General features: G+C 46.4%; 2 long non-coding RNA genes across 2 annotated transcripts; one reads left to right on the forward strand and one right to left on the reverse strand.

Annotated features, from left to right (window-relative positions):
• Nucleotides 1-46,531: 46,531 nt before the first annotated feature.
• Nucleotides 46,532-49,732, reverse strand: LOC120094272 (uncharacterized). The gene is made up of 2 exons (XR_005488498.2): nucleotides 49,528-49,732; nucleotides 46,532-46,929 (listed from the first exon to the last, which is right to left on the reverse strand). It is a non-coding gene; the product is annotated as an uncharacterized LOC120094272 (long non-coding RNA).
• An 8-nt stretch (nucleotides 49,733-49,740) lies between these two features.
• On the forward strand, nucleotides 49,741-54,868 carry LOC108351784 (uncharacterized). Its single transcript, XR_001839545.3, has 3 exons — nucleotides 49,741-49,963; nucleotides 50,680-50,880; nucleotides 54,642-54,868. It is a non-coding gene; the product is annotated as an uncharacterized LOC108351784 (long non-coding RNA).
• Nucleotides 54,869-72,089: the final 17,221 nt, after the last annotated feature.

Consider the following 72,089-nt stretch of genomic DNA (forward strand, 5'->3'; position numbering starts at 1 on the left):
GAACAAAAGCACATGATCATTTCATTAGATGCTGAGAAAGCATTTGACAAAATTCAACACCCCTTCATGATAAAAGTCCTGGAAAGAATTGGAAATTCAAGACCCATACCTAAACATAGTAAAAGCCATATACAGCAAACCAGTTGCTAACATTAAACTAAATGGAGAGAAACTTGAAGCAATCCCACTAAAATCAGGGACTAGACAAGGCTGCCCACTCTCTCCCTACTTATTCAATATAGCTCTTGAAGTTCTAGCCAGAGCAATCAGACAACAAATGGAGGTCAAGGGGATAGAGATTGGTAAAGAAGAAGTCAAAATATCATTATTTGCAGATGATATGATAGTATATTTAAGTGAACCCAAAAGTTCCACCAGAGAACTACTAAAGCTGATAAACAACTTCAGCAAAGTGGCTGTGTATAAAATTAACTCAAATAAATCAGTAGCCTTCCTCTACACAAAAGAGAAACAAGCCAAGAAAGAAATTAGGGAAACGACACCCTTCATTATAGATCCAAATAATATAAAGTATCTCGGTGTGACTTTAACCAAGCAAGTAAAAGATCTGTACAATAAGAACTTCAAGACTCTGAAGAAAGAAATTGAAGAAGACCTCAGAAGATGGAAAGATCTCCCATGCTCATGGACTGGCAGGATTAATATAGTAAAAGTGGCCATTTTACCAAAAGCGATCTACAGATTCAATGCAATCCCCATCAAAATACCAATCCAATTCTTCAAAGAGTTAGACAGAACAATTTGAAAATTCATCGGGAATAACAAAAAACCCAGAATAGCTAAAACTATCCTCAACAATAAAAAGACTTCCGGGGGAATCACTATCCCTGAACTCAAGCAGTATTACAGAGCAATAGTGATAAAAACTGCATGGTATTGGTACAGAGACAGACAGATAGACCAATGGAACAGAACTGAAGACCCAGAAATGAACCCACACACCTATGGGCACTTGATTTTTGACAAAGGAGCCAAAACTATCAAATGGAAAAAAGATAGCATTTTCAGCAAATGGTGCTGGTTCAACTGGAGGTCACCATGTAGAAGAATGCAGATTGATCCATGCTTATCACCCTGTACAAAGCTTAAGTCCAAGTGGATCAAGGACCTCCACATCAAACCAGATACACTCAAACTAATAGAAGAAAAACTAGGGAAGCATCTGGAACACATGGGCACTGGAAAAAATTTCCTGAACAAAACACCAATGGCTTATGCTCTAAGATCAAGAATCAACAAATGGGATCTCATAAAACTGCAAAGCTTCTGTAAGGCAAAGGACACTGTGGTTAGGAGAAAACGGCAACCAACAGATTGGGAAAAGATCTTTACCAATCCTACAACAGATCCTTATATCCAAAATATACAAAGAACTCAAGAAGTTAGACCGCAGGGAGACAAATAACCCTATTAAAAAATGGGGTTCAGAGCTAAACAAAGAATTCACAGCTGAGGAATGCCGAATGGCTGAGAAACACCTAAAGAAATGTTCAACATCTTTAGTCATAAGGGAAATGCAAATCAAAACAACCCTGAGATTTCACCTCACACCAGTGAGAATGGCTAAGATCAAAAACTCAGGTGACAGCAGATGCTGGCGAGGATGTGGAGAAAGAGGAACACTCCTCCATTGTTGGTGGGATTGCAGACTGGTACGACCATTCTGGAAATCAGTCTGGAGGTTCCTCAGAAAATTGGACATTGAACTGCCTGAGGATCCAGCTATACCTCTCTTGGGCATATACCCAAAAGATGCCCCAACATATAAAAAAGACACGTGCTCCACTATGTTCATCGCAGCCTTATTTATAATAGCCAGAAGCTGGAAAGAACCCAGATGCCCTTCAACAGAAGAATGGATACAGAAAATGTGGTACATCTACACAATGGAATATTACTCAGCTATCAAAAACAACGAGTCTATGAAATTCGTAGGCAAATGGTGGGAACTGGAAAATATCATCCTCAGCGAGGTAACCCAATCACAGAAAAACACACATGGTATGCACTCATTGATAAGTGGCTATTAGCCCAAATGCTTGAATTACCCTAGATGCCTAGAACAAATGAAACTCAAGACAGATGATCAAAATGCGAATGCTTCACTCCTTCTTTAAAAGGGGAACAAGAATACCCTTGGCAGGGAATAGAGAGGCAAAGATTAAAACAGGCACAGAAGGAACGCCCATTCAGAGCCTGCCCCACATGTGGCCCATACATATACAGCCACCCAATTAGACAAGATGGATGAAGCAAAGAAGTGCAGGCCGACAGGAGCCGGATGTAGATCGCTCCTGAGAGACACAGCCAGAATACAGCAAATACAGAGGCGAATGCCAGCAGCAAACCACCGAACTGAGAATAGGACCCCGTTGAAGGAATCAGAGAAAGAACTGGAAAGCTTGAAGGGGCTCAAGACCCCATATGTACAACAATGCCAAGCAACCAGAGCTTCCAGGGACTAAGCCACTACCTAAAGACTATACATGGACTGACCCTGGACTCTGACCTCATAGGTAGCAATGAATATCCTAATAAGAGCACCAGTGGAAGGGGAAGCCCTGGGTCCTGCTAAGACTGAACACCCAGTGAACTAGACTGTTGGGGGGAGGGCGGCAATGGGGGGAGGATGGTGAGGGGAACACCCATAAAGAAGGGGAGGGGGAAGGATTAGGGGGATGTTTGCCCGGAAACCGGGAAAGGGAATAACACTCGAAATGTATATAAGAAATACTCAAGTTAATAAAAAAATAAAATTAAATTAAATTAAATTAAATAAAAAATAAAAAGAATTTGGCTCAATTGTGTCTCTGGTTGATAAATGTTTTCTGAAGAGCAAATAACATTAAAAAATAATAATAAAATTTGACCTAGGTCTATTGGCCCACATCTTTATTCTCCTGCACCCTGGAGGCAGAGACAGGCAGATCCCTATGAGTTTGAGGCTAGCTGGGTTTGCATAGCTAGTTGAGGTCAGCCCGGGCTATCTGGTGAGATCCTGTCTCAAATAATAAAATAAAATAAGAAAAATAATTAAAACAAAATAATAATAATTTAAAGAGGCCGTTTATGAAACAGACTAAAGCAATCAAAAGCTGTTGGCATAAGGAAGACTAACTCGAGGCAGCTTACATGTCACCAGGAGAAAAACCAAGCCACGAGAGAACACAGGAGAGAGACAGGCAGCCATAGTTCACTACGGAACAAAAGTAGAGATGAAAAGGGAAAGGTACGCTCTACTGTTTTCGAAGCACAAAAATTTGAAACAAGCTATAAATACCAATTTGCTAAAAATGGCGAGGTGACCTGTCCTCTAGAGGAGGAGGGGCAGATGTAACTCTAGGGCATGGGCTTAACACCCTGCAGGTAAATAGCCAGGAGGCAAAATACACTGCACTTTCATGTACAGTGAATTCTAGGTCAATATCAGGTACAGGACATGCGAGAGGCAGGATGTGGTACAGTAAAAACCCATGTATAGGAAGTTACCATATCATGTCTCTTCCAAAACAGTCCATCTTGGCTTTTGTCTAACACCGCTTGAATAATTTGTGCTGCTGCCCGGGGAGCGGGGGGGGGGGGGGAGTGGGGGGTCACGTGGTTACCGCAAATCCACACCGACAAGCAACACTTTCATCCGCCACCAGTGGGAGTGGGAACTGGTGTGAGGGCTCTGCAGAACTGTGTGGAGGTTTCTAAGGAAGTTGAAGTACACCCACACTTACACGCGAGAAATGCCATCCCAGCCCATGTCCCCAAAAGACCTGAGTATGCCTAAGTTCACAAAATCTTGTGTAAGTGCACTCATGGTAGCTTTATTCGTAATTACCCCAAACTAAGGAACAAAATGAAGTTTCACCAACCAGAGAACACTATACCTGTTCATTGGAATGCTACTCAACCATTCTAAGGGATAAGCTGCGGGGCCATGGTGCAGCATGGAGAGCCCTCACAAGTATCCTTTGGGCAAAAGGAGCCGGACCCTAAAGAAAAGCACACAGCATTTTATTTCGCGTATATGAAATTCTGGAATAGCACAGCGAGTCTATGGATATAAATGTCACAACAGAGCTTATCTCGGAGATCACTCCTGACAGAAAAGGAACATGAAAGAATTTTAGTAGAGTTTTCAGGTACTCAGGTATGACTATGTGCAAAAGTGAGATTTATGACTGAACACTGAAAGTCTCTGCATTCTATTTGAATCAGTTTTACACCATGAACATAATACTGGCTTAAGAGAAAGCTCACCCATCCTCCTGTCAAAGGAGCACAGTGCCGGCTTCTTCCTCTCTCTCTCTCTCTCTCTCTCTCTCTCTCTCTCTCTCTCTCTCTCTCTCTCTCTCTCTCTCTCTCCACTTCTCAGGCTGCCCGGGTACCTGCTCTACCCTACACTTAGGAGTCTGTGTTCCTGGGTGGGTCTGGAGAGCTTTGTGGATTCAGTCCATAGAGAGAACGGGCAGCCGACCTCATTTCGTTACTTGGGCGGAGTGGTATCTATACCGTTCCTTAAAACAGCGCAAATGTAAACGAGGTGTAAACTGCCTTCACATCTCATTTATGGAACAGATGAGCCGTGAAATGCATTTCACAGGCACAAGTGCTGCAGGGGTATGCTTAGCAAGTGAGCGCAGTCTCGCAGTACGGTGTTGAACATTTGTTCCTCTTCCCTCGGGATCCGGGATTATTTCTGCGTATGACTGCTGGCCGGGTGGGAGGGAAGGGGGGCAGGGTATGGGTGTGGGAGGAAGGAGGGAGCTGCTTCTCCAGTCCTTAGGACTTCTTCCTTTTTTCTTCGTGATCAACTCCTACACATCTGTCAAAGTCCAGCTTAGCTGTCACCTCCCTGTACTCATGCTCCCTGGTCCTGTTCCTCTCTCTACACAGACAAAGCATTTGGCTTTTTTCCCTCTCTCTTGGTTTATCATGGCAGCTCTGTAGGCACCCTGTAGCCCAATGCTTGATCTCAGTAGTTGCTCGATTACCTTCCTGTCCAGTATGTATGTGTGTATATTGTGTGGTGTGTGTACACATGTATATGCAGTGTATGCACCCATGTATACACATGTAGAAGCTAGAGAAGAATGTCAAGTGTTTTCCTGTAGCCTATGTTATTTTTCAAGACAAGGTCTTTCCCTGAACTGGAAGCTTGCTGTTTGGGCTAGACAGATTGGCCACTGAGCTCTTAATGTCTTCCTATCACTATCCCACAATATTTGAGTTACAGATATGTGTGATTCTCCTGGACTTCTGCATGGGTGCTAAGGACATAATCTAGATCCTCCTGTTTTCACAGCAGGTACATCAAGCCACTGAGCCATCACCTCTTTAGCTCCACAGACTACAGCATCTAGAGATGCCTCTCTCCACAGAAGCCAACCCTTCTGTAAACAATCCCCAAAATACAAAACCACCACATCCTTGAATGAGAGAACATGGATGTATCAAGATAGTGCTGACCGGTAATTTTGATCCAGTTTACGTAGTGCTGAAGGTGTTGTACAGGCTGACAGAGGAGGGAAATAGTCATCAGTCTTACCCAATTGTGAATCCTACAAGCTGGTATAGCCATTGGCTTGGAAAGACATGCCCACTGGTGCAATAATGGCATGAATGCTGTGGCGATAACCAACCATTCTCTGTTGAATTTAAGTTCTTATACCTGGCACCATTGCCATGCCAAGAACCTGTGGTGAGATGGGTCATAGGCCCTAGAGAAGAACTTACTATTAGTGTGTTAGACAGAGATATCATAAAATTGACCCCCCAATGACTATCATTATATCCATAGATCCCTCATTTCCCAATACTCATCAGATAAGCTTCTAGTTACAGTAAACCCAGAGACCCACAACTGGCCAACAGGGACATCTATACCCCCCCAAGCCTCAGGGATCATTTTAAACAGGGGGTGGGAAATGTGAAAGATACAGAGAGGATGGATGGATAAAAAGAAATGGTGTCTTCCATCTACAGCAGGGCAGTTGCACGTACAAACCATAGCAACTGTGATGGTATGTCCAAGCCCTGTGAAAACCCAAGCCAGTGTGGACATGAAGTCTCATCCAGCACTGGGGAGCCATTGGCAATTGATAACTGCAGAGATGGAGAGCTGGTCTTGTTTAAGAATTTCGTCCTCGATTTTATGGGGCCTCACTGCTAGGAAAAAACCTACAGGCAACTCACAACTATTGAGTGAGGGGGAAATAGTCTTCCTCAGGGAGGAATCCCCCAATTGACTACCCAGTACTAGGGGTCATCCCTGAAAATGCATACATATAAACAACACTAAATGCACACAGTAGGCTGTTTATCTACTCATGTATATATATCAATTTATAGCAAGAATAATTAAAGAAAAAAGTCATGAACTTGAAGTGATGAATGGGACCTTGTAGGCATATGAGGAAGGGGGAAATTTTATGATCATATTTTAATTGAAGAAATAAGATTAAAAGCACAAAGGAAAAGTGTTGCCCCCTAGAAGATCAACTATAATTCAATAGAAGACTATACGTCCAAGAATATATGAGCATCACAAATTGGACCTAGTAGGTGCACTACAAAGAGGACATAAAGTTGAGTGGTTAGGGAAGGGAGGATGGATCTGGGGAGGAGTGTGTTGGGGCATGAATAGGATCAAAACACATTGCACAAAATTCTCATAGAACTAACAAGAAAGAAATGGGAGCTTTCCAAGGCTAATAAGAGTCCTGTCATCACATCCATCTTCAAGGTCCATATGAACACCAACCTCCGGGGCAAGTTTACTGAACAAGATCACTGTAGAAGTTAAGGGGTGTAGATCATTTAAAGCCATGTGTTGCCCTGCTTCTGTGAGAGGAAGTGAGATATCCCACACTGATAATTGCTATGTCTTCATCATTCGCTCCAAAGTAGTTGGTTAGCTCTACAGGCTTTTGACTAATACTAAAGGCAGATGTTTTTAAAGAGCAGAATTTGGGCTTATAGTCTCTGGGTACTGCCTGACAATGGTTGGATGAGTCTCGATGTCCATAGCAACCCACATGCTTTAAAGTCACCAAAGCAAGGATGAGGCCAAGCTAAAACACCACACATCCAGTGTGCCAGAGATGGTCTCTCTAGAAAATCCCCATGACTGAGATGGCAGCATTCTGGAGAGCGAATATGTCACTGACATTCAGAAGGTCCAAGATTGAGACTTGTCACACACTTAATCTTGAAACACCTCTTCAGACCCCCAGACTTTCACCTCCCTCAGCATTGAGTAGGATCGACTGCAGAATACAGTTCAGGGTTGTCCTGTTACTCAGTGCTCTCCTGAGTACGATGCATCTACTCAGATGTGTATCCCCAATTCAGATGCACACGGAAAAATGTTCATCCTCAAATGGCTTCTAAAAGCAGAGTTGAACCCAATGTGCTGCTTGTCAGTGTGGGCCAAGATAAACAATATCTGCATACAAAACAGACCTCATATCCTAACTAGATAGATCTTAAGAACGGAAGGTTGGGAAACAAAGGATGCAGCCTGGAATTTACAACCCAACAGCACTTAGGTGAATAGGCATTCAATGCAGAAGAGAATGTGAAAGAGAAGGCAAGGACAATGTGAAATTAAGAACAGGAAAGGTACCTCAGTTGGTAGAATGCATGCCAAGCACAAATGTGGCCCTGGGTTTGATCCCCAGCATTGTCTACATCAAGCATGATTGTTCTGGTGTCACTAGGGAGGTGGAAACAGGAGAATCAGGAACTCATGTTCCTCTTCACCTATACAGCAAGAGGGAGGCCAGCTTGGGCTACCTTTCATATAAAGTATTAAATATAAAAGCACCTTATAAAGCTTATAAACAAACTAAACTATAAATGAATGACTAACCAGGGACATTAAGTATGAGATCAGCAAAATGGCAGAGAGAGAGAGAGAGAGAGAGAGAGAGAGAGAGATTTCTAGGCAGACAAGGTTTCATTCCAAGTGAAAGTCAAAACGTGAGACCCTCAATCTCTTTAAACAGTTTCACACTTTTAACTAGGTCACCCTGTATCTATACCAAGAGGCTAAGCCCACATGGTACTCAGAGAGCGCACACTGTGCATTGTAAATGATAGATCGTCACAGACTTTTGCCTAGTATTGACAGTCAAGGCAGCTTTTATTGGTGATACAGTGTTAATTGGGACCATGCTAACATTTAATTAATCTCAAGTACAATAGATCATTCGTCAACAAAGGGGGGTAAAAATATTAATTGAAACATATGTGAATGGTTATTTGCTGGGTGTCGGAAATATCCCACAATTAAAGTTAATCACAGTGTGATTAATTGATTCTAATTGATTCAAGACAGGGTTCCTGGGGGCATAACATAAGTCTGTCGATAAAACTTACAATTAAGCCTTATTACAAAAAAGCAAAGTAGTTACAGCAAGTAGTGTTTGGGTAGAACTTTAGTGCACTGGTTCCTCCCAGAGCAAAGAGGGGGAAGCTGGTGGTCAATGCAGGACAGCGAAGGCTCAGAGGCTGATGGTTAGTGAGGGGAGAAGACAAAGACATAGTAGGGAAAGTCCTTGGCTAAGTACAAAAATGAACTCGGGCCTGAGAGGGGAGATGCATCCATACAAACTATGAAGGAGGAGGAGGAGGAGGAGGAGGAGGAGGAGGAGGAGGAGGAGGAAGAGGAGGAGGAGGTGAAAAGGAAGTCCAGATAAAGGCAGACAATGAGAAAAGACAGTACCTCACAGGGTATCCAAAATGCATGGGATGGGCAGGGACTAAGAGTTTACCTATATGTGGAGAGTCCTTAGAATCCATTGCTAGTAGGATTTCCAAAGCCTGTTGGGCCCTATATCTCCAGCGAGTGCTAATTATAACTGAAAATTCCCATGCAAGTCCTCCAGGAAGGGGTGTGTGTGTGTGTGTGTGTGTGTGTGTGTGTGTGTGTGTGTGTGTGTGTGTGTGAGAGAGAGAGAGAGAGAGAGAGAGAGAGAGAGAGAGAGAGAGAGAGAGAGATTTGTGTGTGGAGGACAGAGGTGAATACAGAAATAGGACCCCTCACTGAATCTAGTACTCACTGATTGTTGACCAGCTAGCTAGGTTCTAAAGAGCCTATCTCCATACCATGTAAGTATAAATATTTACAGTCTATTTTAATAAATGTTCAACCTTTCCTCTAGCCCACCACCCACCACAGGTAGTGGAAGAGAAAAATTATTAGGAGATGGGGGAGGGATAGACCCGTTTAGAAATAGTTCTTTGGGGGGTAAGTCCAATCTTTGTTGTCAGGGTATCAACAGTTCAGTCACGTAGCAAACCAAGTAGGAACCAGCATCTGCAGTTCAATCCTGAAGAAATTGCAAGACTCACCACTGGCCTAATGCTGAAGAAGCAGCAAGAAGCTGAAGGAACCTCACAGTGGCGAGTTTCTCTCTAAGGCATAACCACAAGCAGAACTCAGCAACAACAGTGTAGGGCAAACCAATACATGCATGGCATTAGAGAAGAACAGCGAGACAGAGTAAAGCAATCCAATGTTCAAGCTCCCACTGTCTATGCGGTCATATTTATATTCCTTAATCACAAGTACTTTCACATGTCTGCTTCAGCAAAACACTCTTTCACCTGTGTGCCCCAGCACACATACCCAACTTCCCAAAGAAACCAGAAGTTTCCAATTCAATTCCCCTACCCCTAGGTTTAAGGTTACAGGCACATTCTGCCACAAGCAACGTTTTTACCTGGGTGCTAAAGATCTGAACTCAAGTGTGGTGGTTTAAATAGGTATGGCTCCCATTGATGCATTTATTTAAATGCTTGCCTATAGGGAGTGGTATTATTAGGAGGTGTGGCCTCTTTGGAGTAGGTGCGGTCTTATTAGAGGAAACATTTCACTGTAGGGGTGGACTTTGAGGTCTCCTATGATCTACCTATGCCCACTGTGGCATACTGTCTCCTTCTGCTGCCTGTGGATCAAGATGTAGAACTTTCAGCTCCTCCAGCAACTTGTCTGCCTGTCCGTTTGATGATAATAAACTTCTGAAACTGTAAGCCAGTCCTAATTAAATGTTTTCCTTTCATAGGAGTTGCCGTGGTCATGGTGTCTCTTCACAGCGATGAAACCCTAACAAAGACATTTGGTCTTCAGGTCTGTGTACCAGATACTCTAACAACCCAGTCATCTCCCCAACCAGTCTTAATCAGGGTCCCCATGCTATATATGATTTTGATGGTCACTGTGGACAACACATTCATTCTATTAGTCTTAACTTTAGAAATCTAGGTGATTGTCACCTGTTTTCACTGACACACATGCATCAGGGTCTCAGCAACTCCCATGATATCCTGTCTGCATTCTGTGAGTTAAGCTTGGAACTGTCAAAGTACTTTTATAGGTGTTAATGGGAAAACTTCTCATTACAGTTTACATTCTGTCCAATGAGGATAGTGTAGTAAACACTGGTCTCTGTTCTTAGTTCCTGGCATAGGACTCCAAATGTCCTTAAAACATCCTCAGTGGTAAGAGGTCATGATTACGCCAATGAAGTGAGCATATGACAGGAATCCCTACAGAACTTTAGGATAAGGGCTGGCCACCGGAAAGAACAATCACATGATTAGGAATTTTTGGATCAGCCCAATCTGAGGGAAGGAAACAGACATTGAATTCAGTCATATAACTAATAAATCTATGATGTCTACTAAATGAAGTACCAATAAAGTTCTAAACATTGGGGTTCAGTGGAGCTCCTGGTTAATGACGGCACTTCTGTAAAGGGATATTTCATAAAGAGGGAGCATAGAGGATCAGTGTGCCTCTCCCCATGACAACCTTGCCCTTAGCAAATTTCCAAATTTCCCAGGAACCCTGTTCCTGGGTTGTATCCTTTTAAATAAAAATCTAATCATAAGTATGACACCACTAGTAAGTTCCAAGAACTGTTCTGAAAGTTGTCACACAAAAGAGGGGGCATCATACACCCCTTAAGTCTATCAGCAGCATATCAGCAGTTCTAGTGACATCTCAAGACCTACAACTGATTTCTGACATGGAAGCAATCTGATGCTCAACTCATGGGCTTTATGCTCATAGTAAGAGATGGCCAAGTCAAACTGAGACATAAGGCACTCAGCAGCAGAGAATTGGTATCAGAACACAACAGCTTAAAGCAAGAAGGAGGAGGAGGAGGAAGATGAGGAGGAGGAAGAGGAGGAGGGGGAGGAGGAGAGGAGGAGGAAAAGGAGGAGAAAGAGGAGGAGGAAGAGGAGGGAGAGGAGAAGGAGAGGAGGAGAGGAGGAGAGAAGGAGGAGAGGAGGAAGAGGAAGAGGAGAGGAGGAAGAAGAAGAGGAGGAGGAGGAGGAATAGGAGAGGAGGAAGAAGAAGAGGAGGAGGAATAGGAGAGGAGGAAGAAAATGGATACTGTTAAGACACTTTGATGAGAGGCATAGGTAGGGGGTGAGAAAAGTGAGAATAAAGAGGAAGGAAAACAATACACAGTAAACTAACCATTCATTACCTCTGTGGGCAGTGGGAGGAGGAGCTAGAAAGGGTAAGTCTCTGCAGACAGGAAGGTCAAAATGCTTTTCTGCTAAAAAGTTCCCTGTTGGTTAAGAGTGGCTCTAGGGAGACAGATGGCTAATTCCTCCACCAGTCTACTTGTGCCTGAGCAAAGCTAAATGATTCCCTTGTCCTCATAGAAATATCTAAAACATTAAATAATATTAAATTATTTAAATTAAATCAAAGAGCTCTAAACGTGATGTGTCATACCAGAGGCATACACAAACGTGAATCAAAACCTTTGGAGAGGATGTGGCTTGGGGAATGGCAAACATTAGCTGCACTCAGGAATCTCAATGTCCTCTGTAAAGTAGCCCAAGTTGTTTTTTTTTTTTTTCTTGAACCAGAGCTGAGACTTAAGAAAGCCTTTTCTTTCTCTCAGTTCTACCCATGGCCCCTACAGAGGACACAGTTCTACATTGTATTGAAAACAAGGAGCCATCATTCTCAGACCAAGATATATAAGTCCTCTTGCAAGACTGGTCAATGTGCGAGAAAGTACTCTGTGGTCCAGCCAGTGGCCAGTAGAAGTAAAGACAGAGAGGGTGCAGCCAGAAGTGGAGGATAATTGGATTCTGCTAACGAAGTCCCTGGACACTACAAGGGAGTGTTAGGATGACCCAAGGTAAGAGCTATTCTGAATAGAGCAAATATTTGATTCTGGAATTATGGCCTTGTTCCCACAGGTCCCCTGCTAAGGTTGGGTGCCTGGGACAGACTTCAGAGTAGCACCAGCACAGAAGCCAGCCTAAATGAGTATTCTTGGCCAGCACAAGAACTCCCCAGATGACAGGCAACTTCTAGTGGAAGGGCTCTGTCTTAGCTTTGTGTCCTGTTACTGCGATCAAATAACATGGCAAAAACAACTGGGGATGGGGATAAAGAGCTTGTTTTAGCTCATGCTTACAAGTTACAGTCCATCAGACTGGGGGAGTCAAGGCAGTATGAATTCGAAGCAGCTAGTCACATCAGAGCCACAGTCAAGAGCAGAGGAGAATAAATTGATGTGTGCGTGCCGCTGCTCAGTTCAATATCTACTCATAGAGTCGTGGATCCCTCATCCGGAGAACAGTGCCACCCACAGTAGGTTGGTCCCCCCATCTCAATTAGCATAATAAAGATAACCCTCTACAAACTTGACCACAGGTCAACATGAACTAGAGAACCTTCGGAGACTAAGTTGACAATTAAAATTAACCATCATAGTAGCTCCCATAGATGCACAGACTCAAAGGCTATGACTTCCGGAGCAGGTTGTATGTACCTTGAGAGATACTATACTCCACCCACTTCACCCTGGGCCAACAACAAACAGTATTCCAGAGCTGCTTGACGAGCCAGGCTTCGAGTGGGGAAACCATATCTTCAAAGACTCCTCCACTCACAAGTCAGGTATGATACACAATATGCAGGGGCTTCTAGAAACAATAGGAGCATTAACTGGACAAGCACCTTAATTCGTTCTAACTACATCTAATGAAATATTAGAGATGACATCTAAAATAAAAGTCCCTTCCTAGGAGTAATCACCATTTCCAGCTTGCCTTTCAGAGCTGAACCAATATCACCGGCTTATAAAGAAGTCTGTATTAATAATGGGGGGAGGGATGAGTCATAATTCCTAACCTAGTATATTGGTTACTCTTCTGTCACTGTGATAAAATACCATGGCCAAAAGAGGCTCAAAGAAGAGCTTCTTTGGGTTTACGGTTCCACAGAGCTAGAGTATGTCACGGCAGGGAAGGCGTGGGCCAGCAAGAGCAGAGAACTGGCTCATCACATTTTGTCACAGGCAGCAGAGAGAGAGAGAGAAAGAGAGAGAGAGAGAGAGAGAGAGAGAGAGAGAGAGAGAGAGAGAGAGAGAGAGAGAGAGAGAGAGGAGGGGGAAGGTTATAAACCCTCAAAGTCTACAGCCAATGAAGTCTACTGCCGCCCTCAGGGCTCCACCTCCTAGAGGCCCACTAACCTCCCCCAACAGCGCCACCAACTGGCGACTCAGTACCCAACTACATGGGCCTGTACCTGACATTCCTCACTCAAACCACTGACGCTGGCTTTCAGCGTTAAGTTTTATTCTTCTATGTTAACTCAACAGTTTTATTCTTCTATGTTGCACTCAGATTTCATCATATAGAAAAACTCACGTTCCTCCAACGTTGGGACCAGCCACAGAAGGAAACAATACAGATTACTCAACCTGAGTCGCTTACCAGCTCTTGGTAGAAGACATCGGCCAAGAGAAGTTGCTTAGGATGAAGGATAAAACCGTGTCCAAATTTAACACCTCAAATTACCTGTACACACATCTGCCACTTCTCAATTTGTGCCTGCAATAGTCCAGACCCTATCCTGAGTAGTGAGATTAGCTGAGCAAAACCAACATACTCCCTCCCGAGCCCCAGAGCAGCATCTCCAGGTAAATACGTGGACAGGAAATCTAGTCATTCAACTCCAGCTCCTGCTCCTGTAAAAAAAAGATAATGTTATCTACCTTGCATTGTTGCAGGGAAAGTTAGTTTGGTTTTCAGGGCTCAGCACGAGCAGTTTAATCTGTACTGATATGCCCGAGAAGGACAGCAGTGGTGGCCCCATTACTTTCAATTCTGCAGTGAGATTTGAGATACTATTTTTTTTTCTGGCTGCACAGCTCCTAGACACCCTCCCCCCTGAGTCTTTAGCCTTGGTGGAGATTTTGCACACTAACTAATATCCCCTAATAAATTGCCCTTCTGCTCAAACTAGTTTTGATTGTGTGCTACTGAAAACATTAACTGATAAGGAATCTCCTTAATAAATGGTAACTATAGTTACTAATCCCTGAGCTTTTTGTCCCTTTATTAGGAAAGGCATATCTGGGAGCCAGGAAAAGTAAGAGTCTAAAGAAGCTGACCTAAGAATAAAATCTGTCCCCAACCCTGGCTGAGGCAGACATGGAGGGCAGCTCCCGAGTCTGCTTGATAGGTTGGGTGAGGAGGCCCTCTCGGTTCTCAGAGTCCAGGGGAAATAAAGAAGCCGTCTGCCTTCCTTCCACACAGAGGTAAAATAATGATTTCTCTGAAGGAGCTTTCATGCGCCGCACTGATTAAAAGTACTAAGACGCTGCTGCTTCGACTCTGGATTTAATTTCAGACACTTAAATGCGTTATGGCTTTTCAATTGAGTTCTGTGTGCTCAGTGGAGCAGGAAGCTGGGAAGCTCAGATTCTCCTTGTCATCTGGGAGACATTGAGCGGGAGCCACATCCATATCCACATCCCTGACCTTCAGAGAGCAGACGCAGGACTCTATTCTCTCACTGGCCCACAGCCTTGAGTTTGGTTATCCCTCAGGACTCCAGGCGGGCCCCTCTCTGAGCACCTACCTAAGAGGAGGGAACTCCTGTCTTTCCATGAACACACTAGTTGAAGGTAAATAGTTTGCCGTCCACCTGATCTCCTTCCTTTCTTCCACCCTCACAGATATAGTACATCACTTACCAAGCGCTTTGCCACTTAACACCCTGTGATACTCTGAAGTCAACCTCCCTCATCCCTAGTTTCCTACCCTTTAAAGTAGACAAGGTAGCACTAGGGAGATGGCTCGATTGATAAGCTGTCACACCAACATGAGGACCTGAGTTTGATCTCCAGTACCCACATAAAAAGCCAGGAGCAACACCACATACCTGCAATCCCAGCACTGGGATGCAGAGACAGGAAAATCCCTGGGTACCCAGCCTAGCCTGTCAATGAGCTCGAGCTTGAGTCAAGGAACGTGTTATAATAGATTGGGTAGAATAGTGATTACGGTGGAGACATCAACATTTGACCTAAACACACACACACACACACATGCATGCATGCATACAAGCAAGCACACACACACACACCACACATGCACATTCACCCCCAACACAAACTCATGCACAACACACATAAAAGAAATAAACATTAAATATATAAGTAGGAATGGTTTTGTCTCACAAACTGTACCTTAAGACAACAGAATGCTAAGTGCACACACTGAAAGGTTTAGGCAAAGTAAAATCCTTACCTATAATCTCATCTAAAAGATAATAATCACAATTAATCATGGCCCTTATCCTCACCTTTTCAGAAAGTGGGAAAGCAAAAGATGGAGAGTCGGGGGCCTTGCATTGTGATAATATGGCTGTGATGCCCTGGTTCTGATGATGTGGTTATGATGTTCTGGTCCTGATGATGCAGCTGTGATGCTCTGGTCCTGATGATGTGGCTGTGATGCCCTGGTCCTGATGATGTGGTTATGATGCTCTGGTCCTGATGATGTGGCTGTGATGCCCTGGTCCTGATGATGTGGTTATGATGCCCTGGTCCTGATGATGCGGCTGTGATGCCCTGGTCCTGATGATGTGGTTATGATGCCCTCGTCCTGATGATGTGGCTGTGATGCCCTGGTCCTGATGATGTGGTTATATATGCTCTGGTCCTGATGATGTGGCTGTAATGCCCTGGTCCTGATGATGTGTCTGTAATGCCCTGGTCCTGATGATGTGGTTATGATGCTCTGGTCCTGATGATGTGTCTGTAATGCCCTGGTCCTGATGATGTGGTTATGATGCTCTGGTCCTGATGATGTGGCTGTGATGCCCTGGTCCTGATGATGTGTCTGTAATGCCCTGGTCCTGATGATGTGTCTGTAATGCCCTGGTCCTGATGATGTGGTTATGATGCTCTGGTCCTGATGATGCGGCTGTAATGCCCTGGTCCTGATGATGTGGTTATGATGCTCTGGTCCTGATGATGTGGCTGTAATGCCCTGGTCCTGATGATGTGGTTATGATGCTCTGGTCCTGATGATGTGGCTGTGATGCCCTGGTCCTGATGATGTGGCTGTAATGCCCTGGTCCTGATGATGTGTCTGTAATGCCCTGGTCCTGATGATGTGGTTATGATGCTCTGGTCCTGATGATGCGGCTGTAATGCCCTGGTCCTGATGATGTGGCTGTGATGCCCTGGTCCTGATGATGTGGCTGTAATGCCCTGGTCCTGATGATGTGTCTGTAATGCCCTGGTCCTGATGATGTGTCTGTAATGCCCTGGTCCTGATGATGTGTCTGTAATGCCCTGGTCCTGATGATGTGTCTGTAATGCCCTGGTCCTGATGATGTGTCTGTAATGCCCTGGTCCTGATGATGTGTCTGTAATGCCCTGGTCCTGATGATGTGTCTGTAATGCCCTGGTTCTAATGATGTGGCTGTAATGCCCTGGTCCTGATGATGTGGCTGTGATGCCCTGGTTCTAATGATGTGGCTGTAATGCCCTGGTCCTGATGATGTGGCTGTAATGCCCTGGTCCTGATGATGTGGTTTATGATGCTCTGGTCCTGATGATGTGGTTATGATGCCCTGGTCCTGATGATGTGGCTGTGATGCCCTGGTTCTGATGATGTGGCTGTAATGCCCTGGTCCTGATGATGTGGCTGTGATGTCCTAGTCCTGATGATGTGGCTGTAATGCCCTGGTTCTGATGATGTGGTTATGATGCCCTGGTCCTGATGATGTGGCTGTGATGCCCTGGTCCTGATGATGTGGCTGTAATGCCTTGGTCCTGATGGTGTGGCTGTGATGCCCTGGTCCTAGTGCTAAGATTACACATCCTCCCAAAGAGAGATTAAAGAAACGATGGTAGTGTTGATACAGCTCACAATCACAGGCAGACTCTGCTGAGATAGGGAGGCCACTTACCCTGTCCTTTACCCAGAGAACGGTACCCACTTGAAAGCCTTGTCTGTGCTCTTCTCTCAGTCATGCCTTCACTCACCCTTCTCACTAGCACTGTGAGCCACATCCTTCTCACATCTCCCTGTGACCCACCTCAGGAAGCATGCAGAGAAGTCTGGATGCGGGTGTGAAGCGGTTCCAATGCACCTCTGAGTCTACAGCTCATTGGGTGGCTAGGGAGGAGTTGACTAAAATTTAAACTGGTTTGTGCCCAGCCCTAGATTTTTTGACTTCCATTTCATATAGGGTTCACTTTAGAAAACTTGCTAGTATAAATCCTTTCTTAGTCCCTTTGCAATGTAAATGTTCCCTAGGTACTGGCTGGCCAATGTTATAAGCCTTAAAATCTTTCCAAGAAGCTGGGGAGCCAGCCCTTTAAATGTGATCCCTATACCACTAAGGCCACTATTTCCTAGTCTCTGTGGGACACTAAGAGACTAACTTTCATAAGCACCAAGTAGAACCATATGCTGATAGATAAGTAACGTTTTAACTTCCCCAACGATATCGTCCTGCACTCTTGCGCTGGCTCAACCAGGCTGCAAACTCCCTCCCCTGTCACCTGAGCATAGCCCATTGCACACTTCCTTCCCACTGAAATGGTCTTGAATGAAGCACTCCTTGCCCATTTAGTTTTGTTTTCTGTGTTTTTCAATCGGTGAGGTCATTTAACCGAATAACCTAGAAGCTTCTGTAATACTCCATGAAGACAAAAGGAAGTCAGATGCACAGAGTTAGACAGTGTGGTTTGGATGGGAGAGAGGGGTGATGTGTTTGTCAGCTGCCATTAGGACAAAACACTTGACATGCAACTTAAAAGGACAATAGGCTTGCTCTCCCTCATGGTTTCAGTCCATAATCACCTGGCCCTGTTACTTTGGCCTTGAAGGCAAACCAAACACCATGATGAAGAACAGGTGGTAGAGACAAACCTTCTCATCTTGTAGTATCTAAGAGCAAAAGCAGCAACAGAGGAGAGGACCAGTGTCCCAGTACCCTAACTCCTTCCCACTAGGACACACCTACTAAAGTAGCTGTTCTCAGCTTGTTGGTTGTGCCCCCTTTGGTGTTTGCCTACGACTATCAGAAATCACAGGTGTTTGCATTCCAAGTCATAGCAGAGGCAAAAGTTCCAGCTGTGAAGCAGCAATGAAAATAATTTTATGGTTGGGGAAGGTCATCATAACACTAGGAAATATATTAAAAGGTCACAACATTGGTAATGTGCTGACTTAGATCTTTCAAAACCTATTTTTAACAAGGATTCTTAAATACTTTAATGTCCCTTCTAGCCCACCACCCACCAGAGAGAGTGGAAAGGAAAAGTTAATAGAACAAAGGAGGACGTGTTTAGAAACATTTCTTTGGAGTAAATCCAATCTGCATTGATTGTCAGGATATCAGCAGTTCAGTTCACACAAATCAGCAATGGCAGCTCGATCCACTCACAAACACCATTCATGAATCAGCAGTGGCAGGTTGATCTAGAAGAAACCATAAGACTCTGCCAATTGGCCTGAGTTCACAGAAATGGCAAGAAGCCACCGGAACACCACCAGAACTTTTTTGGTGCATTTCTATGAAGTCATGACAAATGATGACCAGCAAAGAATGACAAGGCGTACCAATGCCATCCAGCATTGTCTATTGTCCCTTGGGCTATAATCATACTCTTTTCAAGCATCCCATGTTCTCTCAAGCATCTGCTCTAGAAAAACATCACATGGCCCTTTTCCAGGCTACCTCCAGAAAAGTACCACATGTCTGTTCTTAGCAAAAAGCATCCTCTCAAAAGACAGTTTCCAGAAAAGCATCACATGACACAACTGAGTCTCCAAAGAAACCAAAAAGTTTCCACTTTAGGAATGTTGAGGACCACTGTCCTAAAGGGTCCAGGAGTGTCACTGGCTGGAGATAAAGCCTTTAACACTTGGGTCTTTCAACGGGAACTAATTCCCAATTGTGATGGCTCATCTTGGTTGTCGACACAACATATCTGAGAAGAGAAGAATACACTGAGGAGCTGCCTCCTCAGATTGACCTGTGAGCATGTCTGCAGTGTATTTCCTTGATTGGAATTGCTGTAGCTGGGCCCAGTCCAATGTAGGGAGTACCATCCCTGGATAGATGGGCCTGAGCTCTGTGAGAAAGGCCACTGGGTGGCCCAGGGGAAGCAAGCAGTGTCCCTCCATGGTCTCTGCTTCTGTTCCTGCCTCCAGGCTCCTCCTTGCTTCCTTTAGTGATGGACTATGACATGGACATATAAACCAAACAAACTCTTTCCTGACCCCTGAGTTGCTTAAGGTCATGGCGTGTATCACAGCAACCAAGAAGCAAACCAGGAAAGAAACCACAATAAAAGTAAAAGAAAGTTTATAATTTAGAATGTTCCCCTGCCTCTGTGGCTTCTAAACAATGATCCTGCTACATTATACCTGTAACTAGAGCTCTTGACAAATTCCCATCAAGAGGAGAATGAGTAAAATGATATATGTACATTGTGGAGGGGCAGGGAGAGGGGGAGGGACAGGGACAGGGAGAGAAAGTAGGGGGATAGATAGCAGTCAAATGAATAGACTAGAATGGCATATACCGACATGAGGAAGCTTTACAAACACTTTTGTGAGTGAAGCTACAGGAATGAACAGTGTACACATTGAACAACTCCACACAGACAATGTTTTGAGATGGTTACAATCTACAGCTTTTGGGGTCAGGAAAGAGTAACCCCCACTCACACAGGAATAGTGGAGGAACTCTAGGAGATTGGGGGGCTGGCCATACTCTGTAGTTGATCAGCTGCTCAGCCCATCTCTGTTCTGTGAGGGTTCTCTCTGCTGAAGGTACCTGAACTGAACCTTCTACATATATCCTACTCTCAAGACGCATGGGCATGAAACTAAAGAGACTCCTATGGCTGGATGCAAGTTGCCCAGGAGGGAAACAGTTGTATATACTTATCCAGGACCGCAAGATAGTTTATACAACAGCATCTTAAACAATAAGGCTGGGGGCTGAAGTTATGGCTTAGTTGCCAGAGAGCTTGTCTAGCACTCATGAAGCCCTGAGTTCAGTTCCCGACACTGCACACACTGAGCAAGGAAGTGCACCACGTAATCCTAGTTCCCAGAGTTCAGGAGATAGAGACAGGTGGGCCACGTGTTTACTTCAGATATATAACGAGCTTAGGTACATCCTCAGGGCCATAAGACCTTGGCTCAGAAAAGAGGCCATAAGGAAAGGTGTTTGCATGGTGAATTTCCTCAGTGTCACAGAGAGCAGAGCGAATGGATATACCAGGGAGAGACAGCAACAATGGCGGGCACTAGCTGCATGCTAGACTGGCAAGGAGATGCAAGATGCAATAGGTTGCAAATACTAAGACCTGTGCTTCCAACGCATAGATGAGATGACACAAGCAAGAACATTGAGACTCCATAACCCCACCAAGGGTCTAGATCCCTCCAGCCGCTTTATGTGGGTTGAGTTAGAACTGCGTTCTAAAAGCAAGCCAAGCACCTCATGTGATGTGTGTAGGGGCAGACTGAGAAGTTCAGACTTCTTACACTAAAAAGCAAGCCCTCCGTGGCCCCCTCTCCAGACTTTGTTCCTCTTTCGGTCCTGGAATAGCCCCAGAAGTCTAAGATTGTCAAAACTTTATGGTCTTGCCTTTCCCTTTGATGTCCAAATCCTGCCTCCTGACTCTGACATGAAGCTCTGGGGGTCCCTGGCTTGGATGAAATCAGAGGGGAACCAGCATGCTCCATTACTATCAGGCAGGAATGACATTGTTATCACCATAGTAAATGGGAACCCAGCTGTGAAGTTGTCAGAAAGGCCTCTGACTTGTGAGCTGCCGAAGGCTCCTGGGAGCTCTCTTTCCTCTGCAGTTAAAATGCTTGCAGGCAGAAGTCAAGACAGGGATGAACACCCAAGTCTTTGCAAGCCCTGGTGGCTTTGGGCTAGCAGAGATAGAGCTCACTCTCCAAAGCATGGCGGGGAGAGGGAGATTTCACAGAGGAAATACAAAGGGTGCCCAGCATCCAGATCAACAACAAAACAAAGAAATAGGAGGCTATGGAAATAGCTTGTTCAGTAGCCTGTTGTGCAATCATGAGAACCAGAGTTCAATCCCCAGAACCCACATAACAAAGCTACGCATAGTGGTACATGCTTGTAATCCCAGCCTTGGGGAGGCTAAAACAGGAAGGGTCCGGGGACTTGCTGACCTAGCCCCATCCGTGGGTCCCAATAAAAAGTGGGAGATCCAGCATCAAGAAACAAGATGGCTATCTACTGATTAAGGGCAGTTGATCTCTAACCTTCACATTCACGAGCACCTGAACTGTCTGTCCACATCAATACCCATCCAACCAGACACACAAAGGACAAAAGGCTTCCTTTCAGCATGTGGCGGCTATCTGGCCCTTCTCGAGCCCATGGGTGTAGAAAATGCATCTGTTGGCCTATGACAGTCCAGTTTCAGGGTCAAGAGACTCTAGACTAAGGGTTTTCATAGGATGGTCTCCTCCTGGCATGCAACATCAACAGCTCATGGCACTGGTTGTAAATTCACATTTCTGTGTCCACACTCCCAGACCTTCAGAACCAAATACGCAGAGTGCATTCCAAAAGATGGCATTCTTTTTTTTTGCAAGCACTCGTTGATCTGATACGAGTTTGAGGTCACAAAACCAATTCTGCGTGTCCAACAGAGTACTTAAGATATAGCTTCCTTTCCTTCTCCTCTAATGACCTTGTTCTGAAGAAGTGGGGCTTTTAGGCCCCAAATGGAAAGACTGAGGGATGGAGGGATGGGGGTAGAATGGATCTCTTCGACCACCACCACTGGTCTCTCTCTGTCTGGCTTCAAAGTTCTTTAGTTTCATCAACAGGGCAGAGCTAACGGGAGTTTGTTTCTCAACCCATGTGCTGATAATACTGCCCCGGGAAGCCAAGTCACTGCCAGAGCAATTATGTAGGAGATAAAAAAGAAACAAGCCATCATGATGCCCAACCGGGAGCTCTGGCCACCATTTCTGTGCATAACGCTTGGTCCTTCCAAACTTGGCATGTGGCATGTGAGATCCACTATCATGGATAGAGGACAGCATCCCAGTTTTGCAGATATGAGGCTACAGGCTTCTGACATTCTCTACCCCTGTTATTGCTGTCATTTCTACTTCCCTGCCCTTTAAAGCCATAACATAAAGATAGCCCATTTAAAACAACCCTGCCGCAGTCCGCTCCAGAGAGATTTGCTCTGAATTTGTCCCAGACTGAAAATGCACACGTCCAAGGTTTAAAATCTTATGTTGGGAGAGATTGAACATTATCTCCAACTAATGTTTTCCTACCATACTTAAATTTCCAGAGGCGTTTACAAAAATTAAACATCAATGGCAGCCGAGTCCTTTATTTATGAAGCCAGAAATAGACATCGATCCTGCGATAACGTTATTATTTTTCTTATTGCTCTTGTCAGTGTGTATCTCACTGTCACTGGGTGGGATCAGTTTAGGGGGGCATGGGAATAGAGTGTTTATTGACATGTGCTTTCTTGATATTTAAAAAAAGCATGGGCTTTTGTCTTGTGGTCTTTGAAAAATTAGTTATGCACATGAAAGATTAAAATTTAGTTCTAACTTATGTTTTTAAAACTAACTCTTCAGACCCGGAGACATAGCTCATGGGCATGTTTATAGCATGCGTGAAGTCCTGAGTCTGGTGCTCAGCATAACATAAACTGGTTGTGGTGACATTTGTCTATAATCCCAGGACACCAGAGGTAGAGGCTAAGAGATCAGACTTTAAAGGTCACTCCGGGTTACATCATAAGTTTCCTGGCAGCTTGCGAAGCATGAGAGCATGTTTCATTGCATTCCATAACTGCCAAAATATAATGATGATAATGATGGTGATGATAATCCCAGGATTTTTTAATATAGCACAATAGTCACCACCAATTTTATTAACACCTAAAAATATAGTGAGCTATTTTGAAGTTGTATTAAGTGGCAGTGGGCCACTGAACACAGGGGAGGAAAGTGGGTACTTAGCACCTCTACCAAATTGAGTAAATGGAGACAGTGGCTCTATTAATAAGAAAAACAGCATTGGGGGCTGGAGAGACAGCCCACAAGTGTGGGGACATGAGTTTAGATTTCAGACACAGAAGCTGGACATGGCCGTGTAAGTACTAGTAATCTCACTGTTCCTCCCAAGGTATGGGAGGCAGACAGGAGACTCCCAGGAAGTTCATGGAGCAGTTAGGCTGGCATACACAGTGCCAATGAGACCTGATCTCAAACCACCAACACCAGAGGTTGTCCTCTGACCCATTCACAAGCACTATGGTATGTGTACTTCTGCACTAACATACATGAACACACACACACACACACACACCACTCTTAATAACAGTGACCACGGTCATAGAGAATAAAATGTTCCCCCATTCTGCACCCAGAGAGAGAGAAGAGTCTAGACTAGATGACGGTATAAAAGACCCTCAAGTTGCAGCTCATCCAGTTTAGTCCCAATCATAGAGAAAAGGCTCTGACACATAGGGGTCTAGGGCATGAATGTTACAGCTGGTCAGACACTGTGGACAGAGAGGGTCTAATCCCTTAGGAAGTGGCGATAGGATCTAGGATACACATATGTGCCCTTTCCCTCTTGCGCATGCTTGCAGTTTCAGTTGTCTAGAGCTGAGGTCTAGAGAATGTTTGCAGTGGGCATTATGGATAAAAGAGGGGTATCCACTGTCTTGGTTAAGAAGAGCATGGTCTTTAAAGACATGTGTACCCTTGATGTGACATCTGAGAAGAGTCCTTCCCCTTCGGTCTTGGCTCTCGTCCCTGATGTCCTCTGGCTGTTGGGCCATCCATCTCTCTGCTATCTAGTCAAGATTTCCTGTTCATCACATCTCTCAAAAACAGACTCAAGCCTTCCCTACTTTAGAAATATCTTGCCACCACCCACATTTCCTGCAGTTAGTGCTCTCTCCTCCGCCCCCTCCTCCTCCTCCTCCTCAGACCCAGACTTCCCAGACAATTATCCATCCTGCATTCTCCATATGTTCCCGCCCACACACCCCTCAGTTCATACCATGTTGTCTTCAAGCCCATCCATGGTTTAGAAGAAGACACAGTGATCTCTAGGGGCCTCTGATACATTTTCAACCCTACCTTATGGGAATCTTAATACAGGTGAAGATCATTGTCTTCCTCTGAGGTCCATCTTGGGCCCCCCAAATCCAGTCGTCTGCCTGAGATGCTGTGAGTTTCCCTTCTAGACTCCTCCTCCCACCCATCACATCACAATCCTGACACCTTCTAGAGGTCATCTTTGATGTGAGGAACTACTGCTCCCACTACCTTACCAAGCAAATATCAACACATCTTCTGGGCCTCTCTCTTTCTCTCCAAGAAAGTAAGACATTAATAATGTGTCATTCATCACAGTTTGAAGGACATATCAAACATGAGAGGTTCCTCTCAGGAATTTTTTTTTCCATTGGCAGGATTGCAGAAACAGGAAAAAGATCCCATGAGTGACCTCAGAAACCCCTGAGGACACAGTCTCCAGAATTTTTAAAACAATGAGCTTCTAACTCTTCCCATCTCGTCTGCGTATCAGAGGGAGCTGGTGACTACTGAGAATGGAGGGAGACAGAGAAGGGAACATCAAAGACTTCACTTCAAGGGTCAGCAAGACTGAGAACAGCAGACAAGACAGACATGCTCCCTAGAATCATCAATCCACAAGGACTGCCACATGGAAGGCAGAGCCTGCTCTAGGAGGAGAAGGGAGCCTGAAGAGAAGTTATTGATAGATGCTTGTCAGCCCAATAAGAAAATAAAAGCGCTGGTGGAACTGTCCAGGGTGCTAGAAGCAGGACCGGGCCAGGGGAGATATTTGCATGTTATCTGCCTATCACTTTGCTAGGGGTGTTGTCAGAGAGCGAGAAGTGAGATCTGGTTTTTCACACCACACTTCATGGCTGAGACAGTACTCTGGCTTGGCCTTCTCAATAGCTCACTGAGATATCCGTAGACACACTTATTCTCTGCTGATAGAGGTGAGAGAAGTCAAGCTCACAGAGTTACAGAAAAGACTCTGTTCCAAGAAAAGACTTCATCAAATACCCAACACCATTTGATGGGTCCTAATTGTGTTGCGTGTACTGAGATAGGAAAGATAGACAGAGATTGAAAAGGTAGCTCCAGGTCACTGAGCAGACGATGAATGTAGAGGAAAGACTTGTACCATCCCTCCGCATACTAGGAGATGAGATGCTGATAAGTTTGGGAGGCTAACTGAACATAATAACTTAATGAAAAGTCTATAAAGACTCAAAGAGTAGATGCCAAAAGTCACATCTTGAAAACACGGTGTATATGTCAACAAGGTAAAGTATTCGAGTGGCCGGAATGCTGTTGGTGGTCGATGCAAGTCTCTTTCCCTGGGGTTCATGTTCATCATCCATTTCCATGGGTATCAATTCCCATGACATATGCTTTCCTCTCCTCAGAACAATTGTTCCCAGCTGACAAGAAGAGATGCTTCAGCTAGAATAGAAGGACACGTCCATCATTTACAGAAGCTTCTGGTCCCATATGGGTGGTAGAGGGAGGAGTTTTGGGTCCCCCTGCCTCAGAGTGAGGTATCTCTCTGCATGACTGTAGACTCCAGAGCTCCCTAAATGATTCACTGTAGACACATTCTCCATGGATCATGCCTCTTGGCTATCCGACTCTTCCCTCAGCTTCTCCTGACTCATCAGAGGGGTCTCTTTCCTCATCTATGCTTCTAAGAATCTCACCTACGCAAAGGAGGAAGGGCATTCTGGGCTGGGACAGGTGTATGGCCAAAGCACAAATGTGACAGTTAAGAGGGTGACATAGGGGGGCTGGGGATTTAGCTCAGTGGTAGAGCGCTTGCCTAGGAAGCGCAAGGCTCTGGGTTCGGTCCCCAGCTCCGAAAAAAAGAACCAAAAAAAAAAAAAAAGAGGGTGACATAGGGACAGCTGGGGGCTTAGAAGAGACAGATAGTGGCACCATGAAGAACATGTGACAGTGTATAGAGGACCCATCCTGTCCCAGCCATCTGGCTCAGTGACGGCCATCACTCCACACTACCTCTGATATTCTACGTGGCTACTTTACATACGTTCTAGAGCCTCTCCAGGTCATGACATGGTTTCACAGAGGCAGGAGTTACAAAGTACTTGGTCTCTTCAGCAGTACTTCTACAATGTAAGAGGAGGAAAAAAAGGGAAAAGACAGGCTCCTGGAATTTGCTAATTTTCAGACCACAGCTAGCTACAAACACCATCTCAGGAAGAGCAGATTATCTCCGTGTACTTTGTTCATTGTCCCCGCTTTCTTCACCCCCCCACCCTTTTCTTTGGCTCTGTTTCCTTCTGCCCTCCTTCCTGGCCTCTGGTCATAAGGTCTTGCCCCTGGGTCTCTCTTCGCACTCGGTTTTAATTCTTTCCAAAGCCACTGAAGCTCCTTAGTCATGAAGTCTGGCTGCCAAGGGAAGAATCCTAATTGGAAACTTTGCTTTCTCCAGGTCCTGGGGAGTTTGGAGCAAAGTATTTTTCTTTTGTCTAGTGTGTCGTTAGCATAGCCGAGACTCAGAGGGGGCAAAACACAAAATGGCCCTAGATATGAGAAATGAATCCAAGAAATGCCAGCTCCTATGCCAAGAAGAAACTTCTGAGCTACTAGTAATAGAGAGAATGACCCAACTGGAAGCCATGGAATTTGGTCCTATTTTCTTAGAGAAGACAAGGCTGTGGGAAGGAACACAGAAAGAAGAAGATTCCAGGTACCCAGATAAGCTTCAGCATTAGGCCGGGCGCCCAAGTCAGGCCAGACCAGAATGACCACTTGGGTTCAATGTTTGATTTTAACCTTCCATGGTTGTATGTGTATTTTTTAAGTAAAACTTAAGATTTATGTTTTTTTTAAAGTACAAGTTAGAATTGTATAAGAAGAGAGAGCCTCAATTGAAAGATTGCTTAGACAAGGTTTCTTGCTGGTATGTCTGAAGTCAGGCTGGGGATTGGTTGTTAGTTAATGTAGGAAGACCCAGTCCTTTGTGGACAACATCATTCTCTAGACAGAGGGTCCTGAATTATATAAGACAGAAAAAAAGGCTAAATACCTCAGAGGCAGGCTGCTGCATGGGTGGATTTGTTTGTCTCTGGTCTTCACTATGCATAAGGTATGTGTGACTAGCTGCTTGACTTCCCCTCAAGAATGGACTGTAACCTGAAATTATAAGGCAAGGAAACCACCTTTTTCCCATTTGCAGTTGTTTGCTCAGGGTATTTTTATCACAGCAACAGAAATGAAACTAGGTTGCTTGTTGTATATGTGCCAGGTCCCTTAGTAGTCCCAAAGCAAACCAATACAAGGCTTTACAGACAGCTGCACAGAGTTACTAGCGACGGAGGGAAGGGCAGCCCCTTGGGAAAGAAGAGGGTTCTCTTCCTTTTCATGACTGTATAGTAAAGCTGTGATTCCTTAACACACACACACACACACACACACACACACACACGCACGCACCAGCTGCTGAAGACCAGAGCACCCACACCTTTCCAGATTTCACAGCCTTCCTGTTTTGTTGGGTATTGTTAACAGAAAAACACTCTTGGCCAAGCAAAGATAGCAATTTGCTAGAAAATTCTGCGATTGTTTGCAGCATACATACAGTTAAAGGACTGGGCTTAAACAGAGCTTGGCTCTGAGAAGCCCTGGGGACTGTGATAGCAGGTATTAATGTCATCCTGTCAGAGTGCCACTGAAGGATCAAGAGACTTCCACAGATTGTTTTTTATGTCTGAGGAAAATAGCATCTACCAGATACCCCGGGGGGCATGCGAACAACTGCTGTGCCCTTTTCTACTTCACAGGAGAGGAGACTGATCCTGGGGGATCCTTCTTAAGTGGGATGTTCCTCCTAACACAAAGGGAGCCGGTACCCTTGAGATCTTATGTGCAGCCCACAGTCTACAGGAACCTGCCCAAGACCTCTGGCCAAGAAAAGCTTTGTTGGTTTGCACAGACAATTATGGATCTATTGAACCTCAGGATTTTTTAGTCCAAAGGTAGAAGTTTATCCTTTGCTAGATACAGTGACTCCGAGGGTCTAGGAGGCAGCCCAGGAATCAATATCTCAGTAAGCAGCCAGGTGGCTCTGCTAACAGTTCAGGGAAGCTGGGCGCTCTCCTGATGAGATCTGTCCTTACCCTGCATGGCAGCCATTGTCCTATGGAGGCCATGCTTTTTTTTTTTTTTTTTTTTTTTTTTGATGGCTTATACTTAAATCCACCATTACCGAGACTTGAAGTAAACAAAGAACAGGGTCCTTCCCTGTAACCACTTAGACCTGAATGTCATCTAATTTTTTTTTAAATGACATGATGAGACTCTGAATATCCTCCATTGTCTTAGAAGATTTCTATCCACAGCTCTTGTAGTCCCTAATTTCTGGAAAGACATAGTTGGTGTTGCCCCTATACCTAGTGAACTCCATCACGCACCTTAAACAGCCCCTGAGCAACCCTAGGTTCCCTGTGAGGAAGATGAAGGCGGAGTTGGGAGTTGAGGGGTAGAGAAAGGAAGAAGAAGGACGAAAAGTCAACTATAGAATGAACATTTTGCCAGGACCAGGGAATTTCAGAACAAAAAGACCATTTGGCCATCGCAGCCCCTGACTTTCAAAAGAGCCTGTGTCTGAGAAGCCCGGTGCTAAGGCAATCACCACGGCACTCACCCTGCGAGCAGACTTGAGCCCCCTCCCCCAGAACACACGGTGCTTTTCTGTTTTTAAGGTAGGGCACAGTGGTGCGAACTTGTAATTCCAGCCCTGAGGAGGTAGAAAAGGATCGAGGAGACAGTTGGATCCTGGGACTCATGGACCAACCAACACTAGCCTACTTGGTGAGTCCCAAGCCAATGAGAGACCTTGTCTCAAAAAACGAGGTGGAGAGCCACTGAGGAACACCGCCCAAGGGAAACCCTTATGCTTGACATTTTTGAAAAGAACAAATCTCTGAGTTTGAGGCCAGCCTGGTCTACAGAGTGAGTTGTAAGACAGCCAGGGCTACACAGAGAACCCCTGTCCCGAAAAACCTTTTTTAAAAAAAAGTACATGCTTTAAAAAAAGTACAAACATGCTTGAGGATTTGTTGTTCATTACTTCATCCACGGGGAGCTATTCTTCTCTTTGGTCCTCTTCTGACTTAAACCACCATGTCTTGAAGTCTAGCCATACATCCAATTGATCTTTGTAAGGCTGCAAATAAAGGAAGGCTACATCCTCAGGAGTACTGTTGGAGTTAAGGTCTCTCGGCTCCGATTGTTAAAGAACATTCATTACCAGGCCCTCATATAAAACCCAGAGAGGAGAACAGATAGAAGTCGGCAATGTTCTCAGTAGTTCTTATGTAATTGCCTCTTGGGGCTAATTATGGCTGCTTTTGTAATTTGCCAGCTATAAATTTCTTCTGATTCTCTCCCAGCCCTGGAAGATTGGCCACTTGGAGTTGGGGTTCTATGCTGATACTGCAAATCTACCCAGTGACCCAGAGCCGGTGGCAGTCTCTCAGATGGCCATCTTGGAGCTGGTAGCATCCAGACATCTGGGATAACTTTTCTAATTTGCTAATTATTTTCCTGCTTTCTGAAGATTGGGTTAAAAGACAGCTTCCCATACTGTGTCAGGCAGTACCTGACTTAATCTCGGCTAACTTATTTTAAATTGGTTTAGTACAGACTTTTTGCCCCATGAAGGCTACAGAGTTATGAATTCATTCCCTCATCTCCCCTCCAGAATTTGATCAAGGAATGAAAATTGCTCTGAAGCTTTACAACCAGTCTTTGAAAGCACAGTCAGAGAGAACCAAGCCAAGCTAGTTCCAAAACTGGAAAACAAATATTTCAAAGGGTTTTGTGTCTGGGAGGAAATGGCAGGGCATGTAGTTCGACAAAATGTGACATCTGATTGTGTGGAAGGATTAGTTGTCCCTAGTCACTGAGTTCATGCGGGACACCTGGCCATCTCTAGACACTTCCCTTTTTCATGTAACCATACCTACAACCCAGTGGTGATAAGGATCTACCAATCTGATTTTTAAAATTATATTTTAAGACTTTAAATAAGTTGCCAAGATGACATCACTGGTGGGATTTGAACCCGGGGCAGTGCAAGTTCAAAGTTGCAGAGGCTTTTCTCCTCACTCATATGCTGAAACCTCTCTGCTCCAAGCCACCAAGCAGCTCAACCAGGAGGTGGTTTGGAACATTAAAAAAGGATTCTTTACTCTCCAAAAAGATTCGCAACAGGGATCCTTGGAATAGCCAGCTCCCCTATTGTGCTGGAAAAATTCAAGCCACAGAAGTCTCTGTATATGAGGAACGTTCCTTTACCACATCTGCTGTCTACAGCAGAGCTGGCTTCCAGTACTGCTGCCTCCTCAGCTATACTGATGAAGGGACTATGAGGCCAAGAGGAGACTGAGAGGACAGACATTTTGTGATTAGCACAATGTGTGGGACACAATGAACACTCAGAAACAATCCAGCACCATCTCACAAGCCAGTCTAAGAGAGATTGCAAAGATGGCCGTAACTTCTGCTAATCAAGACATAGGAAAGGTTGGGTAGTAGCCAAATGAACAAAGTACTTGCTTTGCACGTGTGAGAACCTGAGTTCTATTCCCAGAACCCATGGGAAGGAAAGAGAGGAAGACAGACAGGCAGGCAGGCAGGCAGGCAGACAGACAGACTGACTGCTCACTGACAGACACAAAGAAACAAAGCTAGATGTAGTCCCAGTATTGAGGAGACCGGAGGATCCCTGGGGCTCACTGGACAAACCAACCTAGTCTCCAGTGTTAGTTCCATGCCAGTGAAAAACCTCATATTTAAAAACACAAAATTAAATAACAAAGATGGACAGAACCTGAGATTGACAGAGCTCTAGACAGAGCTCTAGAGATTGTCTCCTGACATCCATAGCATGCATATGGGTGTGTGCGCATGTGTGCACGCACACACACACACAGAGTGAGAAACAAAGAAAGAGAGAGGAAACAGACAGACAAACAGATGGACAGACGGCAGAGATGAAATCTACTTCTTCAGCATTTGACTCCCAACAGGTCGTGTATATCCACTTGGATATTGACAAATTTGATATAACCAGAGGCTTAAAAAGAACCAGGCTTGCCCACCTTCTAAGCCTGGGTCACCAAGTTCACCACGTGCTTTGTTCAGAGCTAGAGGACACATACGTCACCCCAAGCAACAAGCATCTAGATACTGGCTGCTGACTGACAGCCTCTGGACCTGCAAGGGAGGTCATTCCAGGTCTTCTGGCTAATGTAGAGTATCAGAGAGCCAGCCATGGCCAGCTGAGCCAGCCCAAGCCAAGGCCAGGCAATACAGAGGACTGCAAACCAAACAAAATGGCTTTTGTTTTAAGCCACAACATTCAAGAACGGTCTTTAGCATAACAAAATCTGACCAACACCGAGTCCTAACGCCTCTACTGTCTATTATAGGCCTTGGCTTTCCAAGCTGATGTGAAAAGCCACAGATTGGCCAGCAGTGAATGCTAGCAAAAAGACAGAGGACAAAAATCCCTGCAAACTTTGGGGACTCGGAGTCGTTAGCATGCAGCTCTTCCTCACCCGGTTCATTGATCTTCCCACTACACCAAACTCTTTCTCTGAAAATTTTAGCCTAACTGGACCAATTCCATGGTCCCATTGCAGCCGCTAGCCCTGAGGGAAACGAGTCAATTGGAGATTTCAGTTAATAATAAATGAAGGATTTTTGCAGTTTGGCCCCTTCATTTCTCCTTCTCTCTCAGATCTCTCCTGCAGGTTACTGGAGTCAGCCAGCAAACTAGGGGGGAACTGGATGAAAGGGCCAGACACAAGGTGCGGTAACGCTGTCTGACTGGAGGGTGCTTTTCACCTTCAAAGTACATTGACCATAAATTACAGACGTACTTCCACAGCTCACACTCCGTGTAATGTCTACCTTTGAGGCCCTTGGCTGAGGAGAATATGTTAGTTTTTTTTGAAAATGTAACTTGAGAATAATGTATTTCCCTCAATGCTGAGAATGGGACACTCAGGGCCGATGGGTTTTATTTTTTCCTTTTCCTTTTCTTTTATTTTGTCTTTTGGTCACCATTCAAGACCTGTGTTCCTCCTTCTCCGCTAGAGAGAACTGAATGTCTCCTCAGACAAAGGCTGGAAAATGGCTGCAGTGGCCACTCCTGCATTGTGTAACACAGAGGTTCTTAGTGGGTTGGGACCTGTTGGAGGTCGAAGGATTCTTTCACAGTGGTCGTGTGTCAGATATCCTGTATATCAGATGTCTATATTGCAATTCATAACAGCAGCTAAACGACAGTTGTGAAGTAGCAATGAAAATAATTTTCTGGTTGGGAATCAGGACAACATGAGGAACTGCTGGGAGAGCCGTATTCCTGACATAAACACTTCAAAAGAGGAATAATTTATTTTAGAGCTCATGATTAGAAATTTCACTCCGCCATGGCAGAGAGAGCATGGTGAAGCAGGGTGGGCCAAAAGACAAAGAAGGGAATGGGGCTGATGGGTTGGCACTCTCCTTTTTTCCCTTTAGTACAGCCAAGCCCTCATCCCACAGACTGATGTTGCCCCCATCTCTGGAAGATCTCCACTGTGTCCCTACTACCACCCTCGCCTTGGCTAATTCTCTAGAAATATATTGTCCCAGGGGTGAGCCTCGATCTCCTGGAGGATTCCAAGTCTAGCCAAGTTGACACTGAGGGCAAACAATCACAGTGGCACTGCCTCCCACCAAACACACAACAGCGACCCCATCCCTGTGTCCCTGTCATCTCATCCCTGTGCTGTTAGGTATTCAGAACTTCAGGCGACATAATTCAACCTCCCATCTAGAGTCTCCTGTGTAGGCATAGGGGGGCACAGGATACCGTCACTGACACTCTCTCTGCAGGTACTCGGCATTGTAAACTATTCAAATGCTTAGACACCGTGACCGCCATATTAGCAGGTCAACACAGTGGTCATAGATGGTAATGTGACAGGAGAGTGATATGAAGAATGGGGTCAAACTTCCATATGAGAGAAAGAAAGAAAGAGGAGGGAGGGAGGAGAGAGAGAGAGAGAGAAAGAGAGAGACAGAGACAGAGACAGAGACAGAGACAGAGACAGAGACAGAGACAGGCAAAAAGGCAAATTATTCAAGTGGCCTGTGAGGGTCCCAATCTGCTAGCAACAGGGACCATTGAGCCTTTGACCTATCTCTGTTCCTGGCCACTCCTACTGTTGGAAACTCTTTTCTCCCCCCAGTCTCTTCTGTTACTCTCTAGACTCCATCCAATTCCTTGTTCTTGGGGGGAGGGAACAATTCTGGAATTCTTATCTGATAACCACCTATAATATCTACCTATCACTGTAAGTAACGCGACACAATTCTAGGTTGCAATGTAAATCCTGGTGTGTGGCTTGTTGTTGAAGCCACGTATCCCCATGTCAGGACACTCTCCTGTTAAGACACAGGACGTGCTGGAGCACATTGTTCTGGTTTCCACTTCAGTTTTCTTACTTCACTTTTATTTCCCTTTGACGTAGCTGTAGCACAGGTTTATGGCGCATCACACAACATGTCAACACGTGGGTTCGCTACTCAGGATCAAGTCGCAGTGATTAGTATATCCGTTAGCTAAATGCACATGTCGTTGTAGTAAGGATATCCAAATCCTCTCTTCTAGATAATTTGGAAAATTATTATTCCATATACATTGACCTTGGTTCACCCTACTACACACAACAGAATGTATCCCCTTCAACAAGGATACATTGTATTTATTGACTAATTTCTCCCCAGCTTCTCTATTACCTACTCGCCTCTGGGAAATACTATTCTACTCTCAACTTTCCTGAAATCAACTTTATAAACATTTTTTTCTCCTTCCATACACTCTTTGAGAATTTCATAAGTCCATGCAATATACTTTGATCATATCAACCCCCATTCCCTCTTCAACACCTCACCCCCTCCTCCCAACTTCACTCAGCTTTATGTCCCCTTTCTACCACCCCCTGTTTTAACCAGCACTGTCTCTATGTGCTTGGGTCTAGGGATGTCACCTGGAGCGTGGACATCCAACCAGGAGACATCTCCCTAAAGAAAACTAATTCCGTCCCCAGCAGTTTTCAATGGCTGACACTCTCCCACTGAGTAACTTTTTAAAAATTCTTCATGGGTGACATCATGTTTGATATGTCTACTATATTTCTGCATACAGTTTCACTTCTCTTAGTGTAATATCCCCTGGGCTCATGTATGCTGTCATGGGCAAGATTTCATCCTTTCATATGTGTGTGTGTGTGTGTGTGTGTGTGTGTGTGTGTGTGTGTGTGTGTGGTATGAGTGTGTGTAGGTGCAGGTGCCACAGCGCAGGTGTGGAAACTAGAAGACAACCTGGGGTATAAGCCTTTGCCGTCAGTCTTGCTTGAGGCATGGTCTCCTGTTGTTCACAGCTGCATACCCCAGGCTATATGGGCTGGAACTTCTGGGGACTGTCCTGTCTCTGCCTCCCACCCGGCCATAGGAACACTAGGAATACAGACACATGTGACTATACCCATGTTTACATGAGTTCTAGGGATCCAAACTTAAGCCCAGATGCTTGGGTGACAGGTGCTTTACCCACTGAGCCATCTTCCCACCCCCAAGACTTCATCCTTTTGTTAGCTGTACGGTGCCCTGTTGGGAGTATATAACACATGCCCCTTGCCTATCCACAAACTCACTCCATTCCTTGAACAACACTGCCATGAACTGAGTCACCTCTTTTAGGTACAGACCCAACAACGCTAGACAGTATGGTTGTATTTTATGTAGAACCCCATAATGACTATATTAATTTAAATTCCCACTCATACTTTGCGTGTTCCTATCTCCATGTCCTTGCCCGTTTTTAATGTTTTGTCCTTGTGATAGAAGCCATTCTAAGTGGGATAAGGGATTATGCTCTGTGGGTTTGATTTGCATTTCGCTAGTGGTTAATGTGTTGAGCACCGTTTTCCACACCTGATAGCCATTTGCAGGCCTTCCTTTGAGAAATGTCTACTCAGACCCTTAGACAACTTTTAATCATTAGTTTGCTTGCTTTGATTCAATTTGACTTGATAATTAAATTGTTACAATTTTTGTGTCGCTTTGTTTAGTGAATTAATAGTTTGACAGGAGGCAGAGGCCACACAGCAAGCTGAGAAGGATCTGTTTGTACTCGCCCAGCAGAAACACATAAGCAGCTTAGCTAAGTCGTATTGACAACGGCTGGGGTCCAGAGTCTACACAGAGCCCAACGTGAGTGTGACACACCCATCTTTCTTTGGCCATCCATGCCCCGATGGGAACAGCCATTCCCGACATCACAGATAGCATCATTGATACTTTTCATGGTCGACTTAGTAGTATTTAGAATTGCTATAAAAACAAACATTCTGATCAATCTGGGGAAGTTTCTGGACTGGGTAATTGAGGTGGAAAGGGCCACCCTGAATGTAGGCAGCATCATTCTGTCAGCTGAGGCCAGGAATGAACACAACGAACAAAGCTACTCCCCTCTCTCTGCTTTTGACAGCAGATACAATGTGACCAACTGTCTCCTCCTCCTGGGGCCCTGCCTTTCTTTCCATGACAGACTGTACCTTCAAACTTTGAGCCAAAATCAACACCTCCTTCCTAAGCTGCTTGGACCACAGTGCCTTGTCATGACAATGAGCAACTATTCGAAGAGTCTAGGAGGGAACGCTGCCAAGGACATGACATCGAGGGGTCGCACCAGCCTCTCTGCTTACCTAGGTATCCTCTTGGCAGAGAAGTCTTACACCACCAGCCTACAGCCTAGCACAGACCAAACTCTCACAAACAGCCAAGTGGCAATCAAGGTTGTCTTTATCTGTCTGGGTTCCCGGTCACTCCCTCTCAGCCTTTGTCCTGTATCATGGAATTACCTAATAAAATTACCTGGCTGGTAATGGTGCCTTCTCTCATGATATTGGCCAGAGCAGGGTACACAATCATCTGGAATTCTCTCCCGAGAAAGGGCAAACCAAAGCACCAGGTCTTGGCTCCAGCAGCTATGAAAGAGTAACTTGCCCTTCCTTACTACCCCTACTCTCGTGCTCTCCTCTTTCTGTTTGTTCCCTTGGATCTGGTCTCCCAAAGAAGCAGTTGGCATGGTGCAAAACCCAGATGGCACTGTGTCTTAGTTAGGGTTTCCATTGCTGTAAAGAGACACCATGACCAAGACAACTCTTATACAGGCAAGCATTTAGTTGGGGCTGCCTTCCAGTTTCAGAGGTTCAGTCCATTATCATCATGGCAGAAAGGATGGCAGCATGCAAGCAGACCTGGTTGGGGAGAAGAAGATGAGAGTTCTACATCTTGATCTGAGGGCTACCAAAAGGAGACTGTCTTGTCAAAGGCAGAAAGGAGCATTGAGCACCTTGAGCCTAGGAGCCCTCAAAGCTCACCTCCACAGTGACACACTTCCCCAACAAGGCCACACCTCCTAATAGTGCCACTTCTTGTGGGCCAAACATTCAAACCAACACAGGGACCTCATCCAACAGACTGAGAGAGAAAGAAGAATGTACAGCTGTAGGAAATAAGGTTTCTCCTTTCCTCTGTTCCTCCACTGGATCGGGGTTGTACATTCTTGGTGACAGAGTATCTAATCTGATATGAGGTCTTATTCCTGCTCTGTAGACAGTCTGGTGTGGCTTCCTCCCCTTGAGGCAGAACCTCCTGAGCCCTACCTTCATGGTTCCCTCTTCTCTGCATTGTCAGAACTAAAAGCACTGATTGATTTTTTTTTAATCAGCTTTGGAAAATTGTTGGTACTAATATCACTGTGAAGTCTTTTCTGGAGTTGAAAAACTTCAGGGAGATTTACATAAAAGAGGGGGCAACCAATGATCTAGTCACTATTTCCCCTGGAGAATTTGTGAATGGGGATAATAAATTTGAGAAGTTCATTGTGGGGTTAGAAACTCAGAATTATTTATGCACAGTATTTTTAAAGACCGTAGCCGTGGGGGCTGAAGAGATGGTTCAGCAGTTAACAGCACTGGCTGCTCCTGATTCCCATCTACTACATGGAGGCTCAGCTGTCACCAGTTCCAGGGGATCCAATGCCCTTTTATGGTCACCACAAGCACCAGGCATGCACAAACATGATAGACGTATATGCATGCAATATACCCACACACATAAAACAAAATAAAAATTAAAACTTTAATAATAATAGTAATAAGGTAACCATATGCCATCTCTTCCCCAGCCTCTAAGATATGTCAGGGAACAGTATGACTAAAAGGAGACAAGAATCTCAGACAGCTTCCTAAAAATGAGAAAAAAATGTTAGCTGGGCCTGGTGGTTGCAGGCCTGTAATTCTAGCTGCTTGGACAGCTAAGGCAGAAGGGCCGAAATTCAAAGCTAGCCTGGGCTACCAAGTGAATTCAAAGCCAGCCTGGGCAACTTATTGTGACCCAATCTCAAAATAAAAAAGGAAAAGTGGATTGAGTGACTCAATATCAGAGCGTTTATATGGTGTGTGTGAGGCCTTAGATTCAATCCCCAGTCATTCAGGAAGGCAGAAAGGGAGGCGGAGGTAAAGGGAGAGAGAGAAAGAAGGAAAGGGAGAAGGAGGGAGAGGGGTAAGACAGATTGATTTGGAGAGTCATTGGGTGTGATATTGTAAAGATTGAAATGAAACTGAAGGGCCGCCTAGAAGACAAACATCTAACCCAGTCCTCATGTCTGCAACAACTGGGCCGTTGACCAGTCTACGCACTCCTCCCACCACCCAACCACCACCGCCAATGTCAGGGATATCTTAATGAAGTAAGAATTGGCTTTACCCAGCAACAGCAGCAGCGTCCTGGCTTGCCTGCATGTGGAGTGGATGCTGTCTCAGCAGCAGAAGGAAACTCACTCCCCAAACTTTCCAAAATAGCTTCCCCGATGCTCAGATTTGGGATGCTTTCTAAATATACCAGGAGGGTGTGTGACCTTTCCCTCAACACTATCATGGTACTAGAAAACATTTTGCTGGTCTAGACCTTCAGCAATGAGTGTAAGGAGCACATATGCTCTCTCCGCCCGCCCCCCTTTCCCCAGGTAACCTTTACTCAAAGGCTCTGTCCTCTCACAACTGGGAGTTCCTCACATCACACACAGGAATAGGCTATGGAAGCCATTACATAGAACAAAACTACTATGGCAGAGAGCGGACCAGTGGTGCTGGACAGAGAGCTCTTCAGAAACATAGCAACAAAAACAATCTAGGCAAATGAGTCCATCCAAGCAAAGCACACCACTAGGCCACACAGTCAGTGTCTCTCCTCTGTATCCAGGCCCAAATGAGAAGGAGACAGCAACTGAGGACCAGCACTCAGCTCTCTCTGCTTCCTGACTTGGAGGGATTGTGGCCACCTATTTCAAGTTCTTGCCACATGGTGCTCTCTCTCTCTCTCTCTCTCTCTCTCTCTCTCTCTCTCTCTCTCTCTCTCTTTCTCCACAGTTGACAAGACCCTCAAACTATGAGCCGAGATAGACCTCCCTCCCTTAAGTTGTGTTGGTCAGGCACTGTGTCAAGGCAAGGAGAAAAGTCACCCTCGTGCCAGCAATAGCCCCTTAGAAAGTTGTCAAATGCTAGAGCTTGTGGTGATCCTGGGTGCGAGACAGCGGCCAAGAAAAGGGCCCTTCTTTGGGAGTTGATAAGATATGGTAACAACTGCAAACTTCAGGAGTAGGGGGAGAAGCAGAAAGTGTAAGAGCAGAAAGCTTTCAGGCCCCTCCCCAAACTGATAAATTCCCAACTGCTTTTGAAAGGAAATCTCCCTGACTGTGTCTGTGACTGCCCTAACCTGGGTCATCTGGTGCTAAGCCTGCTTCACAGCCCACCCTTAGCCCATGTCTGTCATATTTATCCTGGGGAGAGGGGGAAGACTCACTATTGCTTCCTAATGTCTGCAAAGAGGACGCTTCAGGGCAGTCTTGTGTATTATTGATTCCTTTGTCATCTTGCCCAATATCTGGCACATAGTAAACCTAGGGAATGAATGAGTGAGTTAGTGAATGGAGGAATGAATATATGAATGAATGGATGAGTGAACACATGAATCAATCAATCAATCAATCAATCAATTTTAATGCTGTCCCAACAATACTCACTCAGTTGTCATGAAAATGTGTGTGTTCTGTGCAGCCCTAGAGGATTTTGGAATGGGGAGGGGGTGAAAACAAGGTCTAAGCCAACCTACCTTGCCAATTCCACGTCAATCTTTGAAGTCTGTCTTAGGAAGCTTCTAGCCAAGGCTTCTGACCACCTCCTCCAGGACACAGAGTGAGAACGGTGGCTGGTCTAAGGAAAGCAGGAAGGACAAGAGGCCACTGTTGCATCTTCATTGTCCCCACTGAGAAGGTAAACTGTCTCAATGAAAATACATACATTCATATATACATACATACATACATACATACATACATACCATACACACATACACACCTAATACACACACATTTTACATACTCACATCATACAAACACATCACACACACACACTAAGCACACATATACCACACATACAAACATTCACACACACACACTAAGCACACACATACCACACATACAAATGTACACACATACTACACAAATGCACACACTCACACACTCACACACACACATACACACACACCATGCACACACATTCTAAACATTCAAGCATACACATACTAAACATACATGCACACACACACCATGCACACATATACACACACACATACCACACACACACATACATACACACACACATCATGAGGGGCAGTTAATATCTTCCTTTTTCGCACCATACCAGAACCTCCTGTCTCCTTGCTAGCTCGTGGCTGTTTGTTTCCTGTAGCAGCTCTTTGCACTGAGCCTGTGCTGAAGGAACTTCCCTCAGAGCCCCTGTAGCCATGTGGGAATACACTTGTGAGGAAGAAGAGGAGCAGAGGGCTAGGCAGATATTTCTAACCCTCTACTTGAGTTTATATTTCACTAATACGATGCCTTTTTCCCAGACCTGGAAGACTCCAAGGGAGGCTAACAAATCACACCACCGAGCAGCCGTAAGCTGAGAGATCACTTGCAGGTAGAGGATGGATTTCACAGGAGCGATGTGATCTGAATAGCCGAGGGCTTTCTAAATTCACCTCAGGCTGCTCCTGGGCTGGCTGCTGCGAACAGAAAGTCCCCGCACGCCCTTCCAAGTGAGCTGGACAACGCTGTTGAGCAATCGCTGCCGTGACTTTGCATGCGATGGGCATTCGCGTGGGTGAGATGCTGTTCGGGCATTAAGGTCACTCCTGCCTCCGGTCTGTTTGCCCTCCGCAATGATGGGAGGAAGGAGCATGAGGACTGAGGGATCTTACAGTCACTTCTTGGTTTGCATGCATAGGTGGGCCTAGAAATTTCCATGTGGCAAAGGAAACTTCCATCCCAAGGACAAGTAACTGTTCTCACCGTGTGTCACAGAACCTGTGGTTGCTCCAAGCATCCCGCACCTACATAGGATAGGAGCTTTCGTCTTCAATCCCACTGTGCGCTTATTCAAAGGCCTTTTGTCCTACCAAACTCTGTTCACCGCTATCCGTTTACAGGGCTACTTCTGCCACCCAAGCATCCTGCAACTTAGCTTTAAGGAGGTGTAATTTATACACAAACATATAGATGTTTAATGTGTGCACATTGGTCATTTTGGATATATAAACACACCCGCAATACTATAATTGTATCGAAGTGCGTTAGTCACTCTACTGCTGTTGTGCCTAAAAGCCATGGCCAAGACACCTTCTAGAAGAGTTTCTTTGAGTTTTCAGTTGCAGAGGGAGCATGACAGCAGGGAGCCAGAGCAGGAAAATGAGAGATCTCATCTTTTTTTTCAATGCAAAGCAGCACACTAGTGAACTGGGAGTGGCTCAAGGCTATGAACGCCCAAAGCCCATTCTAAGTGATGTATTTCCCCCAGCAAGACCACACTATGGTCCCAAACAACCTCACCAACTGGGGACCTACTATTCAAATTATCTGAGTCTGTAAGGGGCATTCTCATTCAAGCCACCCCACCAAGTAATAAGGATAGCTAGCCCCTCGGAAAGGTATGCTGTTTCATGTATCAAAAACCCATGAAGCTGTTCTGTTGCCTATGGACACTATGATGCGTGCACAGCAGCCCTCTAGACCCATTCATCATTCACAACTGAGGTTTGTATTATAGTCTTCTTCGTATGTAGCACAGGGAAGTTAGGGCCCTCAAAGCTGTGCCCTAGCACACCAGGGGCTCTATTCCAATACCACCTTCAAAAGTTCCTCAAGCAATTTTTGTTCTAAAATGAATTTTCCCTAATTCCCAACAACTAACTTCCTTTGCTAAAATGCCTCTCACCCCACACTGTAGTGGGCTGCTCTCCTTCCAGTCACTTTCCCTGTAATCTATATGACACTAGCAGATACAGCTTCTGGATGTCTGTCTTCATGCAGACCCACACTGTCCTCCTCCCAGACAGCTCCAGAAGCTTCTCAGTGCCACTCACACTTGCAAACGCAAGGCTAAAACTTGGTTTTCTCAAGCAAAGTCTTAAAAGGCACAAAAAAGTGTCTAGAAGTATTTCTAAAAGAGAATCGACGCTGATCATATCAAATACAGCTATGATGGATGCGTCATTAAACGGGAGCTGTTAAGTGCACGGGGGTCAAGAAATCCAGCTGTATTTCCTGTGTAATAATAATTACCACAAGATATCTGTGGCACTTCTCAGACTCGGAACACTTCATAGACATAGGCTAATTAATTACACACATAAAGATATTACTCGTCTCTCTTTTGATATCCGTGGGTTCATTAACTTCACCATTTGGTTAACAAACTAATTTCCTGAACTTCTGAATTCCTAAGTGTGGTGGGAGGGCAGGAAGGGGAGTTGAATGGCAACTAAGATGTAGTCCTTTCCTTCTTCCTCTCCAAGGCTCTGCAGAAAAACCATCCATGAGTGCCTCGGACTCTCCCTTTTCGTGAGGAAGTGGTTTGGAAAGAGCTGACATGTTTCAAACAGTCTTTGCTTCATACCCTGCCATTGCCACCACCATGACACTGAGACCTTGGATGTGGACACACCTTGTCCTTGCCCAACGCACGATAGCAAGTCTTCCATGGGGTAATGAGTTCAGTCTCCAAGGGACTCACCTACGTGCTCTGATGATTAGGTCACCCCCACGTGCAGAAAATGCTAAGGTCAATGTGACACATCTAGCTTGCATTCCGTCCCTTCACCCCCCTCACACACGTCCCATCTCCATTCAGACCTTCACTAGGCATTGACATTACTCAAACCCAAGCAGGGACCAGGGAGGGGCAGTTGTGGCCATCCAGCCATGCTGTGATCTGTGAAACTGGAAGCTCCAGCCTGCTTAGGAGCTGGGCCAATGGAAGCCCAGTTTAGGTAGCAGGGTAGAGGAGAACAGCACACCTTCCTCATGCAAACTGCTTCAGCTGGGCAGCAGCATGTGACTGAGTTCTCTGCAGGAAACTTTCTCAGACATAATCTAACATAAAACTACATGTAGTCCTCTGTCATCATTCTCCCACCGGGCTCCCTCTCAAAATCCTCCCTCCAACCCTGTTCCCTCTCAGAGTCTTCCCTCCCACCCTGCTCCCTCTCAGAGTCCTCCCTCCCACCCTGTTCCCTCTCAGAGTCCTCCCTCCCACCCTGCTCCCTCTCAGAGTCCTCCCTCCCACCCTGTTCCCTCTCAGAGTCTTCCCTCCCACCCTGCTCCCTCTTAGAGTCCTCCCTCCCACCCTGCTCCCTCTCAGAGTCCTCCCTCCCACCCTGTTCCCTCTCAGAGTCCTCCCTCCCACCCTGCTCCCTCTCAGAGTCCTCCCTCCCACCCTCTTCCCTCTCAGAGTCTTCCCTCCCACCCTGCTCCCTCTTAGAGTCCTCCCTCCCACCGGGCTCCCTCTCAGAGTCCTCCCTCCCACCCTGCTCCCTCTCAGAGTCCTCCCTCCCACCCACTCCCTCACAGCTTTATCCCCATCAGAATCCTCCCCTGACATTCTCCCCATCATAATCCTTGCCCTCACAGCCTTCCTCCTCACAATGAATGCTCTCTTGATCCTCCCTACCTAGTCCACTTCCCCAAGGTCCTTCCCATGACAATCCTCCTCTCGTGGGGCTCCCTCACCCAGAAATCTCCCCCAACGTGGTCCCAATATCAATCCTTGGCACTCACATCCCTTGTTCTCACACCAACCCATCTTCACAGTCCTCTCACTAACAGTCCCAACCACAGTTCTCCCCCATTGTCCTCCTCCTCACAGTCCTCCTCCTCACAGTCCTCCTCCTTACAGTCCTCCTCCTCACAGTCCTCCTCCTCACAGTCCTCCTCCTTACAGTCCTCCTCCTCACAGTTCTCCCTCACAGTTCTCCCCCATTGTCCTCCTCCTCACAGTCCTCCTCCTCACAGTCCTCCTCCTCACAGTCCTCCTCCTTACAGTCCTCCTCCTCACAGTTCTCCCTCACAGTTCTCCCCCATTGTCCTCCTCCTCACAGTCCTCCTCCTCAGAGTCCTCCCCTCACTGTACTCCTCCTTACAGTCCTCCTCCTCACAGTCCTCCTCCTTACAGTCCTCCTCCTCACAGTTCTCCCTCACAGTCCTCCTCCTCACAGTCCTCCTCCTCACAGTCCTCCTCCTTACAGTCCTCCTCCTCACAATTCTCCCCCATTGTCCTCCTCCTCACAGTCCTCCTCCTCACAGTCCTCCTCCTTACAGTCCTCCTCCTCACAGTTCTCCCCCATTGTCCTCCTCCTCACAGTCCTCCTCCTTACAGTCCTCCTCCTCACAGTTCTCCCCCATTGTCCTCCTCCTCACAGTCCTCCTCCTTACAGTCCTCCTCCTCACTGTACTCCTCCTTACAGTCCTCCTCCTCACAGTCCTCCTCCTCACAGTCCTCCTCCTTACAGTCCTCCTCCTCACAGTTCTCCCTCACAGTCCTCCTCCTCAGAGTCCTCCCCTCACTGTACTCCTCCTTACAGTCCTCCTCCTTACAGTCCTCCTCCTCACTGTACTCCTCCTTACAGTCCTCCTCCTCACAGTCCTCCTCCTCACAGTCCTCCTCCTTACAGTCCTCCTCCTCACAGTTCTCCCTCACAGTCCTCCTCCTCACAGTCCTCCTCCTTACAGTCCTCCTCCTCACAGTTCTCCCTCACAGTCCTCCTCCTCAGAGTCCTCCCCTCACTGTACTCCTCTTCACAGTCCTCCCTCACTGCCGTCTGTCCTCCTTACAGTCCTCCTCCTCCTCCACAGTTCTCCACAGTCATTTTCTTTGTCTGCAAGGCAGGTAGGGGCAGTCCTGGAGGCCTGGGTTGCTCCCTAGAGCCCGGGAATCCTGGGTCCTGATGAAGCACATGGATCCCAGGGTCATCTTCCTCCCTCAGGGCTGTGCCAGGCCAGGCAGATGTGGATGCATGTGTTACAGCATCTCACAAGCTCTTTCTAACCTTCCCACTTAGGCAAGGCCTTGACCGCCAGCCCCTCTTCCCACCTCGCTGTGAACTTTCGTTCTCTTCCCACTGCTCATTAACACGTCTGCATCAGCCTGCAGTGAGAAAATGAAGAAGGTGAAATCTAAGCCAGTCACGTTCCTCGTTAGCAGTTCAGGCTTAAGACAACTAAGAAAAAAAATCACAGTTCTGTGGAGTGGGAGTCTGAAATTATTGCTGAAAATGAGATTGGAACCATGTGACTTTCGGTTTTCAATGCTCTTTCTGGAAGAATCCATGGCCAGCCCTGTTGCCAGAGAGTCCGGTGTCTCCCTCCTTCCCACACTGGTATTTGCTCTCCTGGACAATGTAGGTTCTCATCCACCAGCAGGAATGCCGACAGTGGCCCTGATGTCTACACAGCACACAGCACTCCTGCTTCACAGACTGTCATCACACGGGAGCAAATAAATCAGGGGCCCACAGTGGCATGGTAACGTCTATGACCAGAAACTTCGGCTAGCCAGGAAAAAAATGGGGAACGCAGGATTCCAAATAAATACAAGAGAGATAAAGAACATTTAAAGTGTATTAAAGGACAAGAGAAAGTCTGCTAAAATATCTGAGGCCAGTTGAAAACTACTCAGGCTTCCCTCAAAGGGCATTGTTTCTACAGCATTGGGAAGAGGGAAGGGGGAGGAAGAGAGGAAGAATGTCTCTACATCTCTCAGAGCCATGCTGTGCAGCCCCAGCCTCCTGATGCATTCATTCACTCACTGTGCAGCTTGAGCAGGTCGTTGTTGCTGTTGTCGTTGCTGCTGCTGCTGTTATTGTTTGGGGGGTGGTTTTATATCCTGACCCAAAAAACTGTATTCCTCTGTGACACAAGCACATGACAGAAGAGTGCACAGCACAGGCTGCTCTGCTCTTAGTGGGACCCAGCAAGGTGGATACGCATCCTTCCGTCCCTCTGTCCTTCTGTCTTTGCTCAAAAACCAGTGCCGGTAGCTGGCTAGAACGCAGAAGACATGGCATGAACTAAAGGTGCTTCCATCAGTAATGAACCTTCAGCACATCCATCCGTGAGCCCTGCTGCCCACAGCCTGACCCTGTTTTTTTCAAAGCTCTCCCACTTAGCCTTACAGCTGGAGTGAGGGAGGGATGCTTTAAGATTTCATTTTTGTTTATTATTGGTAGGGTGCACATGCAGGCCACAGTGTGAGTCACAGCTCAAGGTGCCAAAGGTCAGGGGACGTTTCTGCTGGGTCAGCTCTTGTTTTCCATGTTTACCTGAGCTCTGGGGATCAAACCCAGATTGTCACTTGCACCCACTGAGCCATCTTACCAGTCCCTTGCATTTCACCCCCCCCATCCCAAAGAAAATATCATATCCAGTATGAGAAGAACAGGAAGGGGGGTTGGGGATTTAGCTCAGTGGTAGAGCGCTTGCCTAGCAAGCACAAGGCCCTGGATTCGGTCCCCAGCTCCGAAAAAAAAAAAAAAAAAAAAAAAAAAACAAAGAAAAAAAGAGAGAAGAACAGGAAGGGTTGGGTTTGGGGTGGAAGCCAAGAAAACTCACTTCAGAGACAGAAGCTTAGAAATGAAAGCTTTATTTTCTGTATGCATGGGGCGGCAGCCAGTTCAAACTCTGAGCCATGTCCCCCAAGACAGATTATGCAACATTTTTATAGGGGAACACAAAGCGAGGGGGAAGCCAGGTGGGCTGTTGCATTGACCGATCACATTCTGTCATAAGGGGTTAAGCAAGGAGGTTAGTGTTGGTGACTGGGCCTTATCTGGGTCACCTGGTTTCAGGGTCCTTCGGTCAGCTTTTGTAGCTCCATCCACTCCTGAACTCTGGTCCTGAATTTAGAATGGTGAGGGAACGGAGGTATGGGCGAGCTGCGCACAGTCATTGTAAGTTAATGATGGACAACGCACTCACAACTGTGTGCCTTGGATGGAGAGATAATCAGCAGCTCCATCCTTTACCTGGTGACAAACAGGAAAACACCTGAGGAAGCAGGATAGGAGTTGCTTCTGGGGCCTGGGAGCATGAACTCAGTTTCATCCCTACAGCAAGATGTGACTTGTTCCTGAGATGGCTGGACTCAGGAACTGCCCCTTAACGGGAGGGCTGTTCTTAGTGAAGGACTAGCCTACATGAGACAATATGACCCAGGGTCCCTCTAGGGCAGTGGTTCTCAACCTGCCCAATGCTTCCTCATGTTGTGGTGACCCCCAGTCATAAAATTATTTCACTGATACTTCATAACTATAATTTTGCTTGTTATGAATCATAATGTAACTCTCTGATATGCAGAATACCTGACCCACAACCCCCAAAGGGGTCACAACCCACAGGTTGAGAACCGCACTGCTCTAGACTCCCTGCCACAGTGTGCCTACCTCTCCAGCATCTGGGTTCCCAAGAGCCCTGCATCCACCAGGGTCCCATCCAGGCTCAGAGGAGGTGGATGGTCCTGAGGAAGAGGCTTTGTGAAGAGACGGATTGCAGAGACATGGAAAAGGGTTAAGGGAAGAAGCAAGAATTGTCCCAACACTAGGAGAGACACACAAAAAAGCCAAGAAGATGGGTTTCTTGGGGTTTAACAAGGGCAGGAATGTAGAAACTGTACGGGGGAGCTGTGGTCATGGAAGGCACGGCCGCAACCAGGAACAGGAGATGGGCAAGAAGGCAGCAAAGGGAGCTCTCTCTCTCTCTCTCTCTCTCTCTCTCTCTCTCTCTCTCTCTCTCTCTCCCTCCCTCCCTCCCTCTCTCTCTCTCCCCCTCTCTCTCTCTCCCTCTCTCTCTCTCTCTCTCTCTCTCTCCCTCTCTCTCTCTCTCTCTCTCTCCCTCTCTCTCTCTCTCTCTCTCTCCGTCTCTCTCTCTCTCTCCCTCTCTCTCTCTCTCTCTCTCTCTCTCTCTCTCACACACATACACACACACATACACACACACATACACACACACACATACACACACACACACACACACACACACACACACACACACACACACACACGTCCTCCCATTCTCTGGGACGGTGTTAAAAATCACTGAGCTGGCCTAAGGCTGCAGCGAGAGCTGAGGACCACTGAGGGTGCATCACGACCCACAGTACAGACAAACGCACGGAGGAAGCCATGCGGGGTGGGGCAGAGGAGGAATTAAGGCTCAGATTCCTGCTCCGCTTCTCCCGGGCTCTTCAGGCTACAAGATCACCTGTTTCCTCTTTTCCAATTTAAAACTTGCCTCCCCCTTCAAGCGGAGGAACCCAGCTGCTTCGAAGACAAAATTGATGAAATAATTCAAACTAAAATGAATATGCTTCCCTGTATATTTTTCAGGCCATGCTTATTTTACCTCCGTTTCCAGCTCGGGAACGGAGAAGGGGGCACGTTAATGGCCTTCACTTCAGCCTCCAATTCTCATTCCAGACATCACTAATCAATTACTATCCCCTCTCATCCTAAGTGGGTCTGGATATAGCATCAGAATCCTTCCCTGCAGGGTACTGTCGGCAGTCAAGACTAATCACCAAAGTTTGTATGAGAGTTTTAACCTATCAGACTTCTCTGATGGAAATATTTCTGTGGCTGAAACACTGAGCTTGTAAATAATTTAAGATTATGAATTGTGGGAGGCCAAGGAAGCTTTGGGTGAACACGCGAAGGCCGGGCGAAGTCCTGAGTAAATTTGTGTTGCGGGTAAGGGCACAGCCACATCAAGGCACAATGCCTCAGACCTATTGAAATTGGCAAAGCCTCCCTCCCCTGTCTCTGGAGAGGGAGCCTTTCTCTGGCCAGAGTTCCAATGCTGACAGTGTGCAAGAGCTAGCAATTGCTGCTTCTTCCTCCTGTCTCCAGCCTGAGCCTGCTCAGCCACAGAGCCCTGCTACCTGACTAGCTAACTCCTCCTCCTGTGCTATATTTAATGCACACCGTGAGCTTTTTCACGTTGGCATGGTCATTGTGGACACCTGACCCTGGCTTTTCTGTGCACGTGTCCGTGTGTCTGTCCCTTCTTCATTCCCTATCCAGTCAAGTTGGGATGCCACTGTGCAGGTGTGAGGCACAGTTCTGAAGAGACAAGGACTTGTAAAGAGAAGCTCAGTGTCCTAGGTGTCACTGAACAATGGAGAAGAGGTCATCAGAAAAAGTTCAGGGGAGATTCCCTTACCCAGAGTCCTCTTCCCAGCATCAGTGTCAGAAAGGCTTACCTCCCTGCAGAAACTTGGACCCTCCTCCCTTGACCTCCTCCCAAGAACTAGACTGAAAATAACCGAAACCCGTCTTCTTCTGGCCATATGCTTGAATGAAGCCACTATACTAATACCAGTGTGTGAGCTCCCCTTCCCCAACCAACATAAACAGATAGCACAAGGGGTCAAAGCCCACAGCCTAGTCTGCCTAGGCACCCCCAAACCCATGCCCTTGACCTTCTGGCCCCACAGTTGGACTACACCTTCAACATCTCTGGGGACTAAGTGGAAAAACATCACTGAGTATCCTAGTTTCACTTCTGTTGCTATGACAAAATATCTTAACCAAATGCAACTCAGTGGAGAAGAGGGCCATTCATCTTACAGCTCCAGGTTACACCCCAACACTGCAGATAAGTCACAACGGGACGGTAAAGCAGCCAGTCACATCTCATCCAGAGCCAGGCACAGAGAGAAGTGAGTTCCTGTAGGGCGCCCTCCAGTGGTGAACAACGGTACTGCGCATGCGCAGTTTTTGCACCTGGCGTCAGTTGGCCGGTGATATGCTAATGAGGGGGCGGTACCATGCTAGTGAAGTGATTCATTCTCCGCCAATCCCTGGAGGACAAGTAGCAGGGGTGATAGTGGGGTGATAGTGGGGTGATAGTGGGGTGATTCGTGCTCTGCCAATCCCTGAAAGGCAATTAGCATAGCCCCAGCCTGTTGTGCCGCTCGAGGTCCCCGTATCAGTAAAGAGGTGATCCTGCAATAAAGGCTGTTGAGAAGAATCCAACCGTGTTGCGTCTTCCTTGCCGGACGAGGTGGGCACGACAAGTTCCTATATGCCTTTTGCTTATCCAGCTTCCTCTACTCTTGTATGTAATCCAGGGACACAAACCCAGCCATAGTGCTTGCTACCCCACGTTCAAGCTGGGTCTTCCCACATCAACAAACAATCAAAACAACACCATGCTCAGAGTCCGACTTGATCTAGATCTCTCCTCATTGAAGTCCCCTTCCCAGAAGACGCTAGGTTGTGTTGGCTTGGCAAACTATCACACTGAGTTACAGAAAGGGGGAGGAAGTGTTCCTCACGTCCATTCCAAACTCATCAAATCATCCAAAGCACGAACTCAGGATGATGATAAGGACCCAGGAGTGCAAGAGCCAAGGTTCAGCCCTAAAATGATGGAATAGTGACCCACAATCTGGGACATCCATCTGCCTCTGAACAATATGCATTGTCTTACGTCTGTATCTGCGAGAGCTGCTGGTACTAACACCCAGCGTATTCTCAGAATCTCTATGTTAGTCCATTAAGTTCTAGCCCCCCTGTGCTATAATTTGTAGTATGTTGACATTAAAAAAAAAATCCATTCCTCTAAAGTTAAATATTTGAATAGTGTCAGGGTAGGTCATTATTCTCCGTCAAGAATCCCTTAGCACCACATAGTCACCACATGTGACAGCATGTGGGTTTCTAAGAAGAGGAACCCCTTTCCCCCAAGACGGTTGTTGACTTGACTTTGTTGTTCAGCCTGCTGCGGATGGGTCCCTCCTCCTGCAAAAACAGAAATGTAGATATTACGGTCACCACGGTTGTTCCATCACCATGAAGAGGTGACATCATAACGTGCAATACATCTGACCACAGCTTGAACATTCCACAGGACGAGAAGAGCATCGCAACCAGTTCCAATTGTGAGCGGCCTCCGCATTTCCAGACTTAATGCCGTAGGTAAGCAAATTACTCCAGTTCTTGCTGCAGACTTCACGAGGTAGCACATCAACTTGACTTCTAAAAGGTATAGGCCCTGAGCTGTTTCTTAGGTGGCCAACATACCTTGACTCTGTCTCCTAAATAAGTTTCAGGGTGACTTGTATAAATTTTGAAAAACAAGCTATCCTGGGCAAACACTTAATCTTTTTATTTCCTCCGGTGTAGTTCAAGATAATTAGCTTTGTGTCAATAAATGGTGTGTCTGTATAGCATGAAGCACATGGGCTGTTACACCCAGTGCTGTTGGCAATCCCTGTAGAAGTGCACATCATGAAGAATAATACGTACTTGGAAATCAGAAGGAAGGGACAAAGGGAAAGGTGGACACTGGGCCTAGAGAGGAAGACTGAAAGCCGCAAGTCTTAATGCCATTGCCATAGGCTTCAGAACCCTTCCCTTAGTGACGACTGACTCCTCAGCTGCTTTCTCCTCAGAAGATGAAAATGATTTATGAATAGACTTACTAGCATCAAGTATCCCACAATAGAAATACTGAGCACTCTAGGGGCATTTGTTTAAAAATAATACTAATGCCAGGGTTGGTTTGCAATATCATAGTTGCAAGCAGACAAAAATCACATTGCAGAATGAGCCAAAATCAAGACTAGACATTCTGCTTTTCTGTGTTTCAGTCTTGATTTAGGCTTTGCAATATCGTCATTGCAAGAAGACACAAATCTCATTGCAGAACGAGCTAGGATCAGGAGACTAGACACATTTTGTTTTCCGTTTTAGTCTCGATTCCGGGCATCTGGGGTTGGTTAAGTACCTGTAAAACTCTAGCCGCACTGTACCATCTATTACTGGATCCTGTTTATACCTTCCTGTTGGGCAGGCTCATAAAGAAAATGAATTCTAAGTGAATCAGACAACCTCAAAGGAGTCGTGGAGAATAAAAGAGGCTTCGCTGCTAGAAAAAGAAAAACATCAGTGCTTGGCTTGGGAGAAAGAGAAGAGAAGGGATCCTATCAAGGGAAAATAGGTGCTCATGACATAGTCCAGTGGGTACTCATGAGATGGCTAAAGGCCCAAAAACAGAACCTGATGTTTTCCTCTGGTATCTTGCACCCTTAGGACACTCCCTCATTTCAATTAACTTCATCCCTGTTTTCCTAAGATAAGGAAGAGGAGGCAAAGGATCACTACGGCAGGGGAAAGTAAGTCTGAAAGGGGTCAGGGGTAGCAAGCAAAGATGTGTATATCCCAGTGTCACGTTGCTTTTACTGGAAAGAATGCAATCGCTGGGCTGGAGACCGCTCAGCCAGTAAAGTGCTTGCTGCACAACCATGGGGGTCTGAGATCATCGGTCTAGAGCCCATGTAAGAAGCCAGGTGTGGTCCAGACACTTGTAATCCCTACCTCTAAAATTCTAGCAAGGGAGACAGAAATAGGCAGACTACTGGGGCTCACTGGCCAGCTAGCCTAGACAATAAGGCAGGTTCCAGGACAACAAGAGACCCTGTCTCAAAGAACAAGGTGGAGAGTAACTAAGAAAGACACTCAGGACAGAGAGAGAGAGAGAGAGAGAGAGAGAGAGAGAGAGAGAGAGAGAGACAGAGAGAGACAGAGACAGAGAGAGACAGAGAGAGACAGAGACAGAGAGACAGACAGAGACAGAGACAGAGAGAGACAGAGACAGAGAGAAAGAGAGAGAGAGGTCCTTTGTGTTCCACTGAGAACCATAGTGACTCAAGCAGGCCTGAAACCGATTTATTGAAAGTTTTCTCTGCTAAACAAAAACAAATGACAAGATCAGTCCCATCCATCCAATTTAAAGTTGACTCTGTGTACACAGCAAGGCAAAGAGATGGTAATTTGGATTCCCAGCCAAGAGGCTACATTTTAAATTGCTTTCCAATCACAGGATATTGATTACTTGAAAGCAACATCCACAAACTAATGAGACCCACTGTGACGTGAAATTCATAACCATTGATTTGCAGTTCAATTTTTTCGTTTGTATATGCACATAGCAGAGGGTATGAATGGCTGCCCAGAGCACCGGCATTTAGTCTGGCTATGATGTAAAAAGAAAGAGCTTGTGGAACATGAGGAAGGGTGTGTGTGTGTGTGTGTGTGTGTGTGTGTGTGTGTGTGTGTGTGTGTAGTGTTTCTGTGTGTGTGTTGTATGTGTATGAGTGTGTGTATGTGTGTGCATGTGTGTGGTGTTTGTGTGCATGTGTGTCGTGTGTGTGTGTGTGGTGTTTGTGTGCATGTGTGGTGTGTATGTGGTGTTTGTGTGTATGTGTGTTGTGTGTGTGTGTGCGTGTGTGCGCATGTGTGTGCGGGTGCATGCATGCACATGCATGGGAATGTGAAGGTACTTGAATGTGCTACAAATTAATGCATTTTGAGCATAGATCTGCCCTTCTCTAAAATGAGTGAAAAGAAGCAACATATGCAAATGGCCAGGTCATGAAAACGCTTGCTGTACAAGCCCAAGGATCAGAGTTCAGATCTCCAGTGCTCACATTAAAAGCCAGGCATCGTGGTACATGGCCATAACCCCACCTCAGGGAAGGCAGAGCCAGGAGGATCCCCGGGGCTTGTTGGTAAGGCCACCGAGCCAAATCATGAAACCCTGTCTCGTAAAAATAAGGTGGAGAGTGATGGAAAAGGAAGGTGTTCCCCCTCTAGCCTCCAGGTACATACACACAACACTGTTCCTGTACTCAAGGTCCCTGGGTTCAGGGTCTCCACCAGGGTTCAGATTCAAAAGACATGTGGAAATTCTCAGATCTGTGCTCTGAGGACAAAGAAGCAGAGTTTTGGGTGGGACTGAGAAGAAAAGCTGGGCAAGACCTCAGCTGGGCATGAAGTTCCTCCAGAGGTCTGGATCAGGCTGGTCCTGCCCTGAAATGTAATATGCTGTGTCTGTTCACGGTTACAGTCTGAACTGTCAGCCTGAGTGGATTCTAGAGCAGCCAAGCACCAGGGAAAGCACAGCTCCAGGCACATACAGTGGCCAGCCATTCAAGAGCTCATTAGATCACAAGGGCTCCGGTCTAATGAATCTGATTGGTCACTGATGAACTCATGATGGCATTATGGAGAGTTGGAGGGAAGGTAGGGGATGGCCCTTAACTAGAGGAAGTGAGATACTGGAGTATTTCCTTAGAGCTCTATCTCACTCTGGCCCTTTCTGTAATCACTCTCTTTTTTTCTCTGCATCCATGTTGCAAATGATTCTACTCCACCAGGCCCTCCCTTCTTGAAGGGCTGAAATCATAAACCAAGATAAATAAGACCTCCCTTAAGCTGTTACTGTTAGGCATTTTGTCACAGCTACGATGGAATACCGTTCCTTAAACTTTTATCAGTCACTGGCTACATGGTACAGGTTGGGGAGGGGACAGGAAGGACAGGCATCTTGACAGGGCCTGCTTCCAGACAAGAGACTTCTAATGAGTACCTTGCAGGCCACAGGAACAGCCAGCTGGGGGTGGAAATACTGGTTCAGCAAAGGGAAATGGGCACTCAGCTCAACAAGACTGTTGCCATCTTGCCTGTGGGGTGATGCTGGCACTCATTCCAAACTCCACAGTATAACAAAGTCATCAAGGAAGCCATCCAGTCCGAGCACTTGCTCCAGGCCCTGCCACCTGGGACTTGTTCCTTGCTGATGCCTGAAGTGTTGAAAGTCCGAGAAAATCCAGGTATATTATGGTGGGCGACAGGCCATCTTTGTCAAGTCTATAAACGTTCCTATCTGCCTCCAGGTGCAGAGAATCTTCCTGACTTGAAAACTGAGACACCCTCATTCCGTCAGAGCCTCAAGAGCCAGTGTCCACATCCTGAGCCTTCCTACCTCTGTGGCCCAATTCTTGAAGCTTCCTTCTTTGGCAACCATTTCTGGTGGGACAGCTTTTCGGATCTGGTCACAGCATCCGTACCGCTCACTGGATAGTATGCTTGCTTTTCCCCTTGAATAAAACAGCCGATCTGAGGACTGGAGAGATGCTCACTTGTGCAAACACCAGAGCCTATGTGATGATAGCCAGATGTGACACAGGCAAATGCTGGTCTTGGTCTGAGGTTGTTGTTTCCTGACCACTGAGTCTCAGACCAGGCCAGCAAACTCCAAATAAGAAATGGAGCTGCAGATTCTCTGGCTTCATTCAAGTTGCCTAAGGGGAGGCGCCAGGAGCTATGGTTTGTTTTGTTTATTAAATGTATCACTTATTAAATTTATTGAAGGGCACGTGCATGCCCCAGAGCCATCTTGCTGGCCCCACCAGGGGCTATGGATTTAACCAACTTCCTCAAGTGGTTTCGTTTTGCAGCAAGACTTGAGGCACACTTGGAGAAGAGATGGGCTTCTTATTGGCCTGCTAAGACAGAAGGAAGGAAAGGAGAAAGAGGAGGAACTAAAAGGCAGGGGTCAGAGGCAGACATGTTTGTTGTTCAATACTGGGGGCTGCCAGTGTGTACAGGGGAAGAGAACTTACTAAAGGGACTGTGAAGCCATGAGTAGTTGCCCCCAAGTCTCAACCTTGAAGATATTTCATATTCTCTTAAGTCCTGAGTGTCCGAGAGACACGCAACCAGATACAAAGTGACTCTGACTTTGATTCCAAAAGAATTTTTTAAGGGCAGGTAGTGCTGTTTCTGTGTATAAAATCTGTCATTATGGAAACGTGTCTCAAATAAAGCTGAGGGGTTGGGGATTTAGCTCAGTGGTAGAGCGCTTGCCTAGCAACCGGAAGGCCCTGGGTTCGGTCCCCAGCTCTGGAAAAAAAATAAAGCTGAAAGTGGGGGGATCGAGAGAGAGAGAGAGAGAGAGAGAGAGAGAGAGAGAGAGAGAGAGAGGAAGAAGAAGAAGAGGAGGAGGAGGAGGGGGGGGAAGAAACAGACATTTGTGGGAAGCAGTAGGGGAAATATAAAGTGTGCAGTGCCTGTCTGCCAGATAAGCTTGCCACTGTCCCCTTCTAGAGCCACCAAGAAATTCCTCCCCTGTCAGGCTCTGTGCCAGAGAGAATGGGACTGTTTTGAGCAAGGGTATCTTCATTTTAGACTTTCCTCAGGCATGTGAGTTCACCTGTGTTTCCATGTTTCTATGTCAGTATGTGCGTGTCTATGTGTCTGTAAATATGTGTCCATACATGTCTGTATGTGGCATTGGCTACATGTTTCTGTATGCCTGTGTATTTGTGTGTATATGTGTACATGTGTCTGTGCTCATGTCAATGTGTGTTTGTGTCAATGTCTCTGCCTGCATATGTATGTGTCTATGAATGTCTGTCTGTATATATGTTATCTAACTATATGGGTGTCTGTGAGTCTGCACGTGTGTGTAGGTATCTATATGTGCCTGGTTTTGCTTGTGCATCTGCACATGTATATATGTAACTATCTGTGTATACATGCTGGCATCTACATCTATATACATTATACATGTTCTGTATGTGCATCTGAATATACCTATACATGTGTACATGGTCTGTATATATGTTTAAATGCACCTATACATGTGTGTATGGTCTTTATATGCACTTATACATGTGTGCATGGTCTGTATGTGTGTCTGAATGCACATATGCCTGTGTGCATGGTCTGTATGTGTGTATACGTGCATCTATACATGTGTGCATGGTCTGTATGTGTGTATATGTGCGTCTATACATGTGTGCATGGTCTGTATGTGTGTATATGTGCATCTATACATGTGTGCATGGTCTATATGTGTGTATACATGCATCTATACCTATGTGCATGGTCTGTGTGTGTGTCTAAATGCATCTATACCTGTGTGCATCTTTGAATGTGTATGTATCTGCATCTGTATTCCTCTTTGCATATGTCTGGATACATCTGTACTTGTGAGCATCTTTGTGTGTGTGTGCATACAAATCTACATGGGTGTGTCTCTTCCTGTCTGCATGCATCAGCATGTGTCTGTGGTGATATCTCTGTGTGTGCTATGAGTGACCTTTTTGCCATAGACTGAGGTGAGTACCAGTGTCTGGTTTGCTTTCCCAGGAGTGGTTCTTTCACACTCTGAGACATCTACCTCTGGGAACCTACAAGTGCTGATCAGAAGCATGGGGCTTGGGGGAAACAGATCTAGGTTTCAAACTCAGTATGAGAGGAGGCAGACCATTCAGCTGTCCTTGCTGTGGGAAGATCACTCAACTCCATTCCCTTCTTAGGAGGTCACAGGGCATCAGGGAAGAAGCATTGTGGACTTTTAAAACTCAAAACCAGGCAAGGGTCAGTAATATCCATTGCTGGACTTGACTTGTCCCAAGCATTCTTGCCTTGTAAAGTCCTCAATCCCAGGACAACAGGAAACCCCTGCTGGTGTCCTTAGGTATCTCTGCCAGGCCCCACACTAAGGGCTTTGTTTGCCTCTCTTTCTTAGAAACAGTCCTTGGGTCCACATCTATCTCTCAGAGAACACAAACCCCAGTCTCAGGCCTGTGCTGAATGTCAGCCCTTAGTGGGGTTCTCCCCTGAGGACTCACCTGCTTCTCCTCTTTTCCAGCCCCCTTTCCCCTAATCTTTGAGGGCTGCATATGAGAAGCCTGCTTGTGAGACTCCCATGGAGAGCTGCCTTTCTCTGCACTCTGCTCTGGCAGGCTCCTGGTGGAATGTAGACCTATTTTCCAATGCAGATCAGGGGCCTTGTGTTTGCTGATTGCAGTGTGTGTGTGTGTGTGTGTGTGTGTGTGTGTGTGTGTGTGTGTGTGTGTGTGTTGGGAGGGGGGTCACCAATTTTCTCTCATCTGCCTAACAATTGATGTAAGAATTTAACGAAGTGTCCCTTTGTTCTGGAAACACAATTTGAGAAGTCTGATGGAGCCAGCCAGTACATGGCACCAAGCTTAATGGTATGCGACACTGCTTGTCTCCAAAGCTTTGCAAAAATTAATTACTAATTAATCTAAAACTTCAGAGCATTATTTATTATCTCTGCACTCCAAACTCAAAACATTTAAGACTAAGATTATGGGTAGTAAAACAACCTCGGGATGCTTTAACGCAGGGGAAAAACAAGTTCAAGGGGTTCTTTGAGAAAGGCAAATCCCAGATACGTCAGTAAGAGGAGGCTGCTGGATTATCCCGAGAACTGCTAGTCTTGCCCTAGAAAGGTCGACACAGATCATCAGTAGGAAGTCTGCTGAAGGCATCTCTCCAGAGTCGGGATGCTAATCAGATGAGAGCATGAGGGATGCGGAAAGGGAGCTACTGTATCCCTTCTCTCAGAGCTGAGGGGATTTGATTCATAGCTACTCCCTAAAATAGAGCTTTGCGGAGAGCAGCCAAATTGGATTGTCCCAATAGACAATGAATCATTAATCACCGTGAGGGATAAAGAGAAAAAGAAACAGAACAGAGAGGGAAGGAAAAGAGGGTTTGAGGGAACAAGAGAGGATCGAGGAGAGATAGAGAAAGAATGGAGGGAGGAGGGAGGGGGAGGGGGGAGGGGGAGGGAGGGAGAGGGAGGGAGGGGAGGACAGAGGGAGGGAGAGGGAGGGAGGGGAGGACAGAGGGAGGGAGGAGGGAAGGGGAGGAAGGGATAGGAGGAGGGAGGGATAGAAGGAAGGAGAATGTGAGGGAAGGAGGGAGGGAGGGAGAGAGGGAAAGGGAGGGGATGGGGGCCAGAGGAGAAGAGGAGGGAAGGTGGATGGAAAGAGGCTGCAATACAGGAGAGAAAATAGCAGAGGGGAGAAAGCAAAACAGGAAGGAATGAGGCAAGGGAGAGCGGGAAGAAAATAAATGGAGGAAGAAGGAGAGGGAAGAGGAAGGAAGGGAGGAGACAGAGGAGAGGCAGAGAAGGGAGAAGGGAAAGAGATGAAGAGGGGAGGGAAGAGAGAGGTGAAAGGGAGTGAGCAGAGCTCAGCAGGCAAAGGGGGCCATTACAAGCAGTGGCTTCAGAATAAAAAGACAACAGCCGCCATTGCTGCAAGCGCGTACCATTCCTGCAGATGACATTTGCCAGCCTTCACTCAAGGTAGGAAAAGTAAACCCCTCTAAGACCACAAAGCAAGCCAGTTGGCTACCCACTCCTGTGACACAAGCCGCTCTTGAGCCCCACCTGCTGGTCCTTTTCTCCACACCAGAAGGCAGGCTATGAGCTGAAAAAAAAAAAAAAAATATATATATATATATATATATATATATATATATATACTGCAGAAAAATCCACGTACAATCATAACCTTAGAGCAACAGGTTTTCCTAGACTCCAACCAGAAAACACGCCTATCTAGAACTGAGGTCTCTACTCACCTCTCTGTCTCCTCTTCCACCACCCCCCTCCCTTTCTCATCTGCTCCCTTTTGCCACAAATTGGGGTTGCGATGCATTTCAAAGCTGACAGCAGGGCCAGAAGCCCTGCTTGACACCCAGTGGGAAGGTGGTGCAGGCTGAGCAGGTGTGAGTTCACCTCGCTGCTGGAAACAAGTCTGTCTTGTTAGGCTGTGAAAGGGTTTGCGAATTTTCACAATGAAGGCAACACACTAGACAAACAGGAACGTTTTGGACTCTGAGAGAAGATGCTTTCCAGCAAGGACCAAGGACCCTGACAGCTTCCCAACAGAAAGGAGACTTAGCAATGCCAGTGCGCGTTCAGTGGGTATTTTTAGGTTACGTATGGAGATTGACATCTCCCTACAGGGTTGGCTGCAGGTAAGAGGAAAGATAGAAATACCATGAAGGGTTTCAGAGTCCAAGCAGAAACAGCAAGGACATTTTCTATGGAACTGGGACCTCCCAGTGTCCGAGATCTCTGCAGACATTGTGAACCTATGACTGTTGCCAAAGACAAGCCTGCAAGCTTTGCTTGGAACTCTGTCTGCTGAGGCCCTGGAGCAGCTGAGCCCGCAGACCAGCTTCTCTCTGTGCTGAGTCTCCATCAGCAAGACAGCTATGGAAAGAGAGCTAGCCCAGTGGTGAGCTGGCAAATGTCATTTTAAATTAAATAGTATGTTTTAAAATGTGCTCTGCAGGTTAAAGGCACAGAAGGCAAGAGCCCGGGCTTTAGAGGACAGCTGTACTAAGAGAATAGGTGTGGGTCAAAGAGCACCCCCATCCCAGCTCTCTGGCCTGGCCTGAGCAGGAAGTCAGGAGTTCTGCCTCTGCCCTGGGGCTGGGGACCTTGCAGATGAACTCCTGCTCCATCACTGGACCATACACCAAAGGGTCTTGAGTTGAAGACATTTTCAACTCAGACATCGTCATGCAAGGCCAACCGGGCATCTCTTTGTGCATATGTACGTGCATGCGTGTGCATGTGTGTGTGCGTATGTGCATGTGTGCATCAGTGATAACGAGACAGGACCAGAGAACATATACACCGTGGCAAACAATGAAAAAGAGACCACAGGGCTGGAGAAATTGCTCAGTGGTTAAGAGTCCTGGCTGTTCTTCCAGAGGACCCTAGTTCAATTCCCAGCACCTCGCAACTGTCTGTAACTCTAGAATCTGACAACCTCACACAGACAAATGTGTAGGCAAAAACATACCAATGTGCATAAAATAAAGATAAGTAAAATTTTAACCAAAGGGAAAAAAAGAAGAAGAGAAAGAGAAAAGAAAAGGAAGAAGAAAAAAAGACCTCATCACCAAGAAGATAGGAAGTGAGGACCAGCGTCTGGGGTTGTCTTCTGACCTCCATGTGTGCACCACCGCATGGGTTCATCTTCATTTACACACACATGCATCCAAACACACACACACACACACACACACACACACATACACACACACACGTGTATGTTTTTATATATGATTTTAATAAATACAAAATTTTTAAATGAAATTGAGTGGAAGGTACCAGGGCAAGGCCATCTTCCCGCTGGGTTTGCAGAACCTTCTGTCCGACTTTCTACCCACAGGTGCTGTCTCACAGGGACAATGACTCAGACTTGGCCCATGGCTTGAGGGGGAGGGGGGCACAGTGTGGAGGTGGAGACAGCCTTGGAAACAGGGCCTTTTAACACAAACTGATTCGTGCTGTCTAGAAGCCTATGCCAAGCCCTGAGCACACACTGCAGGGAGAACAAGGACACAGTATCTCCTCCCTCAGTCTCTGCTGCTCTGCAGAAACCCAGTAGGAAAACCAGGCAGGAAAAGGACCAGAAGATAAAACAGCCCCCAGTGCCTTCGCTGTGGAAGATGGCTCCGGTGCACTGGGAGGGGGCAGGGGGCGGGGAGGATGGCGACTTCTGAAGTCAAGAAAAAGAAGGAAGCAGGGAAGCATCTCTGGTTGGCCACCCAAGAGTGTGAGCTGGCTCTCTGGAATATTCTAAAAGGTGTGGGTGAGGATGTGGTAGTGTGAGGGTGGTAATTTGTGTGAGAAAGACCACGCCTATTTCTCCCTCCCACTTCTGTGATCCCTAAGAAGCAACAACTGTCATTCAATTTCCTAAGTTCTATGGCCCAAGTCAGAGCAGTCTGAGATTTGGCTCCCAGCCCTCCACCCATTTTCTGGCTTAAGTCTCAACTAAATGTTTGTTAACCTTCTCTCTGATGGCCATCCTTCTCCTACTGTCTGACAGAGCAGGGGCAGAGCTGCTGCTGAGGGCCCCAGCAGGGAAGCCTCACCTCTGACTGCTGCAAACACCAGGGCAGTAGCTCTTCTCCCTGAGTCTGCTCTCACAGCAGCTTCTCCATGTCCATAGCCAGCATTCTGTAGGACAGTTTGCTGGGAGTCCTGGTTGTAGGAGTCTGGAAAACTGGTCTCTTTCCCATTTTGATTTTTCTCTTCACTTTTCTGACTCTCTCTCTCTCTCTCTCTCTCTCTCTCTCTCTCTCTCTCTCTCTCAATGCATCTTCCTTGGAAAATGAAACAGTCAGTTCCACCGTCTAGGGAGTGTGGTGAGGATACACTGGAGCATCATAGACTAGGACCTGACCCTAGGTGGGCAAGGGTCAGAGGAGGATTCAAGTAGGGAAAGTAATTGCCAGTGACAGTGTTGACAGATGTCTCTCTTCTGCCCAAACAGATAAAAATAGGACCACAGCATCCTGCTCTTGATGTAATAACACTGTCCTCAAGTCTCCTGTGGCTGCCTGAGTGTGTGGAAGTGTGTGTGTGTGTGTGTGTGTGTGTGTGTGTGTGTGTGTGTGTTTACTGTTTACATACATAGGGATTCGTGTGCACGAGGTAGCTGGAATCAACCTTAGATATTGCTCCTCAGGCACTGTCCATCTTTCTGTTTGTTTCCATGTTTGTTTTGAGGCAAAGTCTCTTGCTGACACCTGGATCCCCTGATCCAGATAGACTGACTGGTCAGTAAGTCCCAGGGATCTGCCCACTGCCACCCTCCTAGTGCTGGGATTACAAGTAAATGCCACTGTGCCCATATTCTTTTAAAATGTGTATTGTGAGAGTCAGACCCGTGTCCTCATGCTTAAACAGCAAACCGATTACCAGCCGAGCTAACTCTCCAGCCATCGCTGGTCTCTTTCCGGTGTTTACCTGAAAGCTACCACCTCACGGATGCAAAGGAGCTCAAATAGAGACAAAAAGTTAGAGCTGGGCCTCCAAATAGTGACCCCAAAAGGCACTGGGTTCAAGAGTTGAAGAGATCAGCTTCAATTGTGGCATATAGAAGATTCCTGCCTTGTGGGCACTATGTTAACCACAGTCTCCAGGGTGTGGGCTTAGCTGAGGAATGACGAAGGCTTCACACAGAGGAAATAACTCTGGGGACCATCTGGAGCCAGAAGCTAGAGACAGAATTTACTCCTAGAGACCCAGAGACCAAAGACCCCACAGTCACTCAGGCTCTGCTGGAAAGTTACGGGAAGCAGGGGGACTGTTTTGGGGGCCCAACCTAGTTAGCGTTCTCTGATACACACTACAGCCAAAGCGACTCAGGAAGGTAAGGGTTAATTTGGCTTCCTGAATAAGGGCTGACTTTGAGATGTCAGGACAGGAGCCCAGAGTGGAAGCCTGGAGCCAGAAACGGAAGCGAAGGCCCCAGAGGAGAGGTGCTTACCGGCTTGTTCAGCCTGCTTTCTATCCAATACCACTTGCGGGGGGGGGGGGGGGGTACCAGTGGGCTGGACCCTCCTGTGCCAATCACTAATCAAGAAAACATCCTACAGCCTTACATAAAGGCAATCAAATGGAGGCCAATTCCCCTACTGAAGCTCTTCCCTGATTACTCCAGCTCCTGTCTGGTTGACCAGAAGCTACCCAGGACCGGGCCCTCCTATACTCAACTAGCGCTACATTATCGCTACTTCACGCTCAAGAGAACAGAGGCTCAAAGCTGAGCATGAAGCTAGTAGAGGACTCGGGAAAATCACCCCAAGGCATCTCCCAAGAAGTCCTAGGTTTCTCCCGAGGCTCCACCTATCCTTTCGTACCCACAGATCAGGAGGAAGGTCTGGACCTCAAACCAAACTCCTCCTTTTACAGAAAACTGCCCCCCAAGGAATCCCACATCGCCTGGCAAACTAGGGTGTGATGGGAAGACAGACTGAGGTACACGCTACTCCGAGCCTAAGACCTAACACTGGACACATCCCTAGTCTCCTTCTGTATTGAGTCTATCAGAATGCTCTCAACTTCGTCACCCTTTTCAATGCAAGCGTGGTGATGCCCCTGGCCCTCTCCCTGCAAAACCCTCTCCAGTTAGCACGGTTTCCCCCTACAAAGGCTGAGTGCGTTTAGGTCTCTACCTTACAGAATTCTTCCCTTTCTTTGTTGCACTCCTCCACAGAGCTCTCCTCTCCCCTCCTCTCTTGTCTCTCCTCACACTCCCTTTACTTTCTTACCTACCAGCAGCTTCACTCAGACCAACAGTTACAAGGACACATCAGCGCAACACAAGCGCAACCCAGCGTGCCACGTGACCCCGGGGCCCCTCATCCTTGCTCATAAGCCCTCAGCATCTACCTGGACCCAGCACCTCACACCTGTCTGTTTAGAGCTCGGGAGGGAGGTTTTGTCTGAAGACAGTTTTTATAGTGTTTGCCGAAGGGGTGCCTGCGTGTCGTTTCCATGCCAAAATGAAGCAAAGGTTTTTGGAAGAGGAAGGCGAAACAAAAAGCCCAGCCAACCCCTCTTCGTATTGTTCTGTGTGCCAGCAACTTGATGCATTTTCAGCGTGGAAGGAGAGAGGCTGCGAATGCCACCCTCTGCTCTGGGCCCGGCTTCCTCTGGGCCAGTGGACTTCTCAGCGTGAGAAGTGCTACTCAGAGCCCGAGACAGCAGAACAATGGGAGAGCTGTGCTTGGAGCTTTCCACCCAGCCGCCAAGGCTAAAAATGGCTTCTCCCCACATGGGTACTGTATTCAGCAGGAAGGGCTGGGAGCTGAGAGCTCTGCACAGAACTGGGGAGAAATGTTTATCTATTCCTACTGCCTGCTGTCCATAGCATTAGGAGTTCCTCTGGCATGGGCTGGAGAGGGGTGCGGGGGTGGAGGGGGGGGAGGCACAGTGGGAGGGGATTTGCAATTCTATTTAAAATAGACTTAAACCCAGGAATAGGACAGGACAGGGAAAGATCATCTGTCCACCCTTTGTCAGTGGCTGAAGTCCCTTGCCGGGGTGATGGCTCCTGAAGCAAGCTCCACTAGCCCAGTGGGCGGGCCTCAGACCACCCCAGCCATCCCTTTGCCTCTCACATCAGCCTCACAAGAGAGTGAACAAAACTCCCTGACCCTGGCCATTTCCATCAAAGGGAGTTTGAAACATAGCCCTGCATAAGTTGGGGAACTTGGGGGGTGGGAGGCAGTAGCAACCTCTGCCCGCTATGAAGAAGGCATTTGCATGGACTCAAAGAACCCAGATTCCCCTTCATAAGTTTGGGAGAGAATGGTGGTCTCTGGGTGCATTGTTCCTGTAAGTGTCACCCCCCACTGTAGTCTGTATTCATTCCTCCTCACGTGGCTGCTGTTTGAGTCTCTCCTCCCACCTACCCACGCATCTTTCATCAGCTTCCATCATCAGTGTTTCCTGGTGTCTCAGCATGATTTCCATAAATATAGCTTGAGACAAGTGTTTAAATGCACGTGATCTATTTGGGGGAGAAAGACAGGGAAGCAGGTTTGAAGGGGCGAAGGAGTTAAGCAAAGATGTGAACTCAGATGAAGTCCAGCTTTGGATTGATTGACAGGGTGATCTGGGAGTGTAGTGTGGTACAGATGAGTCCCTTCCTTTAGATCCAATGTTCTGAACCCTGGTATGAGTCCAGCCTTGGCTGTGAGTCTTCCCACGATTGGCCATGTGCAAACATCAAGGCCAGAATACTGAAAACTATTTCTTGTGGAAAGTCTTAAGCAGCCCATGCTCCCAGCAGCTGAGAGGAAGTTCTCATCGAAGAAATGGCCACATGTCAACTGGAAAGTTCCATAGCAGTTGGATCCTGTGGTCTCTGTGTTCTCCCAAACCCCCAAGTCAAACAGGATCAAAAGGGAAATACCCATTCCTTCTACCCACTGTCCCAATTCCAGAGCCAGTAGATGCTATCTTAGTCTCAGGGTGGGAGAATCAGGCAAGGGAGACAGGCTCCATTCGTGTCTTGCTTGACTTTCATCTCCAACATCCACTGCCCCCGTAAAGGCTCCAGAATGCCACTTGGACCAGATCAGTGATGTCTCCATCAGTTTCTGGGTGTCACCTGCTTCATGCCATTCCTAACAGCAGCTCTGAATGGCTAGGGCCTTGCTTACTGTGCTGTAAGTGCGGCTCCCCACTCTCTCCTTTTACTCACTGAGCATAGCTAATTGCTCTGTGTTCATGCCTTTACAGTGTTTCCTCTGCCTGGAATGCTGCTGTCCCAATATTCGGTCCCTCAGCCCTGGTATGACTTCCATTCGAGTTCCCATTTCCTCCTAACTTGGAAAGAGTTGAGAATAGAATCGAGGCATATGTGAAGTGTGTGTATATTTATTAGATCAGTTTAGCCTTTCCAGGATGTATATGTCACATCATCACGGTGCACACAATAAATGTATGCATGTAGTTTCTACTTATCAACAAATGAATGAATGTTATTTCCCTTACCTAAAGCCCTGCTCGGTAGCACCCAGCCCAGTACAGTCCTCTATATGACAATGTCCATGATGTAATGAGGTTATTGTTACATTAGTTGGGACCCCTTACAAACCATGAGGGTTCCAAAAGTTTGAGGTATGGCATTAGTGCTCCTACCCTCTCCTAGGTCAATATGTAGCATCTGAATGACAGACATCCACATAGCTACCTTGAAAATGGTAAACAACCCTGTCCACAAAGCTGAGTGTTTCCTCCCTGTTTTATCACTGACCCTTAGAAGCTAAGAAATACAGTTTCTTCTTGCTTCTGCCTTTCATCAATTCTTGGACTGAAAGAATGTTTCCAGTGTGTAACAATGGTGTTATCTAGAGTCATCACTGCTCTCTTAGTTACTCCTTAAATTCACACAGCCTTGAAAGATTGTATCCAATCTTACTACTGCTTAGTTACTTCTTTATACAGAGTCAGTCTCCTGCAACACAAGCTGGCCTCCATCTTGCTTTGTAATGGAAGATGACTTTGAACTCCTAATCCCCCTACATCTACCTCCCAAATGCGGGGTTTACAGGTATATGCCACCATGCCAGGATTTACCCACTCCAAGTCTAGATCTTATGTACTGCTAGGTTATAGTACGGCAGTTATCTCATTAGTAGATACCTGATTTTACTTGTCCCAATTGAATAGAAAGCATGTGCATGCACACATGTACACACACACACACACACACACAAGCTGTGCTACAATCTTACTATACAAATAAAAAAATCATTGAAGTAATCTCCCTGTGAAGGGTTGATCCAAAATGAGTCCTCCAAGCTTTTTTCTGCAAGAGGTAAAAATCACACCCAATTGCTGTAAATGTCACCAGTGTTTATTTTGTCTTTCCTGGGGACTTAGCAGACCACTCCTGCAAGAACTCTGTAGGAAGATGAAGTCATGTGACCACATCCAGTCAATGAGAAGAGTGGGGAAACTACACATCCTTGAAGCAGAAACAGAGAAGGGCCTCAAGCAACTGCCTCAATATCTTCCAGGGTCTCTTGACTCTGGTGAATAGAATCACGTTTCAAGCAATCCTCTTTGGGGAAAGACCACCTCAGAGGGTCTCTGTACCTAGCACAGACTTTGCAAGAACAGTAAATACACTTCTCCTGTGTTCAACCAATGAACTTTAGGGGAGTTTTCCCCCCATGACTCCTGTATTCACTTTGAGACATAGAGGATTGACTACAGCAGTTGTCTTGATCCAGTGGTCCTACTGACCATTTCGACACGGCTCTAAGTCCCCAGAATATTCTAGAATGAACCAAACTCCAAAATCCACCAAAGGACAGCCCAAACTTTCCCCCAAGAACTGCAAGACAAATACTGACCTCTGAGGAGTTTTGAGTTAAGTTTTAACCTTTCACACAATAGAACAAGAACTGAGTCTCATGAGTAAGCTAATTCTAGAACCTGAAATTCACGCAACAGCACTGTACTTTGTACCTGTGGTGACGGCAGTAGTGTTTTAGGAATGCAGAAGGCATCAGTAGTGACCAGAGATGGAGTATCTGATATCCTGGTGCCTGTGAGAGAGACACAGACAGATGTGAAGACGATCCTATCAGTCAGCGGCAGGTGCTGCCAAGTCATAATGAGGACTTTCTGTCCGTAAGAAATACTCAGAGAATCTTACCAGTAGTGTGAATTACTTTAACCCTCTTGACAGCTGCACCAAGTTGGCACCCTTGCCTCTGTCTACTGATGAGGAAATCTAGGCCGAGAAGACCTTGTGTATGAGGCCAGGCAGCTACAGAGAGAGCAAACAGCCTTTTGCTGGCTCTGGTACCTGCTCTTTGCCATTGTAAGACATTGCCTTTCAGAAAGTGGTGCCAAAAAATATGTTCCGGAATGGTTCGTTTGCAGAATTTATTAAGTGCTTTCTCCTACCTCTCTACATGGAAACACACAACTAATTTTATCTTTAAGGCTGAGTGGGAAAAAAAATGGAGACAGCACTGCGGAGCCTACAGCTCAGAGGTAGCTGGAGAGTGTGCCACTGACCCCTAACCTCACGAGCAGAAGACCGCTCTGGAGGGGTAAGCCCAAATAAAAATAAAAACTGAGGAACACGTCCCCGGGAGATTTCAGAACTCCAGAGTGGAGAACAGAGCGAGCATCCAGCACCCGAGGGTAGAAAGCCGGCACCACGTCCTCAGCAACCTCTGTTGAGACCAACCAGTCATTTTCATCCCCAACCAGATGTCGAACAGCTGTTGAAATCTCGAGAGTTTCCAAGGGCACTCGTTAGGCTGCCTGATCACCTCCCACAGAATAGAGATTTTCCCCGTACCATGTGTTTGCACTAGCAAGCCCAATACAATCACTCTCTGAGATATTGAGAGTCTGCAGCAGCTCTGCCAATTATCTGAGACCTTATGAAATCTAATATCATCTTGGCAGCGATTCTTGCAGGATAAACATAAACCTCACTGCTCGAGAAAATCTTAATAGCATACAAAATATGCCAGCAGCTGATCAGGACAGGCCTGGAGGCTCCATGGAGCCTGATATGATTTTAGTGTTGTTTTGTTTTGTCTGGGGGAGTGTGGGAGGTAGGGGTGTGTATGTGTGTGTGTGTGTGTGTGTGTGTGTGTGTGTGTATGAGTAGGTATGTGTAAGTATGTATATAGGGGTCTGTGTGCATAGGTGTGTGTATGTAGATGGGTATATGTATAGGTGCATATGTATAGGGGTCTGTGTGTATATGTAGGTGTGTGTATAGGGCTATGTGTGTAGGGGTATGTGGGGGTATATGCGTATAGGGTGTGAGCGTATAGGGGAGTGTGTAGGTGTGTGTGTGTGTGTGTGTGTGTGTGTGTAGTATGTAGTATGTTGGTGTGGGGGAAGATTTGTGTGTGTATCTACATGCATGTCAGTCTTGGAAGTTGTTCCTCACCCATTGCCTCTCTCTTTTCTTGGACAGGGTCTCTCACTGGGGCCCGGAATTCACAAGTTAGCCTAGACTGACTAGCACTGAGCTCCAGAGAACCTCTTGTCTCTCCCTGACAAGGTCTGGGATCCTAAGTGCCTGTCCCCATGCCTGACTTCTCACATGGGTGCTAGGAATGGAAGCCGGGCTGTCATCCTTACATAGCACACACTTTACCGGCTGAACGGTCCCCTCAGTGCCTTCGTGGGCTTTGAACGCATCATCTTGGAAAACCTTTACTGAATAATCCTCCACATGCTGGGCACAGAGCTCCCAGCACAATAAGAATATTAATAATAATATTCGGGCCTCCAGCTTTGACATTTCCAACCATTTCTGGTGCTCAGCTTGACATGCTGAAAATACCCTCCTAGGTCCAAAAGAAAGTAACAGGCTTTGGGGCCTGGAAGATGGTGGAACAGCTGTCTGGGGGAGTAGTCAAGATTGTAAGTGTCCCACCACACACACATACTTTTCCATGATGGCGAAACAGCACCATTTCAAGGACCAGCAGCGTAAAATACAAAGTAAGAGGAAAAATACAGTAAAGCTTACGCCCCCAAAATCCAGACACATGTCCACAGGAGAGCTGGAAGCATCCTCCTCTGCAGGCCAAGGTCCTGCCGAGCTCTGCGCACCACAGGTATGTTGAAGACGCGCAGGTGAGAAGAATAAAACCCCATCCCTGGGCCATGTCGATGCTCGACTACAGGGCTGGCATCTGTTAGCAATGCAAGTGGAGATTTTTGCTGATCTTCCAGTGAGAGGCAGATGGACCCTGTCCAGAATGCGGAGTAAATGTAAAAGTTCAGTACTAAGAATCCAGTTGGCTGATCAGCTGAGCCCTAAGTTTCATCTACATTTGACTCCGTGGAAGGACGGGCTTGTTCAAATGGGTCCATCGTTGGTCCCAAACCCAGAGTAGCTGACTCGGTATCTTTGAGAAACTTCATGTCTAATTCCTTAGGATGTAATGATGTTGATGGTCCAGGGACCACCACGGGAAAAGAACAGCTCAGTAGCTGACTCAGTAGCTCTGAGAATCTCCATGTCTGACTTGTTAGGATGTAATGATGTTGATGGTCCAGGGACCACCACTGAAGAACATCTGCTCTGTGCGGAAGTCAGAGGAAGAAGAAAGGGAAGTGTCTGGAGACTCCACTCCTGATGAGTGGCCCACAAATGCTTCCACCTGGACTGCATGGTACGCCCCAGCCTCCCACAGCAAGAAGGGAAGCAGCATTTTGAGTCTAAGTCAAGGGTCTCCACGAGTTCTTTTTATTCCCATTCCAGGCACGGAGACTGGGGTCCGTAAGGCAGCCGGGAGGATCAAAACCCAGGTCCCTCACACACTAGAGGACAGGCTCTTTCCTGCCACACAGCTGTGGTCCCCAGCACTGCACACACACGCAACGACACAGCACAAGGGAAAGTACAAGGTGCCTGCCCTGCTCAGTGCGGGCTCAGTCTCAGAACCTGGTTTGTTCAGAGTTTTTCAAAGCAGTAGTGGATATCTTAAAGGGGGCTGCTAGGGTCTCAGGACCTTGAAAGGATCACTTGGTGACATTTCCAAGAGTCTACTGTCCAAAGTCAAAAGAAGAGTTTGAAGGTCAGTCTCATTGGATCTAGATTCACCTAGAAACAAATCCCTAGGGGTTTAGGTGAGAGTTTCTAGATTTGGTTAATAGAGGTGGGAAGAATCACCCTAAGTGGGGGTGACCTTAGGGCATGGGCTGCAGTCCCGCACCACACAGAAAGGAGAAAGCAAGTTGAGCATCAGCCATCGTCATCTCCTTCTCCTCCTCTTCCTCCTCCTCCTTTTCCTCTTTCTCCTCCTCTTCCTCCTCTTCCTCCTCCTCTTCCTCCTCTTTCTCTTCCTCTTCCTCTTCTCTTCTTCTTCTTCTTCTTCTTCTTCTTCTTCTTCCTTCTTCTTCTTCTTCTTCTTCTTCTTCTTCTTCTTCTTCTTCTTCTTCTTCTTCTGTTGTTGTAAAAATATATAAAAAATAAAAAAAGGTATAGTTGTCTTTTATCCTGCTTAGGTCTGCACCACAGTACCCCAAGATACCTGCTAGATATCTTGGTGGAAACACATCCCAAGTCCTCGGCGGCCCAGTGTCTCCTGCTGCCTCACACTTTTGCTACACTCAAATCGTCACATAAAGGAGCACACAATACACTAATCTTAAGATATAATTGCCCACATAAACATACAAAGTCCGGTACCATCCATCCCCTAAGAACATTTGTAACAACCTGTAAAGGTTCAGCATGGAATCTTTTTTTTTTTTATTAACTTGAGTATTTCTTATTTACATTTCGAGTGTTATTCCCTTTCCCGGTTTCCGGGCAAACATCCCCCTAATCCCTCCCCTCCCCTTCTTTATGGGTGTTCCCCTCCCTATCCTCCCCCCATTGCCGCCCTCCCCCACAACAATCACGTTCACTGGGGGTTCAGTCTTAGCAGGACCCAGGGCTTCCCCTTCCACTGATGCTCTTATTAGGATATTCATTGCTACCTATGAGGTCAGAGCCCAGGGTCAGTCCATGTATAGTCTTTAGGTAGTGGCTTAGTCCCTGGAAGCTCTGGTTGCTTGGCATTGTTGTACATATGGGGTCTCGAGCCCCTTCAAGCTCTTCCAGTTCTTTCTCTGATTCCTTCAACGGGGGTCCTATTCTCAGTTCAGTGGTTTGCTGCTGGCATACGCCTCTGTGTTTGCTGTATTCTGGCTGTGTCTCTCAGGAGCGATCTACATCCGGCTCCTGTCGGCCTGCACTTCTTTGCTTCATCCATCTTGTCTAATTGGGTGGCTGTATATGTATGGGCCACATGTGGGGCAGGCTCTGAAGGTGTTCCTTCAGTCTCTGTTTTAATCTTTGCCTCTCTATTCCCTGCCAAGGGTATTCTTGTTCCCCTTTTAAAGAAGGAGTGATTTTGATCATCCGTCTTGAGTTTCATTTGTTCTAGGCATCTAGCGTAATTCAAGCATTTGGGCTAATAGCCACTTATCAATGAGTGCATACCATGTGTGTTTCTCTGTGATTGGGTTACCTCACTCAGGATGATATTTTCCAGTTCCAACCATTTGCCTACGAATTTCATAAAGTCATTGTTTTTGATAGCTGAGTAATATTCCATTGTGTAGATGTATCGCATTTTCTGTATCCACTCCTCTGTTGAAGGGCATCTGGGTTCTTTCCAGCTTCTGGCTATTATAAATAAGGCTGCGATGAACA

The sequence above is a fragment of the Rattus norvegicus genome, chromosome 8 (genome assembly GCF_036323735.1).
Source record: "Rattus norvegicus strain BN/NHsdMcwi chromosome 8, GRCr8, whole genome shotgun sequence".
Lineage (NCBI taxonomy): Eukaryota > Metazoa > Chordata > Mammalia > Rodentia > Muridae > Rattus > Rattus norvegicus.